At 39.8% G+C, this 72089-nt stretch overlaps 2 protein-coding genes across 2 annotated transcripts; one reads left to right on the top strand and one right to left on the bottom strand.

Moving 5' to 3' along the window:
- Positions 1 to 5560: 5560 nt before the first annotated feature.
- On the bottom strand, positions 5561 to 28045 carry LOC120526484 (growth hormone secretagogue receptor type 1-like). The gene is made up of 3 exons (XM_039749649.1): positions 27755 to 28045; positions 13507 to 13966; positions 5561 to 5844 (listed from the first exon to the last, which is right to left on the bottom strand). The coding sequence occupies exons 1-3, from the start codon at positions 28043 to 28045 to the stop codon at positions 5561 to 5563; spliced, it is 1035 nt and encodes a 344-aa protein (XP_039605583.1).
- Positions 28046 to 36926: 8881 nt separating this feature from the next.
- LOC120525154 lies at positions 36927 to 68986 on the top strand. The gene is made up of 4 exons (XM_039747223.1): positions 36927 to 37100; positions 52888 to 52988; positions 62744 to 62884; positions 68050 to 68986. The coding sequence occupies exons 1-4, from the start codon at positions 37061 to 37063 to the stop codon at positions 68641 to 68643; spliced, it is 876 nt and encodes a 291-aa protein (XP_039603157.1). The 5' UTR covers positions 36927 to 37060; the 3' UTR covers positions 68644 to 68986.
- Positions 68987 to 72089: the final 3103 nt, after the last annotated feature.

The raw sequence follows: 72089 nt of genomic DNA, 5'->3' as shown, positions 1-72089 counted from the left end.
GAGCCTGCCTTCTTAACAAGTTTGTCCAGGCGTGAGGCGTCTTTCATCTTTATGCTGCCACCCCAGCACACCACCGCGTAGAATTTACTTCTGCACTAATGTTTGACCATTTGAATTGTTTTTCTAATATTGCGACTACACTCCTTGTTTGTTTCCATATTTTCATCTGAACCTCATTGTCGTGTGCCTCCAGTAAATTCCTCATGTCACTGGTGTTTCATGGTTTCTCCTTTGAATATAAATGAGGCATCTTATTTACACATGCATAACTTTGTGTCCTTTCTGTTTTTTCTTCCTAAGGATTGCATTTTTATGGTTTAATTTTTATTCTTATACAAACCGACAAAGTTTATTTTGGCTCATATCTTGCTTTATTAATTTTTTACATCTCTGCGTCGTGGCATCATGCAACGCCAAATTTCAATCACATCATTTAATCACAATTGGGTCGATACTTAAACATGAAGATCCCAGCTTGCGTTATTCCTCAGTGGATGAACTGTTTTTCAGTGTGTCTCTGGGGGAAAGTTACTTAGTAAATTCAAGTACACCTCAGTGCTTGGTTTGCTTTTACTCTTGACTTGGGATTCTCGTCTTGACCCCTTTGATTTAATACAATCTCATGATCTCTCGTTCAGACAATCGACATGAGGATTGTTTTGGTAGGCACATAGTTGTCCACTCAATTTTTGTTGACTTCCTTTATGCCTTTTGCATACTTGACTGTTATGAGGAGACACTGTGCATGTCCCAATTCATCCTGCAGTTTTTTTCTCTGTCACTTTAGTCCAGCAGCAAATCACTTTTCTTGCTTGGACTGTCCAAGAAAAGGGTGCATTATAGGGTGTAAGCGTATGTAGCAGTGATTCAAGGTAATAGCACCCTTGCCTCGTACGATAGGTAACATGCTGATATTTAAGGTATACGTTTTTTAAGTTTGCTTTGGTTAAAGTCCAACAATTAATCCATCAGGTTGTAAACATTCATTTTCTATAATAATATTGTATCGGTTGGTCAATGCATTCGTCTGATAAATGTAAACGGCAACCATAAAAATACTTGAGAACTTCCTTAGATGATAAAATCGTTAAATACTTCAGATCAAGTGGATAGTTTTTAAGGTGTGTAGTGTTTTGTTGTCTAACAAAAAGGAACGTTCCAAAAAAGCTGGTAAGATTGTTAAAAGTGGTGCATGGGTTATTTGCAATCACTGGGAGAACTACAGTATACTGTATATGAAGACAGAAATCTTTCATGTGTGCTGTAAGCAGGTCTCATTAGGGGTTCAGCTCTTAGCATCCTCGTTCTTGTGGTGCCCTATTATGTGAGACTATCAGGGCATGAATTATGAGAACTGTTAAATGTTGATGACCTCATGATCATGGCAGAGTGAGAAAAGAACTGTTAAAGGGGTAATTGAACAGCAGGGGGCTTTGGCACAGGGAGAGCTGGAAACAAAATCTGGAAAACGTGAAGGTCATAGTTAACTGCAACGTAAGAGGTGAGAGACTGTTAATATTCACTCACCAGCCACTTTATTAGCTACACCTGTTCAATTGCTTGTTAATGCAAATGTCTAATCAGCCAATTGCATGGCAGCAGCTCAGTGTGTTCAGGCCTGTAGATATTGTCAAGATGACCTGCTGAAGTTCAAACTGAGCATCAGAATGGGGGAGAAAAGTGATTTAAGTGACTTTGAATGTGGAATGGTTGTTGGTGCCAGATGGGCTGGTCTGGGTATTTCAGAAACTGCTGATCTACTGAGATTTTCATACTCAGTCACTCTAGGGCTTACAGACAAGGGTCCGAAAAGGGAAAATATCTAGTGAGCAGCAGTTCTCTGGGCGAAAATGCCTTCTTGATGCCAAAGATCAAAAACTCCAGCTCTGTGTTTTTAAAAATATTATGAAAACATTGAAAGGAAGGAATTGAGTGATGTAAGGAAACTACTGGTAAATATGACCACTAGCACTATAATTGTTAGCACAGTAACTACGACTGTTAGTGAGCATTCACAACGGAATTACCAGCATGAAAGAGGGGCAACGAAACAGTGTCCTGAAAGAGGAAGCCCTGAAAGTCCCTCCAGCAATGCAGGATAATTTCAAAGATATTCCCAATGCAATTCCTTAGGAGTTTTTAAGGCTTTTGAACACTCTGTTATGTTTGTGAATATCCGTTTCGTTCTCGTTTGCTCTGAAAAGAGTCAAGGGGTAGTTTAATGTTTTCTAACCTCCACCCACACACGAGTGTCACTAAGGCCTGCAGTCGGGGTTATTTAGTTTGTATTTGTAATTTCTTTTCTATTTAAAGCACTGCTTGATGTTTAACAAACATGTGTGTGTGTGTGTACTTGAGTAGACTGAGTGTTTGTGGTGAAAAAGAGATCAAATGAAGTGTATAAAATTGTAAATAGATTTATCTTCCATCCATCCATTTTCTAACCCGCTGAATCCGAATACAGGGTCACGGGGGTCCGCTGCAGCCAATCCCAGCCAACATAGGGCACGAGGCAGGAACCAACCCACCACAGGACACACACAAACGGGCCAATTTAGAATCCACCTAACCTGCATGTCTTTGGATTGTAGGAGGAAACCCACGTAGAGAACATGCAAACTCCACACAGGGAGGACCCGGGAAGCAAACCCGGGTCTCCTAACTGCAAAGCAGAAGCGCTACCACTGCGCTATCTTGAGATATTAAAATTTGAAATGTGAAGTAAATGTATAATGATGTTGTATTGAACAGAAAAGTAGTCAAAAATAGTCAAGCAACTACTTGAAGAAATTATGCATACATGTTTTTTGAACGGCGTTATTTTTTTTTCTTTATGTTAATAAATATTGTAACAATTTTTTTACTTTAAACAGTTGGCTTTATTTGTTTCCCTTTATATTAATAAATATTTTAACAACTTTTTACTTTAAACAGTTGGCCTGTTTGGGCTCTACATTGTCACTAGGTGTTGAAGTCTGTCACTTAACTAGGTAAAAGATGCTGATACATTTGAGAAGTGAGTAGAACAATTTAATTATAAATAGAAAAGGCATTGAAAACCAAAAAACACTTGCACATTTTTTCCAGAAACTCATTAAACTGCCTATGGATTAAATAGTGAAGAAAGAGTAACATAAGAGAACAGGCTTTTTGGTGTTTCCTTTTTTTTCTATCTCTGTTGTTATTAAGATAAAAAAGGTAGTTCTTATTTTCTGATATATATCAATTAAATATATGCTTAATAAAAATTTGATTAAAAAAAGGGAGAAAATGGGCTTAGATCTAAAAAGAAGGTACTGAAGATAAAATTAGAAAAGGTAAATGTTTTCCACTTCTGCGTATGTTTTCTTAAATACACAGTCAGATAGATTAAAAAGCAGATAAAATGCAAGTAGTTGAGCCAGCCCTCGGCATGTTACCAGTCCATCAGAGGGCCAAATCACACTTACACTTCCATGGTGCTAGCTCCCCAAAGATGTGTGTGATGTGAGGGGAAAATGGGAGCATTTGGAGAAAAACCCACACAGAAAAATGAAGAACTTGCAAAGTCCACACAGGCAGTGGCAAAGCCAGCAGTCAATCCTATGATGCTGGATCAGTGAAGCAGCAGGATCATCTACTGCAGTGTTGTGCATAAACAAGTTCAAAAGAGCGCCTTCATTGAGCAAGCTCATTTGTCTAAGAACGGTGAACTTAACGTAACGTATTTGCATGTGAAGAACTTGAACGTGAGCTAGTTCAGTTGTATGTGACATTCTAGATCTGGTTTTGGTCCAGATTAAACGTATTGTCTTATTACCCTGTAATGAAGGGGTGGAGCCGAATGTGAATGTGGTATTCAGATAAGCACAAATAGTGGATTTTTACGAATATTTATTTTGTACAAATTTTTTGCCATTTATTTTTATTCAGAAAAAACAACGTAAAATTAAATAGGCCCTGTCTGTGTCTGCCTGCTTGTGCTTAAGCTGCACCCCTGTTGACGTGAGCACACGGTGAATCCCCGCTTTCGCTTTTAGGAAAACATTGTACTTCACGAGGCCACTTTATATCTTTCCCCATTGGACAATTCAATATGTGACGCGATCGTAATAGGTTAGTTTATCCACACGCTGCTTCCACAGTCACCATTTGTGTCACACGGTTGGAAATAGAACGGTAATTTATATGTATACTTACATTTATTTAATTCTTTTTTTGACCGGGAGGATATTAGCATATATGGTTATACTTGTTTGTTGCTGGGTATAACTCAATATCAATCAACATTTATTTATATAGCACATATTCATACAAAAAAATGTAGCTCAAAGTACTTTACAAAATGAAGAATAGAAAAATAGAAGACACAATAAAAAATAAACATAAGTCAACATTAATTAACATAGAATAAGTAAGGTCCAATGGCCAGGGTGGACAGAAAAAACAAAAATAAAAACCTCCAAAGCTGGAGAAAAAGAAATAAATAAAAAAAGTGTATTTAAATAAAAAAAGTCTTCATATGTATTGTATTTTATTCAAGAACTCTGTAATAGCCTAATAAAAGGCATGCAAAATTGAAAAAAGTAAACTCATGGGTCATTTATTCTCACTCCTTAAAAAATACAAAATGAGCTGAACAGATCAAAATTGAAATGGTGAATTATGAACGTGAATTTATTCATTTTTACCTGTGTGAACTGAACTTTGAGCAAGTTCTTGTGAGGTGTGCACTTGCACAACACTGATCTACTGTGCTGCAACAGTTAGTAAAAATGCTCTTTTAAAATTTTTACTGTGCTGAAATTATTTAATGAATGATTTATGTTTTTCAAATGCGAACCACTGATTCTTCAAGCCCTTGTAAGATATATAGGAAGCAACTGCAAACAGTTACACACTTTAAAAAAGACACGACTCAAAGGGCTTACTGTTTGTTGTTTATTTTCCATATTTTTATTAAACCTTCTCAAAAACATCATATCAAAACTGAGAATTGTGATGTAAGATATCACAACAATAAACTGAACTGAAGTCACACATTGCAAGTGGCAGCACAGTCGCAGAGTTTAAATTCAGGTTGTTGCTCCACTTTAAAGAAAGCTGATGGCAGTGTATTCTCAGTGGTCAGATGTCTGCCATGTGGAGGACAGCGCTGTGCATTGTCTGAGGTCATCTGTCTCGCTCACATTCTATATAGGATGAAGTGCAGCATGATAAAATCTTATTCAGTCAGTGTGGCCATTGTGCTGCCTAACCCATTAAAACATGTCAGGGTCGCCACAAGGAAATCTTCATTAGTTTATTGTGTTTTCTTGTTGCCCAGTTAAAAGTAAATCCATGGGTCACCTTGTCACCCCCTGGTTATTATCTGAGATGGTGGGTGACTTTTGCCTTTCTGTCAGTCACAGACAGAATGCCAATGTGGCTAGGTGAAGATGGGTCCTGGCCACAAGGCACTGGTTCCACACTCTACAGCAGGATGAACCTCTCTGTGCATTTCTCTTCATTTCTTGCTGGTCATTCCAGCTCCAGGACTACACACAGCTCCCAGCTGCTCAGGGATTCAAAGATGTCACCATCACACGTTGGTTTCCACCTCTAAGTGCGAGGATGTGTGACGCACATTCAGCCTGACTCCCTGCTGTCTCCTGAACAGTTTGCAGACTGCAGCTCGATAGCGGCCTGACATGAGGTTGTACAAAATGGGGTTTATAGCGGCACTGAGGTAAAACAACACAAAGGAGACGAGGTTGAAATACTGGCTGATCCTGTACATCTCTGAAGTCGCAGCAGACACTGAGAACAGCATACGTCCAATATGGAAGGGCAGCCAACAGATGACAAAGGCTAGCACGATGACCACTGCAGGAGGAATAGGAAGAACACTCTTCAGAGTCAGGAAAGAAGTATATAGGAGAAACACAAGTACAAAAATACAGTCAACTCAAGGCATTAACTAAATAGGCTGGGACTAAATAGACAAGACTTCCAAAAAAACATTCATTCAGTTATGACTCACTTTACGTCAGCTAAAATGAGCACAATTGTCCAAAACACCAGTTCAGTTACTAACTGAACAAGTTATGAAAGGAGCCAATTGCAGCTCCAAAATAGAGCAAAACTGTCAAAGTAAGGAAAAAGTGAATAAGAGGATGTCACTGGTGGACACAGAATTTACGCCCACATTTACTTTATCATCTAGGTGTTTGCTGGCGCCACTACTCTACTTCTAAGCTGCTTTCCTACTCATAGAAAAGACACCTGAGATACTGGGAGCCTTGGAATCAAAGAATGAATATTAGAGGACCCGGCAAAGTCTTTACTGTAGAATGCCCTGGAAAGGTGGGTGACCAACTGGTTGAGGTCTCCAGGACTGTAAGTCTATTGTAAGGCATTTGTGAATACATGTCTTAAATATATTGCAGTCAGACATGGCACTTTCTGTGTGCTACAAGTGTTTTTTTTGTAGGGGATGTTGAATTTCTATGATCCCAAGTAGTTCCTTGATCAGTTACATTTCTGTCTCAGATTAATTTCATGGTTAATTGAGTTTGTTTTTTGGACAATCTGATATTTTTGAAAGGAAAACTAAAAATTAAAAGATCAGAATTTTCAACCTAACACTACTAATTTATGAAGTACAGAAGTTCAAAAGAGTAAAATACCATGAAATCATAAACTTTAAAGACAATAGAGCAATGGACAATGATGTAAACCTCTCACTATTTTTCAACATTGTAATTATTAATTTAGCTGATGATTTATCAAAAGTGACATAAAATAAGAATAATATAATTGTTTATTAAAGTTAAGAAAAGCTGAATCACTGGAAGGTGAAGTTACTCTGCCAGGGTCACACAGATTCAGCGGTGGGGGTTAAACTGGCAGCCCTGTGATTGGCAGTTCATCACTTGAAGCGTTAGGTCACAATGCAGACATGAAAGCCTGATGGGATGCTGTAAGGGTTAGGGTTAGGGTAAGGGAGTAAGGGATCCCCAACTCTGGTCCTGGAGGGCCTCAGTGGATTCAGGTTTTCATTTTAATCCTGTTATTAATTAGTGACCTGGGACCTCATGCATAATGGCGTGCATAGAATTCACACTTAAACATGGCATAGAGACAAAATTGTAAATATGCATATGCAGAAAAAAAATTCAGATGCACAAAACCATGCATAAGCCAACTTCCATGCACTTCAACTACGTAAATCAAAGTCAACGTGAAGAGTAGCATTTGTGCACACACCTGCCTCCCCATCCTGACTCCTCCCAGAATTACACCTCTCTGAATATGCAAATCAATATAAATAGTCTCTTACGTTCAGCATTCTGTGAAAAGGCAATGGCAAAGTGGGGAAATGGGGAAAATGGAAGAAGTGAAGGCAAGGAAAAATGTAGTATTTGTTGGTTTAAGCAGTGGTATAGACAACAAAATAAAGTTGATCAAGTGACATACTGTAGAGTGGCTTAGAAACTTGAAAGTTCAAGTTCAGAAACTTACACAGTGCCTAAAATAAAAGAAGTGACCGTGAAAAGGCGAGTTGTAGCCTACCGTCTGATTGTCATATTAAACTGTATTAGGGTACAGAGAAAAGAAAAAAAAAACAGGGACACAAACACATAGTTTATTTTGTCATTAAAGTAGAACGTCATAAATTTAATCTTAAAATCATTTACTAGTTTCTCAAATCCAATCATAACTAAAGTAGCACATTAAATGCTTCGTATTCTATGTGTTCTTCTATGTGCTCTATGTGTGTGAATCACTATGTGCTTCTTAAACAGACTTTCTCTTACACTGATAGGACACAGAATACATTACACTCATGATGATAGGAATTAAAGCATATATTAAGCAGTGGTAGCGATGAGCTGTTCCCCATCCAGAGATTGTTCTTGCCTCCTTCAAGATGCTTTCTGTGCCACGCGCGACCCTCGATAAAATAATTTACTGCAGATGTGCTGTCTCGTTCAAATGTACTAACCCCCCCAGTTCCTGTCCTTGCTTTTCTTTCTCTATGTTCTCTATGTTCTCTTTCTCTATTTTTTTCTCCAGCCGTCTGGAGTTTTTTTTGTTTTTTCTGTCCCCCCTGGCCATTGAACCTTACTCTTATTCGATGTTAATGTTGATTTATTTTGTTTTATAATTGTGTCTTTCATTTTTCTATTCTTTAATATGTAAAGCACTTTGAGCTACTGTTTGTATGAAAATGTGCTATATAAATAAATGTTGTTGTTGTTATTTAACCAATCGTCACACCACAATCAGCTCTAATAAATGTCAAACCATCTTTAAGCTTACAATGCTGATTTTTCAAAATCTTTAAGGAACATTGAAATATCTTCGTAGTACACGTTTAATTATTCCATCCATCTATTCACCCAGGGTTGCGACTGTCCCATTAAGCATATGGCACGAGGCAGGAACAATCCCTGAATGGTGCGCCTCCACTACCGCTGTGTCACCGTGTTCACACATTTAATTATTAATAGCATACTTTATTTAAATGAAGTTAAAAATTATCTGTATAATGTAATATACATGCTTTACTGCATTTCATCTTAAAAAAGATATCAAGTGCTCCAAGAAGAAATCTAAATCGACTTAGAAGCCAGTTGTCATCATCTGCAAATACGCGCTCTCAATTGAATTGAATTCCTTTATCATTATTGTATGGTACAATGAGATTCACTATGCAAATCCTCCATAATTTTATTTTCCTATAAAATGGTAAAATAACAACAACAACAATAATAATAATGTGGTAAAAAACAATGAAAAATATACAATATGAAAGCATAAGTGGCTCAGGTTGTGCAATATTACAATTTGAATGCATGGTTATAGTGAGGTAATTGTACTAATACAGAAAGTACAAACAGCTCTTGAACAGTTGATGGACTGATTCAGTGCGTTTAGAGCTCTTGGGATGAAACTGTTTTTGAACCTGCGAGGTTCATGCAGGGAAGGCTCTGAAGCATTCGCCAAATGGGAGAAGTTAAAATAGACTGTGCTCATGGCTGAGGCAGCGTGTGCTATAAATGTTCTCCAGGGTAGATGCTGTATCCCGATAATTCTCTCCGCTCTTCTCTCTGGTGCCGTAGAGCTTTCTGATCAGCTACTGTATAGCTGTGATTTCACACTCAGATACAGTGGGTTAAAAAACTCTTGAGTTGGGGCACTTAAAGTAACAAGGCTAAAGAAATAAGTGGAAAGGACTGGCGAGCTTTGTTGGGCTGAATGGCCTGTTCTCATCCAGAGTGTTCTAATGTTCTAATGTTTTAAAATAGTTTGGCCATTCCCTGCACCATTATATAGTTACAGGTTAATCATAATCAGATGCCTTAAACTAAAAAACGGGATGTGAATCTAAAAAATAAAAGGAAACCAAACAGAAACAGTAGCACTGCTTTGACACTGGGTGCCGCTAGTTTGCAAAACCGAACTGAAAACTTGTGTGCACAATGGATTGAGCTGGCGTGAGAATGTGTGTGTGTACGTTTATACATGAGGCCCCTGTTTTTGCTGCTAATTAATTTCTTTTGAATTAAGTTTAATTGACTTACTCTTGAAGACTCAGATGCCTTAATTGTTTCTTTCTCCTTAATTAGATGCCAAACAATAATGAGCCAAAACATGTCAAGCAAACTGTGTCCATCATACAATAACTAAAAAGGTGAAGGTCTCAGGAATGTTGATCTGCTCAGGTCCCCAAATCATTTTAACAGTACTCATGGAAAAAAGAAAATCAGCAATTTTGGAAATGTCTGCTATTGTACAATGAGAGAAGCATCAAGCCATAGAATTAAAGAACGGTTTAATTAACAAGGAGAATCAGAGCCTAATTAAGCAACTGGTTGGAGTTTGAGGCCCTGACTTAGTTGGTCTTCTGTTCGCTCACTCATTTATTTCATTTAGTTTGGGTGCCATTTAAGGAAGAAATGAAGCAATTCTGAGGAACAATGAAGAAATCTGGGGGTGCAAATCTTAAAAAGACAAGTCAATTAAAATTAATTCAAAAGAAGTCAATTAGCAGTAAAAATAGGTCACTAATTTATTAAAGGGTTAGAATGAAAACCTGCAGCCACTGTGGTCCTCCAGGACTGGAGTTGGGGACCCCTACTCTAAGGAAACAACCATAGATGTAAATGGCCTCAGCTTCCACATTACAGATGCACCACTTTCCTACTTTTGTACAATTTTGAAGTCTCCTGTCAAGTATCTTAAATTATCTCTTTCTTCCATATTTTCCTTTTGACTTTACAGGCTATTCTGGTGCTATCCTTTCCCCTCATCATGCACGCTATGTCTTGTCTTGTTGAATTTAATTACTGATGAATACACACATTATAAAATGTAAATGCAGTAGTCATCATTTTCAAATGTTATTATATAAGTATTATTATTAATATTATTATGTAATTTTGTATCTTCTAATTTATAACCACAGAACCCTCAAACACAAAATAAAATGAACCATTTTAGAACACTATGCAAGGATGGACTTGGTCTCACAAGCACACAGATCTAGCTATTTTCTAAAATGTTGATAAAAACAATGTTAAATGGGATTCATCCATGACATAAGCTAAAAAAAGGATGAACAAGAGAACTGTCACTGTGTCTGCCTGAAGAAATACCTTTAAGAAACCTAAAAAAAGTAAGGAAATAGCGAAAGGAGAATCTACTTATCAGAGAAAATGTAAGAGGGAGGACTGTTCATCTGGAATATCATAATTAAAAAAGAAGATATGGTCATCTACCATGATGTGTTACCAACAAAGAAGGGAAAAATGACTAAGATACATGACAAAGAATCTACTGTGGGAAATTAGAAATAAACAGCATTGAAATGATTGGGAAAATACATTTTGATTGGATATGACATACTTTATTAATCCCAGAAGGAAAATTATCTTTCCACATGACCTTTGGGGGTCAGAGCACAGGGTCAGTCATTATACAGCGCCCCTGGAGCAATTTTCAGGTTAACAGCCTTGCTCAAAGACCCAGACCTGAAAGGGGATCCCTTTTTTCCAAGCTGTGTAAGATAAAGGGTGTCTTTCCTTTGAGAAAGGGGAGCCACTTGTAAAGGATGCAGAGAAAAGCAAACTCAGAGGACCCACACCATTGTAAGTTTTAGGGTAAGGAGAAGGAGGCACAAATCAGTGGAATGAAAGACAAAAGGAGAATGGAAACCATTTATCAAGTCCTATAATAGTCAAGCAAGTATAAGGTGAAGGGGTACAGGAGACTTAAATTGATCATTGAAACACTTTGGACAACAAAAATAGATTTACTGTACCCTCTTCTGGGACAGAAATAAAAAGGACATCCCAATCGGTGAGCTTTGCTTGGAAATAATAAATATGTGCACTTGGAAAGATATGAAATGCAACACTTATCTTTAACGTATGGGTCAAATATATAAGTACGGTATCAGAAATCCCCTTAATGAGAAAGGGACATTTAGCAGAACACACTGAAACTTGTCAGTCGTACTCCTGCAAAATACCACCATGGTGAGATGTGTAGACATACTACTATCTAGCATCCTTTTTTGGTAATTTATTTCAGGTATTTATGGTTAATGGTTTAGCAGATATTGACTCTTAACAAGTTTCTGTGTCCCCATGTACTTGTTGAAAAATTCACTTTTAAAGAGAGTTTGGTAGTTTTCATGCTAAGGTTTGTCAGGGATGCCAGGGGCAACGACCCGGCCGGGACGCCGTGAGGGACCGGATGTGGGTCTGCGCCCACCCTGGATCACGTGGGGGCCGCCATCCTGGTTGCTTTGGGGGCCATGGGTTGAGGGCATGGAAGCTCCACCCTGTAGGGGCCCGTGGTCACCGCCAGGAGGCGCCCCAATGCCTTGGGGACCTGTTACCTCAGCACTTCCGCCACACCAGGAAGTGTTGGGGAGAAGAATTAAAAGGACGCTGGGGCGTGGCCAACGGGGGAGTGTCAGAAACACCTGGAGCTCATCCGGGGCATTGATAAAAGGGGCCGTCTGCCTTCATTCAGGGCTGGAGTCGGGTGGAAGCAGGACGAGGCACGAGAGGAGTGTGGAGGCGGCCCGAAGAAAGGCATTGTGTGGCCAGGACTGTGTGTGTTGGGGGTTTGTGCACGGGACTGTGTCTTAGTGACTTATAAATATTGTGAATAATTGTAAATAAATATGTGTGGGGGTGATTTACATGTCCGCCTGTCTGTGTCCGGGTCGGCTCCACAGGTTATATTTTCACCATAATTGTATATATTAATCTGCCATATGAACAAGCCTTTAAACTCACCAAATACATTCAAGTAGAGTTTTACAGAATCAAAAGTGCCAAGTTTGTTGACTATGGATGGTGTGGGCACAGACAACCCTAAAGATGTCAACACTGAACACACTCTGAGGGAGCTCCATTGTCGTTTCTGTCTGCTTTGTGTATGTGTCTATTCGTAATGCACCCGCCGTGGTGCTTGTACTGCTTATAGGATGCCTGCTTACATGTTTTGTTACTCTATTCTGCTGTTTGGTGTGTAATTATTATAAAGCGAAGCATTCAATTACACTGATCAGCACCAACATCCTGCAATGCACAATGTCAGTGTACTTTATGGATTTAGATATGCTGAATCCATTTTTGAAAGTCAAATTTCTGTACCACAAACCATTTCCACAAGGCTCAGTGAAAAATATTTTTTTGAAAATCATTGATTTTTGAAAATTGTATTTTTGCTTTTTTCATACTCAGAATATTATTTGAAGTATATTTTGAGCATGAAAGATGACAGTCTTCTTTATTCTTAATGTTAGTTGTGACAGAAACAAACCCAAATCAAATCTTTGCAACGCATTTCTTGCTCTCAATCAGTATATTTTTTCTCTTTTCTTATTTCTTATTAATTTGCAAAACTGGTTTGAAAATAAAAACTGCAGCTACTGTGGTCCTCCAGGACTAAACATGATGCCTTCTGGATTTAAATACAAATAACCAACAGGAATGCTAATAAAAAAAATGCATAGGGGTCCTAGAATAACAAGAAGGTACCACCATGAAACATGAATCTATGAGAAACACTCAGGTGGTGAGGAGGGCGACTTATTTCCTGCCATGCTTGTTGGAAAATTAAAAGGCAGCAGAGAATCCATCAGGAATGGGCGTAGAAAATGATCCTCTGGAATAACAAACGGTAAACGCCACAGCACACTAGACAGGGCTTCCATGTATTGAGCCCAATTCATCTCAGGTTTAAATTTGAATCTCAGGTCACACCTTTCTCATTTGACTTTTACTTTAATAATTCAATCCTGTCACAGCAGTGGGGAATATCAAGAAGTCATATGCAGTAACTTATGGAAAGTGTTGCCTGTTATTGAATCAGAGTGTTCAGAGTGTAAGATTTTATTAATTAAGTCTCAATAAAGCATGGCTCCTAGACACCAACACGTTTCAGATCCCAGATGTCTTATTCCCAACTTCAATACAAATTCAGCTGATGATATTCGGATGAACCAGATCAAACAAGACCTACCCAGCATTTTGACAGTCTTGCGGTTAGTTCTGTCCCGAAGGGTGATGTGTCGGCGGCGCCACAGCTTTCGACCAATCAAACCATAGAGCACACTGAGGCAGCAGACGGGTACAAAAAAGTAGATGCTGGACACCCACATCATGGCTGTGAGTAGACCGGAGCTGATAGCATACTGTGTACAGCGGCACTCGCCATCCATCCCGTTGTCAAACTCCACGCCCACCAGTGCAAACACAGGGCCAGCACTGAGCAGGGCCAACGTCCATAGCAGTGCAATTACCACTCTGATGCGACTGCGTGTTATTGTCACCTTGGCCTGTAGGGGGAAGCACACAGCGAAGTAGCGCTCCATGCTAAGAGCAGTAATGTGAAGGATGCTGGAATAAGTGCAGCATTCACTCATAAACTGGAACAGCTTGCAGATGAAGTCCCCAAAGTTCCAGGGCCGATATTTCCACAGCTAGAGGGATAAGGGAAGAAAAACAAAAGCAGACATGTCAAGCACTTTTTATCCTCATTCATCTTCTTAGAAATTACATTAAACCTTGTTTTAAAGATACCATTGAAACACCCCAGATCTTCATAATCCATCAAGCTTTAACTTTTATAATGCCTTTCAAAGTGAACCTTATCCCAATGCCTATTTTACATACTTGGTATGGTGTGGTAACTAAATCACTGGACTTCAAACCAAGAATCTGATAGTTTATGCTCTGCCTGTACCTTACCATGTGATCCTAAGCAAGTCACTTTAACCTGTCTGTCTAACAGTGAGTAATATTGGTGAACCGAAACTCATTTTGAGTCACTTTGGATTAAGGGGCCGTCAAATATAACATACTGTATTCATGAATCAGACTTACATGACCACTTTATGGTTTATTGTCACAAATGGTGCCAGAGGTGAGATTTAAACCGCAACCTTGTTGCTTCAAGCATGATCTCTCCTGCTTATACATCTTGCATCACCACTGCTGTGATCAGATGTAAGCTAACAGGTTTTTTTCAGCTTTTTGGTTGAATTCAACTTTTTCCACTTAGGCTATCCTTTCATTTTTTGTACTTTCTTTTTTTCTTTACATGGTTCCTAGGGGGCCAGTCCACACCCCAGCAGCATTATCCTAGCCCCAAATTGAATAACTGTCCCATTCAATGCCTTATGGATGTCCCAAATGCCCCCAAAAAACCAAAGACCACCTAATTAGACCTCCACCAAGCCAAAACCTTCAGTTAATTATTTAAAACAGAAATTAATATTTTGATTTTAATATTCTAGTGTGTCGTGTTGTGTGACATCATGCGTGAGTGCAAAATTATTTAAAACCTACATAAGTTAGCTAGCAGAAAGTGAAGAGTTGCATCAGATATCTAAATGGTGCACAGAAATGCATTAACCTGCAGTTGACACAACATGACATTGCCAAAGATAACATCTTTTTCAATTATAAGGGAAAGACAGAGCTGGCAAAACACTACCACTGTAATCCACAGAGCAGGTCACTTCAGATGATGAGCTTGAGAGAAAAGGCTTCTTCTTCTTGGCCAACTCTTCCCATTGTAGACCACCATGAGCCTATTAATAAGGATGTGCAAAGTGACCTGCCAGCCCCAGAACCAGTTAGAAATAATGATATTTTCACAAGAATAACACAATTGCGCAGTTTCTGCAGTTATATTTTTGAATAAAAGCGCAATTGTGTTATTCTTGTGAAAATGTTTCTTTGCTATTTGGACTTCAGGCTTCATACACTATATAGTTTATGCCTACATTTTGTCATCCACTACTAGAATATAAAAAACGTTTCTGTTTTAACAATGTGTTGACACAGATTACTGTAGAAACGGAACAAACATGAAATGCGTGTGTTCCAAACAACGATCTATTATTTCCACTCTAAAACTCCACTTCACTCCCAGATACTCAATCAAGCTGAAGTTCGTGCACGTTCTAAATTGGTGGGGAGATGGAACAGCCGGCTGCTCCAAACTTCTCTTTATCAGCACATTTAGAAGACAAAGGACGCTGGCGGAGAGGTGTGAAGGGATTTAAGAAGCAGTTTAAGGTGGGACGGAATTACGAGTTTTTTCGTAGGCTCTGGTAATTCTAGTGTTAATGTCCCTATAGTCACACTTTCCTGCTGTTATGGGCTACAGAAAATGCCTCATAAAACATCAAACATGTCACGTAACACAGCGAGGATGCCAGATCATCCTACACCGTTGTGCGCCCTCTGTCTCTGCCGTATTAGTACCTTTTGCATAAAATTTATTGTCACAGTACAGTGAAATTCTTACGTGTGTGTCACACCAACACTCTCCTAATTTACATACCACAGATGTCAAATGGTTGCTTGTTATGGCCAGGATTTCCTACATGGCTTTATTGTTTATTTCATCTTTAATTTATTTTGATGTTTTCTGGTAAAATTATTTTGTGATTTATGTTATAGAATATATGTTATTTTTAATATCTTCGTATCTATTCACATTTTGCCTTTCCCTTAAGTGTAGGCCACAGGCAGTGCTAGGTTTAGCACTAGGCTGATCAGAAAGATGCAGGCCTTGTTTAGAAGTTGTTAATCCTATATTACACATTCCATACTATTAAGTTGTATATCAAATTATTAATTTCCATATTAAATATAACACACCCAGGAAGTATGCTGGCCGTAACTATGAGGACTTTCTGTATGAGGGTGGGTGTATGAAGAAGTACTTCTTGTGACATCATTTAGGGTTGGGTCCCACCTGGCACCCAATGCTGCTTTTATAAGTTCTGGAACTTCAGCATAACATATTGGATGAAAGGGTGCAGAAAATGTCTGAACGAATAAAAAATTTGATTTTTTATTTCAGTTCCACAAAATATATAATTTGCGCAAGTACTGGAAGTAAAATGATAGTAAATTTTAATGGGTATATCAAAGTGAAATGAAATTAATGTAAAGTAATATTTTGCAAAAGTTTTATTTTGTTATATTTTCTGGCAGACTTTTAAAAAGAAATTGTATTATAAAAAAAGATGAAATATGGTGTCAGATACAAGTATGTAAGGGATATCTTTAGTATTTTTACACTTACTGTTACACTTGTAATTCCACTCCAAACCACGGGTTGGCATTGTTGTCACCACTGTTGTCTGAGAATCATCAGCACTGAGCTCTGATGTCACCCCAACAACCCAATCAGAACTCCATCCTTTTCTGCTCCAGGTTCTTCATAGAATCACCACCAACAAGATCAAGTCAGTCAGCATTAGACTGAAAAGATGCCTGGAGTTGCTCTGATTAAAAACATTTGACTTCATAGGAAGAGTCACCAGAGACATGAATATTGCTACCGAGGTAAGTAAACCTCTCAACAAGGTTGGCACTCTCTCTACAGACAAACACACTGCTGATGGCTGTGCCTAAGAGTTAATTAAATGCCTGGATCTTGGTTTTTATCCAGGACACTTGTAAGCTTAGACACTCAGACCCCTCACTCAGTTTCTTGATAGCCCCGATGAAAGCCACCAGTGACTCTACAAACATCACAGTGTTGTTGGCAAAGTCAAGATCAGTGAATTTCTCTTCAACAACAGATGCTCCACAGCTGTTGGACCTGATGATCATGCCCAATACCCAGTCCATGCAAGCATTAAAAAGAATAGGAACAAGAGCACCCCTCTGATGAATCCCAGAATCATCTGTGAAAAATGCAGAGGTTCTCCAACCACTCTGCATCGCACTCTCTGTACAAGTGCACAGACCAGCCATTATATTCAGCAACTTTGAGGGGATCCCATGAAGTCTCAGTATGTCTCACAGAACAACTAGATCAACTCAGTCGAACACTTTACGAAAACCGCAAAGAAAATCTGCTGATATTCACATTTCTGATCCATGAGAACCCTCAGTGCCAGGATGCAGTCAATGGTAGACTTCTTAGGAGTTAATCCAGACTGCTCTGGTCACTGGTAGCTGAGCAAGTGATCCTATTGAGGATGACCCTAGCAAGGACCTTACCCAGCACTAAGAGCAGTGTTATCCTCCTGTTGTTGCCACAATCCAGGTGATCACCTTCCTCTTTCAAGATAGGGACAACAAGCCATGTTTTCCAATCAGTTGGGAAGACACATGTCTCCCAGATGGAAGCAAACATTACTTGCAATGCCAGGAGGACAGCCTTATCACCAACCTGGAGAAGTTCATCCCTGATACCACAGATCCCTGTAGCCTTCCCAACCCTCAGCTGGTTCACTATCTGTGCAATCTCGGTGTGACTGGGTGGTTCATATCCAATTGAAGGCTCAGCCTCTAAAACTGTAGACTCAGAGATATCCAATGTTCTAGCTGGAGAATCAGCTTTAAATATCTGATCAAAATAGCTAGCCCAGTGGATCACAACTGCAGTGTCCGTTAGAACCATTCTCCGAGGAACAAGTTCAGATGTGTGTAATGCTTTGATTCCTCTGTAAGCAGGATGTGGGTCACTCAACCATAGATGGTGTGTCACTTGCTCACAGATTCTTTTAACAAACACCACCTTATGTACCCTTAGAGACCTGACAGCCATCCTTCTCATTTCCCGGTACAGACCAGAGTTGCCATCAAGCCATATGCTGTGACTCCTCTCAATATCCAGGGTAGGGAGATGAAGCACATCTTTCTGGGAACACTGGTAACACCAACACAACCCTCATCAACCTTCAGAGTCTTGTCACAGAAGTTCTTCCACATCACATTAGGATCAGCAGTCACATCTTAACCTGTAAATTCCTCACACAAACTACGTTCAAACTCATTAGAAATGGCCTGATCTTGAGTCTGGCAAGGTCTAGCCTCATTTTACAGAGTAGTCTGTGGTCAGAATTCACAAAATGGGCACTTCTGTAGACAATGGAGTTTTTTAAGAGTTTTCAGAATCTGCCCACGAGGATGTGATCAATCTCCTTCATTGAACCACCAGTATTGGAGTACCAAGCCCAATGATGTGGCTCAGGGTGCTGGAACCAGGATCCAGCGATCCACAGACCCTGACCTTTTACAAAGTCAAAGAACACGGAGCCACTTTCACCACAGTCACCAAACCCATGGGGACACAATCCTCATAGACAACCCTGTCAGTGCCAGTGGTTGCATTGAAGTCACCCATGACTAGAAGAGTGTCACCTCGTGGGCAACCATTAATCACCTAGCGAAGTTGCAAATAAAATGTCTCCCTCACTGAGATATCACACACCACAGTTGCAGCATACACTGAGACAACAGACAAGGCATCCAGAGAGTCTCATAATATCCTCATTGAAAGAAGTGACATTGAATACCATCAGAAGGTCATCATTGGTCTCGTCCGATGCGGGAGATGGACGTCTGAAGTGGAGCTCCGCTAGCAGTGGTGCTATTTTTCATATTATTTGCTTATTATTCTGAGATATCCTGTATTTATTCGACCCGAGAGGGACCGCTACAGTATATGTAAACACATATAAACATGGCCAACAAGAAGGAAAGAACGAAAGAATCGAAGACTAAAGCTACATCCAAGCTGCGATCAGCAAGCCCTAGCTCGAGACACGGCCTGTCAGAGACAGACCTGGATCAGATGGGCGAAAGTACAGACTCCTCGGGACCACGGTCCGCTACATCGTCGCCGGCTGAGAGCGAAAAGGGGAGCGAAGGTGCGATCGTGAGTGCAGATGTGGATAGCTCGCCGATTGGAGAGGATTACCTGAAACTGGAAAAGGCGGGAGTTCCGCGGCTTCAGTTACGCAATTACGCGGGACTGGAGCAGCGGGGACACCGGCTTCAGCAGAGTCTGCTGCTTCATCTACGGCACAAGAAGGCACATTTGAGCTATCTGAACTGAAAGTGTTGCTAGCTGAGCTCACGCAAGATATAAAGGAAAGCGAGAAGGCTAATGAGAAAGCAACGGCAAAGGCACTTGAGAGACTGAAACAGGAATTAAAACAGGAGATGAAACAGGCCAATGAATGTCTGCGACAGGAAATCCAACAGGCAAATGAAAGGCTGCGACAGGAATTCCAACAGGCAAATGAAAGGCTGCGTCAAGAGGTCCAACTTGAACTTCGACAGGTGCTGGGCAAAATTGAAGAGCGCATTGAGAAAAACTCGCTAAACTGAGCACGCTTGCTGATCAATTGGAGCATCTTAGTGAGACATTCACGAATCGGATCGAAATAGCCAAACATCTAGCTGCCAGTGCCGAGGAAAGAGCAGTAAATGTCAGTTCCGAATGTAAAAAACTCGGAGAAAAACTTGGAGACAGACTGGCTGCTTTAGAAGATGGGGATAGAAGGTATAATGTCAGAATTGAAGGCCTGCCGGAGAATCGAGCAAGTTTAAACCCGTGAAATTCGCAACTGAACTTTTTCTAAAATAATCGGGGCGACTTTAAAGCAGAATCTGAGATAGCAGCGGCTTACAGCGACGCTGATCAAACACCGTCAGACCCGACCAAGATCTTTTATAGTTCGTTTTGAACGATTATCATTTAAGTTAGAGGTGATGGAACTCCTCAGAAAAAAGGAAGATATTATATATGAAGATTGCCACATTCGCGTCTTTCCTGACTTCTCTCCAGCAACAGCTATTAAACGCGCCTTCTATAATATTAAACAGCTGCTACGGCAAGCCAATGTCAAATACGGCCTCCTGTATCCGCAAAACTGAAAGTGGAATGGCAGGGTCATTTCTATGTTTTCGCTAGCAAGGAGGAGGCAGAAAATGAGTTAAGAAAGCTGATCCCGGACTATTCTGATACATAATTGTGAGTCATGGCGGTAAATGATAAAGCTAGGATTAATAATCTACTGTCTGATCTATTTGTTTTTAAAATACGGGTTTTTTATCAGCATATATTCTCATATTCTTATATTATTATTATTATTATTACTTACTTATTACTTATTATTACTTAGTATTACTAGGGCTAAATGTTTATGTTTTATTGTGCTTAATTACGTTTTCCTCCTCTTTTTTCTTTTCTAATTATTTCATGTGTACCCTAAATGAGACTGTTCAATATCATACCCTTGGTTTGCTGTTATTGCTATTACTGCATTAAGACTTGTTATGCTTGTTTTGGACACATCTTTAACACCATCACCTGGGTTTATTATCTGGGGGTATCATCTTAATGCACTAAAATTGATGAAGATTATATGTATGTGTATGTGTATGTGTATATGTATATATGTGTGTATGTATATATATGTATATGTATATATATATATATATATATATATATATTAAGTGCAAAATTCTTTTCTTTTTTTTCTTTTTCCTCTTTTAAAGACTATATTGGTAACAGATATCTCTATCTTTTAACCTTAAAGCGCCACTGCATGGGGGCTTGATGTGCTTTGGACGTGCTCTGTCTCTGGGTATGTCAGAGGACTGGGACTGCATGAAGTGGGTTTTAGCCTCACCTGGGGAGGCAAAAAGGGAGGGTGGGGGTTAAGGGGAAGAGAAAGAGAGCAGGCTTGATCTATATCTAATCTATCATCTCAATCTTTATAATTATAACTATCAACGTAATAATAAGCTGCATGGCAACAACTCTTGGGGGAATAGGAAATTAAGACCTAAACTATTTCACTTCCAGTTAAGACTATAATATGACACCAAAAACTCAGAATCAGTGTCTCCATGATGGGACAGTTAACTTCGTAAGCTGGAATGTTAAAGGCCTGAATCACGAATTAAAGAGAAAGAAAGTACTTTCTCACCTAACAGGTCTAAATGCTAAAATAGTATTTTTACAGGAAACCCACTTACTAAGTAAGGATCAGTTCCGCTGCAAAAGACTGGACTGGCCAAATGTTCCATTCTAGTTTTACAAAGAAAACTAGAGGGGTGGGAATTCTCATACATAGAACAGTACCATTTGTAGCATCAGATGTAGTATTGGATCCTGAAGGGAGATATGTGATGGTCATGGGAGACTTATCTAACTGTAAAATGATTTTGATAAATGTTTATGCACCTAATGTTGATGATAAGGAATTTATACAAAATTTATTTGCATCCATTCCCAATCTGAACACTCATAAACTTATAATGGCTGGGGACTTTAATTGTGTTCTAAATCCACTTTTAGATAAGACTTCCTCCACAGGGGAACGCAACTAACACCGCAAAGATAATTACAAAGTTTATAACTGATCACAACTTATCAGATCCCTGGAGGTTTTAAACCTAAATTCAAGAACATATTCTTTCTACTCACCAGTACATCATTGCTACTCAAGGATTGATTACTTCTTTATAGATAATAACTTCTTGCCTAAGATTAAATCTTGTAAATACGATGCTATTGTTATTTCAGACCATGCTCCGATGATCTTGGAGCTGAAATTACTAAGCCCCATACACTCACCCCGCAGATGGCGCTCAATCCGCTTCTATTAGCTGACGAGAATTGTACTGAATTTATATCCAAACAAATTGAATTCTTTCTAGAGACAAATACATCCCCTGAGATCTCTGCAGGAATACTCTGGGAAACTCTTAAGGCCTTCTTAAGAGGACAGATTATCTCATATCTTTCCCACAGAAATAAATCCGCGAAGAAAGTAGCAGAGATAAAAAGTGAAATTACTAAAATAGATGAAGAACATGCCAGACTACCAAGCGAGACTCTACATAAGAGGAGGCAGGCTCTACATTCAGAATTAAACCTCTTGACAACTAAAGAAACCGAACAACTAATTTACAAATCCAGACATCATTATTATGAACATGGAGAGAAAGCTAATAAGCTTTTAGCTAAACAAATTCACAAGCAAGATGTAGCAACGCAATCTCGTAATTACTAACACGAATGGAGATAAAATCATCGAACACAAAAATATAATGTACACTTTTAGAGACTACTATAAATCCCTATATACTACTGAGTTTAAAGAAGACAATATACAATCTAATGCATTTCTGGATAAATTACAGATACCACAAATTGACGCTTTTAGTGTGGAGGAGCTCGATAAACCTCTGTCATTATCAGAATTACTGGATGCTATAAAGTCACTCCAAGGTGGAAAAGCAGCAGGCCCTGACGGCTACCCTGCAGAGTTTTACAAGAAATTCTCCGCTCAGCTAGCTCCCTCCTATTAGCAACATTTACAGAAGCCAGAGATAACCAATCTCTTCCACAAACCTTTCGCCAAGCACTAATCACTGTCTTTCCAAAACAAAATAAGGACTTATTACAATGTGCATCATACAGACCAATTTCACTTCTGAATAACGACGTTAAAATACTCTCTAAAATCATAGCTAGAAGGATGGAGAAAGTGCTCCCTCGTAATATCACAAGACCAAACTGGATTTATTAGGGGCCGACACTTATCTTCAAATCTTCGACGCCTGTTTAATGTAATATACTCACCAACTAAATCAAACACCCCAGAAATATTATTATCATTGGATGCAGAAAAAGCATTCGACATGATTGAATGGAAATACCTTTTACTATTTTGGAGAAGTTTGGGTTTGGCCCGAACATTTGTGCATGGATTAAATTACTGTATACTAACCCAGAAGCTTCAGTTTGCATCAATAACATTTGCTCAGACTACTTTAAACTAGAACGTGGCACAAGACAAGGATGCCCTTTGTCACCACTGCTGTTTGCAATTGCCATTGAACCACTGGCAATACATTGTCGAAATACTGATCAGATAAAGGGGATTAGCAGAGAAGGACTGGAACAGAAAATCTCATTATATGCAGATGACATGGTACTGTATATATCGGACCCAGAAAATTCTGTGCCTGCAGTCTTAGCAGCACTCACAGAATTTCAAAAGCTCTCTGGTCTCAGAATTAATCTGAATAAAAGTGTACTCTTTCCGTGAATTCGCAAGCATATAATATTAGATTAGACACCCTTCCTTTTATCATTGCAGAACAGTTTAAATACCTCGGGGTAAACATCACAAGTAAACATAAAGCTCTTTATCAACAAAATTTGTCGTCTGCATGGAAAAAATTAAACAAGACTTGCATAGATGGTCAACCCTTCATCTCACACTAGCTGGAAGAATTAACACTGTTAAGATGAATATTCTTCCTAAGCTCCTTTTTATTTCAAAACATACCAATATACATTAATAAATCGTTCTTTAAGCAATTAGATTCAACAATAACCTCATTTATTTGGAATTCTAAACATCCACGCATCAAAAGAGCGACCCTACAAAGACAAAAGGCAGAAGGTGGCATGGCTCTACCTAACTTCCAGTTTTATTACTGGGCAAATATACAGTCGATAAGAACCTGGACACAAATAGAAGAACATACACAGGCATGGACCGCAATAGAAGTAAAATCCTGCAGTACTTCTTTGTATTCCTTGCTTTGTGCTCCAATAAACACACGTTATCGGCAATACACTAATAACCCAATTGTGCTCCACTCACTTAGAATCTGGAACCAATGTAGAAAGCATTTTAAGACGGAGAAGCTTCTTTCTGTGGCACCCTGCAAAAGAACCACCTCTTTCAACCCTCACAAACATATGCAGTTTTAATATCTGGAAAAATTTGGAATTAACTTGCTTAGAGATCTTTATATAGACAACGTCTTTGCATCCTATGAACAATTACAGTCCAAATTTAACATTCCAGCTACAAATTTCTTTCACTATCTTCAAATCAGGAACTTTGTTAAACAGAACCTTCCAGATTTTCCTCATCTTGCACCCTCATCCACGCTGGAAAAATTATTGCTCAATTTCAAGGAGTTAGACTCCATCTCTACAATATATAAAATCCTTTTACAATCCCTTCCTTTCAAAGATCCAAGAGGACACTGGGAAAATGACCTCTCAATTAATATATCAGAAAAGGAGTGGAAAGTAGCAATGCAGAGAATTCACTCAAGCTCCATATGCGCAAAGCATACAATTATACAACTCAAAATTATATATCGAGCACATCTGTCTCGACTAAAACTCTCCAAAATGTTTCCAGGGCATGATCCAACCTGCGAACGTTGCAACCAAGCCCCAGCCTCACTAGGTCACATGTTCTGGGCCTGCACCAAATTAACATTATTCTGGACAAAAATTTTTAATTACCTCTCAGACAGTCTTGGACTCACAATCCCTCCTAACCCATTAACAGCTGTGTTTGGGGTTCTTCCAGAGGGTCTTAAAGTGGAGAAGGACAAACAAATTGTGATTGCATTCACTACACTGTTGGCCCGCAGACTTATTCTGATAAACTGGAAGAACCCAAACTCTCCTCTTTAAGTCAGTGGGAAACTGATGTGTTATATTATTTAAAATTGGAAAAATCAAATACTCAGTTAGAGGATCTGTGCAGACTTTTTCAAAACATGGCAGGATCTAATCAGTAATATTTTGAAATGAGTTTATAAAGCACAGAGAATTTGTTGATTTAGGTATTTTTACAAGCCTTAAATTTTACACCATTTGGCTTGCTCTCTCTCTCAAGGGTGGGGATCGATCTGTGCTTAGCATAATTCTTTTTTTTTAAAAACTTGATTACTATGTATTGAATATAATAAAATTAATAAATAAAAATAAAAAAAAAAAATGAATACCATCAGAAGGAGCAACTCCCTGAGTATGACAGCCATCAGAGTATGACAGCCATCAGAGTGACCAGATCAATAAAAGGTGTACCCACCTAGGTCTGTGCACCTCAGAGAGTACTGCCACTGAAATGCAGAGTTTACGAAACTCCTCTGACAGCAGAGGAAGAAGATCATTATACTGCCGAGACAAGACATTCCACACAGCTACTCACATGGAATGCCTCAAGTTTGGATGAGTGCTGCTGTAAAGTGGGCGATGCCTCAGCACCACACCAGTTCTAAACCCCGACAGACCTGACCCCATTGGCTCTCCTATGGTTTTGACTCTCCCTAGCATGAGGCTCCTGATGGCTTTCTCCCATCCACTTCATAATGCGAGCAGCCTTCCTATGGGCAGCTACAGCAGATCTACTCCCGTGAAGTGCAGAATGGAGTCCTGTCTGTCATCTCAGAGCAGTATGAAGTTTTTTTTATGGTGGCTGGAGTGACAATCCTGCCACCAACCCCCATAATTTCCCTGCAAGTTGGAGGACCACTTGCAAGGCCTGATGCAGTTTAACGTCATACCCAGGACACACACCATAACAAGTTTTCTAAAAAATATATTTGGAAATCCCTCCTTCCCCTCTAAACTCCACTGACACATACACACATAAACACACATACAGATTTTTAATTCTGACAATTTCAGGAAGTCCAGTGGGTTAATTGGGGGTATTAGAATCTTGTATTTCACTCTTTGCAGTTAGGTTGATTATATATGACTTCACAAACAGCTCCCCCAGTTTAATGGAAAGTTTTTTTTTTTTTTTTGCACATCGGGTCTCATTTATAAAACTTTGTGTGGATTTGAATATAAATATACAACAGAAAACAGGAAACTGTGTATACCAAAAAAGAATTTGATTTATAAAACCACTTCTAAGCAATATACCTTTATAAATCACACTTTGTAAATGTGTGTTATGTTAAAGCACCCCAAAACCCACCATAGTTGCACCCCAAATGGTAGCTGTTTTCACCTGTCATATGTAATGAAATGAGTGCTGTTACAATAAATACTACAGACAATATGAGAAACCGAGGGTTCAGCCAGTTACCTTATGATCAAGTAGCCCACCACATGCAGCATCATCATGTCTGTCAAAGCCTCTTTACCTCAAAATAAATGAATTATGGGTTGACCCAGTCTCATCTTGTCAGTCTCATCTTGGAATCTTGGAGACTTGTGTGTTAATGCAATGTCACTACCTTATGGTTAACAAAAGTAGCTTCATTCTCGCAAGGTGCTCTTATTGCAATATGAGTGTAGTAAATTGCTCCTACTACATTAAGAGAACAGAACACTGCTGCAGATTGCCTTTTTTATGCTGGCAAAAACATGCTATGCGTTATGTACAGTATGTACACCCACACCATATGGAAACTGGATGTAGTGCCTTGTCAGTCAGACAATGGCTTCCAGTACAGTGGGCATGATGGAATGAAGCTTGGCTGACCGCAGGCCAGTTCTCAACAGTGACAACAGGTAGCCGATATAAAGTGACAAAAAATAAAATTCCTCAGTGTAAATATGCAGCATTGACCCTCCTTAAATGGAACTCAAATACAGACTGTACATCATATTCATCGCTTTTGAGGTTTAATATGCTTGTCATGTCAACGTACATTATAATACCGTATTAGTGATATAAATTATTATGCATTGAAATGTTTCATGGGAATGGGCCAGAGTTGCCCAAATTATAAACATGTTTTCTTTCATAAATTTCGACTTGTGCGTTGGATGCTGCATATGCATTTTCCAAGCCTCTTTTTGTGCTTAAGGCAAGATTTATAAATTTAACCCTAAAGATGCAAATCTTCTTCGATGTACTTACAGTTTACTTAGTGATTACTATGCTGTTGTAAGCGTATTATCGCTTATTTTAATTTCTCCAAATCTATTATTAAATATTATCTTCAATAAATTCCTCCGGTGGTACAGTTTGTCTCTTGACACGAAGAATCCATCCACTGCGCATGACAGCTGAATCGAAGTTTACTGACAAATGAATGCCGTTAGTGTTGAAATGTTTTGGACAATGAATGTTCTGAAAAGCTCGTGCTCTTGACCTTATCGGACTTGTTCAGACTTATCTCGATTATAAAAGCGCTCTTCCTTTCAGCACAGGGACTCATGAAAATCGACAAAGTGGAACTTCAACAACGTTAAGTTATATAGCGCCTTTCTAAACATCATCAAGGTGTTTTTAAAAGTGCAGACGTATATTGTTGGTTCGTTTCCTCGTGCATCGAGGGCTCCCACACACAGACTGACTGAAGGGGATAATGAATGTGGATTTCAATAAAAGCTAAAGAAACGGAATTAATGATCGTGTATTCGCTTCGATTAACTTTGAAAGTCTCGTTTCATTAGAACAGCGCAGAGCTGTTTGACAAATTTAAACATATTGCACATATTTATAAAATGTTAATGTGTGCGATATTAATAGGTAAAATATTGTATTTTTTGCCAATATATTATATATCGTTTCTAGTAAAGCAAAATTAGTAGAACGTTAACAGATTTATGGATACATTAATCAAATTCAGATATCCCACACTGAATTTTGTTTTATTCCTAAAAACATTGATCAGATAGCATCTGCTGCTTACATTCGAATCTCCTTTAGTCCTACCTTGTAGAGATCAATAGGCATGAGAAGGAAGATGAAGAGGTCAGAGAGAGCCATGCTGGACAGATACAAGTTGGTGGTGCTTCTCATATCCTTGTTGAGCAACACGATCAGAATTGTCAAGATATTCCCAGTCAGGCCAACGAGAAACAGTAGTATACAGACCACGGTTACGACCACCAGAATAGGCAGGGAGAACAGCTGGTCCGGCAGTGGGTATACCGTGAAGTTGGCCGGGAGATTGCAGTCCTCCGAGCACCGGGAATCAAACGCGGCCAGGGTGGAGTTGGACATGCCGTCATGAGGAGCGGGTCGGCTCTAAATTCCCAGAGTGCAGGTCTGCGTTGTGCTAAAAGCTACAATCGTAATGTTAATAATACGACTTTCTTCGCAGCACTTCTCTAAGTTTTGCAAAACGGTGCCTCGAAAGGTGATAAATAAAAAATACTAAAAGAGAACTGAATACGCTCTGTTAAACAAATAGACTTACTCAGAATTCATTCTTTAAGACACAAAAAATATGAACTATTTTAATTAACAGTTTAAAACTGTTGATCAAAAAGAACTATATGACAGTGAAAACTGTGGCCAAATGCGCTTTATAGAACATCAACCAGGTACCAGGTAAATTCCGCTATTGTTATGACCCCAAAATTAGCCTTTTTTCCGTGATTGTTATCATTCCATATTTTTAGGATAGAAAAAATTGTATTCCTTGTCCTCCTGCTTGAATTAAATGTGTCCTTCGTTCATTTGAAACGGTAATGGCAAACTGCATTGGATCCCATTCCATTGTGACTGAACTTTTTTTTTTTTATCCAAAGCTTCAACACCGGACATCAGTGGGGATCCGAGTGGGTCTGCTGTCTTCCGAACCTGCCATAGAAGCACAAATCTGGCTTTACTGTTAAGAGTGTCGACGCAGTCCTCGAATAATGTGCCCCCGTTTCCTGTTTCGAGTATTGAATTATCAGATCTCCCTGCTGTCTGATTTTCGGTAATGCCTCAGCTGCGCCTTGACGGATGCGTCTCTTGAGGACTGTCATCATCGGCAGTACGGCTGCCTTTTAGGGATCTGTGCAAGGAACCAATTGAAATAATCAGTATTCTCAGTTCGTAAAAGTGGATTTTACTTTCTTAAGCGCATATTTCTGAAAACAGAACACAAAACACCCTGAAGCAAAACTTGAAACAAGGATTGGTTAGCTAAGTGACAGCTCAAATAAGCGCCTCGAACCTCGCTTGACTGTTAGTTAGGTCAGGGGATCTGACAGGGCTGTACGTAAGCCACTCGCCATTTAACAGCAAGGTTATTAGGATATTATTGCAACCATTTCTCTTGACTGTCAGTCTATCAGACAAGGCTGCTTGTATCTCAGACCGGCTGTGAGGTGAGCTACGATGGAGAACTGGGCATTTATATCGTCAGGGTTTAAGGTAAAGTGGGAAGATGGACAGTGCAAGGAATATGACATATCTTTAATAGTTTACTATAAATCTGTAAGTTCAGAAATCATCACCGCAGAAGACAGTTCACTTAAGACAAAATAATTTTTGCGTGCTGCTTCTGCCTGTGGACTTATAGTTAATAGAATGGAAGCCAATTAAAGCCGTCCACCATGATGCTAGATTGCTTATGACCCACATGTGCACACGCATACGGCACAGTAGCTTTTGGAAGAGCAGCTCCTACCTGCGAAATTGTCTTTCTGCAAACACCTGACAAACAATCGGTTTGATTTAATTGATTCTGTGAAGCTTCTCTCTCTCTCTCTCTCTCTCTCTCTCTCTCTCTCCCTGTCTATCTATCTATAAAAGAGATAACACATTGGAAATGTTGACTGGAAATTTAAAGAATTGTCTTCTGTTTCTATAAGGCACCTTCACCTCCTGTTTTCAAATCCATTCTCAATACCATTTTAGCAGAAGTTTGGGGTCTAGATGTGAAATCTGAAAGCTGCACTAGAGATACCCATCACAACAAGGGCTGCAAAATGACTCCATCAGTATATTTGGTGTCACTGGAGTGTGTCATCCGTTTCTGGTCATTTTGATGCAAAATGGAAATATCATAGTGGACAGGATCCTGCTTCATATTCATGGCTGCAAAGATTGGCTACATCTCCCATGTGACTGTAACAAGGATGACCAGCTTTAATTTCAATGTGGCACAAGTTTATGATTGTGGTGTTTTCCTTCTCACTTTTATTCATTTAGTTTGTTTTGTAGGTTATATCTAGTTTTTATTGACTAAACTTTTCCTATCTATCTATCTATCTATCTATCTATCTATCTATCTATCTATCTATCTATCTATCTGTCTAAAATATAGTAACTTCCATATCTATTTATCTATTATATAGTGTCTTTCCTATCTATCTATCTATCTATCTATCTATCTATCTATCTATCTATCTATCTATCTATCTATCTACAATGCATCCAGAAAGAATTCACAGCGCATCACTTTTTCCACATTTTGTTATGTTATAACCTTATTCCAAAATGGATTAAATTCATTTTTTTCCTCAGAATTCCATACACAACACCCCATAATGACAACATGAAAAAAGTTTACTTGAGATTTTTGCAAATTTATTAAAAATAAAAAAACCGAGAGAGCACATGTACATAAGTATTCACAGCCTTTGCCATGAAGCTCAAAATTGAGCTCAGGTGCATCCTGTTTCACCTGATCATCCTTGAGATGTTTCTGCAGCTTAATTGGAGTCCACCTGTGGTAAATTCAGTTGATTGGACATGATTTGGAAAGGCACACACCTTTCTATATAAGGTCCCACTGTTGACAGTTCATGTCAGAGCACAAACCAAGGATGAAGTCAAAGGAATTGTCTGTAGACCTCCGAGACAGGATTGTCTCGATGCACAAATCTGGGGAAGGTTACAGAAATATTTCAGCTGCTTTGAAGGTCCCAATGAGCACAGTGGCCTCCATCATCCGTAAGTGGAAGAAGTTCGAAACCACCAGGACTCTTCCTAGAGCTGGCCGGTCATCTAAACTGAGCAATCGGGGGAGAAGGGGCTTAGTCAGGGAGGTGACCAAGAACCTGATGGTCACTCTGTCAGAGCTCCAGAGGTCCTCTGAGGAGAGAGGAGAACCTTCCAGAAGGACAACCATCTCTGCAGCAATCCACCAATCAGGCCTGTATGGTAGAGTGGCCAGATGGAAGCCACTCCTTAGTAAAAGGCACATGGCACTGGAAAGACTCTAAGACCATGAGAAACAAAATTCTCTGGTCTGATGAGACAAAGATTGAACTTCTTGGTGTGAATGCCAGACGTCAAGTTTGGAGGAAACCAGGCACCGCTCATCACCAGGCCAATACCATCCCTACAGTGAATCATGGTGGTGGCAGCATCATGCTGTGGGGATGTTTTTCAGCGGCAAGAACTGGGAAACTAGTCAGGATAAAGGGAAAGATGACTGCAGCAATGTACAGAGACATCCTGGATGAAAACCTGCTCCAGAGCGCTCTTGACCTCAGACTGGGGTGACGGTTCATCTTTCAGCAGAACAACGACCCTAAGCACACAGCCAAGATATCAAAGGAGTGGCTTCAGGACAACTCTGTGAATGTCCTTGAGTGGCCCAGCCAGAGCCCAGACTTGAATCCGATTGAACATCTCTGGAGAGATCTTAAAATGGCTGTGCACCGACGCTTCCCATCCAACCTGATGGAGCTTGAGGGGTGCTGCAAAGAGGAATGGGCGAAACTGGCCAAGGATAGGTGTGCCAAGCTTGTGGCATCATATTCAAAAAGACTTGAGGCTGTAATTGCTGCCAAAGGTGCATCGACAAAGTATTGAGCAAAGGCTGTGAATACTTATGTACATGTGATTTCTCAGTTTTTTTTATTTTGAATAAATTTGCAAAAACCTCAAGTAAACTTTTTTCATGTTGTCATTATGGGGTGGTGTGTGTAGAATTCTGAGGAATAAAATGAATTTAATCCATTTTGGAATAAGGCTGTAACATAACAAAATGTGGAAAAAGTGATGCGCTGTGAATACTTTCCAGATGCACTCTATCTATCTATCATAATCTTTTGTATAGTGCCTTATCTATCTATCTATCTATCTATCTATCTATCTATCTATCTATCTATCTATCTATCTATCTATCTATCTATCTGCATGTCTGTAACTGTATGTGAGTTGTCAATGTCAATGTCAATTAATTTATTGCTTTGTCATGCATGTGTGTTACACTCCCTTATGAGTGTTTATTATCTCAAATACCTGTAGAAGATGTGGTTGAATTGCAAAAATGAAAGGATTATCATGAAGATTAAATTAGCATCTTTTTTTAAGTGTTAATGCTGGTATCAGAATTATATTTAATTATATAAGAGGCTTGGTGTAAGCAGAAAATAAAAGATAATATTCCTACTGTCCTTTACATATACTCCATTTTGTAATCATTTTCTAAACTGACAAACATTCTGGGCACTACTTATGTTTTAGATGTTACCCTGTGGTGTCTGAAAGATTGAGTACCAGTCAGACACCCAAAGAGGCTGTTGTAATAGGCATACTTTGTCTTTTGACATTGTGTGTTAGAACTAACTGTGGACCCCTACTGTTGTCCTTTCCTCAGTTGCACAAAACAGCCATTTTCTGATTGGTCAAAAAAATCAGCAAATCTAATATTCATAAGTGGGTGACAAAATGAAAGCAATTGGTGAGCAAAGTTGAACACAAGTCTGAGGTAGAATATGCTAGAAAGCCCCAGAAGTTGACAATTGTCTTTGCCTTTAGGAAACCAGAGAGTTCCACAAAGAAAAACAGGCAAAATGGCAGTGCCCACATGTGCAGTCCTGAAAGAGACTTACCTCATAAGAATAACCCCAGACTTTTCTCCTCAAGGTTCTTCTTCCAAATGCGATTTCAAAGACAGAATATACAGTAAGAACATCAGAAGTTTAACAAATGACAGGACACCATTCAGTCCATCAAACTTACTTGTTTCACTAATAGGTAAAACAGTCCCAATATCTCATCCAGATACTTCTTAAATGTTGTCAAGGTTTCTGCTTCAGCTACACACAGGAAAAGCCAACAGGGACCAGATGGAGTCAGTCCTCCAGTTCTTAAGGCCTGCACTGACCAACTTTGTGGTGTCCTCTGTCACCTGTTCAGTCTGTCCCTTAGGCTTCAGAAAATGCTGCTGCTGTGGGAAAACATTTTGCATTATTCCTCTTCCAAAGAAGACAGGCACATCTTCACCTAACGAATACAGAACAGTGGCACTGACATCCCACATCACGAAGACATTTGAGAGACTGGTACTGGACTATATGAGTCCTCTTGTGGTAGGCCACCTGGACCCACTGCAGTTTAGCCTTCAGACAAAGATTGGAATAGAAGATGCAATTATCTGTCTAATCCACAGGACTTATTCACACCTGGATAAAACTGATAGCACTGTGAGGATTGTGATGTTTGATTTCTTCTCTTAAATGCCATCCAGCCATCCCTGTTAAAGGGGTAAACTCAGACATATGCAGGTGGATGAGCCTAAGGTGTCATGGATGATGGACTATCTGTCAGGCAGAGCACAGTTTGCGAGATTTAATCACTGTGTTACTGATATGGATGTGAGCAGCACTAAGGCACCATAAGGAGAAGCACTGGAACATTCTGTACACCTCAGACTTTAAATAAAATGCCAGGTCATGTCACTTGCCAAAATTCTCAGATGATTTTGCACTAATGGGGTGTATTGGTAAAGGGGAGAGGAGTCAGGGTGAGAGCTTAGTTTCTTGGTGCAAAGAGAATTTTCTGCATCTTAACAGCAGCAAAACCAAGGAACTGATTATTGACTTTCACTTCACCAAAGAGCCTCCATGTCCAGTCACTGTTCAAGGAATGGATGCAGAGATGGTCCACTCCAACAAGTACTTGGGGGACCACATTAGCAACAGGCTGGAGGGGTCTTGGAACACAGAGGAACTATGTAAGAAAGGACAGAGCAGACTCTTTTTTTCTTAAGAGACTGCATTCCTTTAAGGTGGGAAGTTTCATCCTTCAAACCTTCTACAACTCTGTGATGTCCAGTGTGACATTCTATGTTGTGGTGTGTTGGGCTGGTAGCATCACTTCAAGAGAGGCCCACCTAATCAATAAACTAATTAAAAGTGAAGCTTAGTTATAGGACTCACTCTGGACCCCCTTGAAGTCGTGTATGGAGAGTGTGAAAACAAAACTGGGTGTCATTATGAACAACACTCTTTACTGCACAGCCTCAAGTGCTGCCCTTATCGGTAAACGATTATGCTGCCATTTTATGCATTTATAAAATGGGGGCATTAAAAATTCTGTGAAGTGTTAAAACAAACTTCATTATACAACTTACATTTTAGTCAGAGTCAAAAACACTCCCCCGTACTTGCAATACATTTGTCCCAGCGCTTCCTCCACTCCTGGAAATACTTGTAGAGCACTTATCATTTAACGTGTTCAGAGGCTTTTGTGATTTTTACCGGTTTCCTTCTATGGTAGCAAATCAACAACAACAACAACAACATTTATTTATATAGCACATTTTCATACAAACAGTAGCTCAAAGTGCTTTACATATTAAAGAATAGAAAAATGAAAGACATAATTATAAAAAATAAATCAACATTAACATCGAATAAGAGTAAGGTTCAATGGCCAGGGGGGACAGAAAAAACAAAAACTCCAGACGGCTGGAGAAAAAATAAAATCTGTAGGGATTCCAGACCATGAGACCGCCCAGTCCCCTCTGGGCATTCTACCTAACAAAAATGAAACAGTCCTCTTTGGATTTAGGGTTCTCACGGAAGGGCTTGATGATGATGATGGTCACGTAGACTTCTTCCTTTTAATCCGTCCATCATTGTTGGAGCATCATGAAACTTTGAGTAGGTGGAGGTGGCGCAGGCCACCACCACAAAGAAACCGGAAAAAGAAACAGAAAAGAGAGTAGGGGTCAGTACCGATTTTAGAGCCACCATGAATAGTTGTTATGATGAATTGAACATACAGAGTATCAGGATTAAGTTAAATTACGATTAAAATGAAGTTATAAAAAGGCCATGTTAAAGTCGTCCTCCCTTCAGTCTCAATTTTAATTTCGGGAACAAAAATAAGGCACAGGAAGCGAGATCTGGAAAATACGCGACGTGTGAAGTAACAACCATATTGGTTTTGGTCACAAACTCTTTAACTCACAACGAGGTGCGTGCAGTTGGACCGTCTTGGTGTAAAATGCAGTTTTGCGGGCTTCACAACGCCGGATGTTTTCTGATGGTTTCTGAAGACACCGCAGCAGTTACTGTAAGTATAATGTTGCTGATCAACAGCCGTTTCATAGGGAAACTTTATATTACCAAATCCGTCATTTTACAAAAAGCGATTAGGATTATTTTGATGTTCATATGAGCTGACGTGATTTTTATCCGGCTTGGGAAAAATCACCGAAGACTGGACAACAAATGTCATAAATACGCACTTGATTAACTCGGCACGATTTCACTAGTTAAACTGATTAACAAGACAGTAGGCATACGATACCTAGTAGCATAATCGATAACTACACCCTACTGACGTGCTAACGACACGTACCAGAAACTGAGGCCAAAATGTACAATTTGTACTTCATTTCAACCTTTATTTTTACTGTTGACCAATGACAAGAAACAGATTAGATTAGATTAGATAAACTTCGTTAATTTTAAAGGGAAATTCAAATGCATACAGTAGCAGAAACATAAAAATCAAGGATACAGACTCACAGGACAAAAATACAGCTAATTAATAAATAAATGTTTATTGTTCAGAAAATTAAAAATGAACTTAAATAGTACGTCACATTTGCCCAATAGCAGTGGGCATAAAAGACCACCAGGGTTGCTTCTTAGCACACCATGGTGGAATGAGCCTGTGGTTAAAAGTGCTCCAAGAGGGCGCTTCCTGGAGGGGATTTTTCATGATGTTATCCATTTTTTGCTGTCATTATCATCCTCTTTTCTACAACAGCTTCCAGTGTGTTCAGGATTCTCCCTGTGATGGAGCAGGCGTTCCTGATAAGTTTGTTCAGGCATTTCTTCTTCTTTTCTGCTCAGGTTGCTTCCACAGGAGACTGAAGTGTAGAACACCACACTGGCTATTATGCACTGGTAGAACATTTCCTGCGGCTTGCTGCACACATCAAAGGACACGAGTCTCCTTAGCAAGTACAGCCTGCTTTGGCCCTTCATGTGCAGAGCCACTGCGTTGTGAGGACAGTCCAATTTGTTGTTTATATGAACCACCGGATACTTGTAGCTCTGCACCACTTCCATGTCTTCCACCCTGAATGGTGACTACTCTCAGAGTCTTCTTAGCACGCCTGAGCTCCACCAGCGGTTCTTTTGTCTTGCTGATGCTGAGTCGCAGGTTGCTGTTCTTGCACCACAAGACATTGTCCTCCACAACCTTCCTGTATGGTAACTCATCTCCATTATTAATGCAGCCTATCATGGAGGAGTCATCTGAACCTTTCTGTAGATGGCAAGCACTGGCATTGAGCTGTAAGTTTGCTGTGTAGAGGGTAAACAGGAGGTAAGACTGAGGTGCTCCAGTATTACACACCACCTATTCTGACACACATTCAATAAGCCTCACAAAGTCTGTTCGTACCGTTGGTACAGTTTTTATTGTAAAGTGAAAAAGTCCAATGGTAAAAACCTTTATAGTCATTATATGCAGTCATTTTTTTTTCAAGAATTCTTTATTATTTCTCACTTACAATGTCATTCAGTCAGTCATTATCCAACCCGCTATAGCCTAACACAGGGTCACGGAGGTCTGCTGGAGCCAGTCCCAGCCAACACAGGGCGCAAGGCAGAAACAAATCCCGGGCAGGGAGCCAGCCCACCGCAGCTCCTACAATGTGACTAGGTTAAATATATGTCTTTCAATCAGTGTTTACTTCATATTGTGCCTTTCTCCTATGTGCACGAGCAGCTATAATGGTAATACAAAATAAACACCCATAATAACTTATTCCAAACGTTATGACAATTTTGACAGCATTAGTTAAAAAACAATAATAATGCAGTTAAGCAGAAAAAGAAATTAGAAGACAAGACAGGAAGTGTCCGCTAGAGGGCGTGCCTGGCGCACATTTCGTCCGTAAGGCGTGACGTCGAATCGATACTGAAAGCTAATCCGGCAGGTGGTACGCATTTGGGGGCAACTTGACTCTGCTTCAGAGAGGTTGGGGGAGGTCTTCGCCAGCAAAAAAAAAGCAAAAAAAAACTAAACAGAGATCCGAAGGCGATGTCAGCGGACCCTTCTGAGAACGCGAAGACGGCCCCAGGTAGTCTCCATTTCTAATCGTAATTCGGCTCAGTTTGGAAATGTCCAACTTCCTTCTGTTAGTACAAATCGATTGGCGACTAGTGGTCTGTTTGATCAGTTTGTAATCTCTACACACCTCTTTATCCCCCTTTATTCTGTGTAATCATTACGATTCTTATTAAATGAGCAAAAATCACAGATCGAGCAAATTGTCGAGAAAAGAAAAACTTATATAATTCCGGAAACAAATTCTTTGTTCCACTTTTTAAACTGTAACGTATAAACGATGATCTGTGAAATTCCATGTGTTGCATATTGTGCATAAACTCACATTAAACGGCGACGGGTCTCGCCCTGTGCTGTGTATGCCGGTTGATTTCTGCTCCGATAAACTTGAGGCTGTTGGGCAATTCTGAGAAATGAGGCTGAACATTCCGGAAATGCATCCTAGTGTTGCTGACATAGGTATTTGAATGGAAGTGTCTGGGAAAACTGTTCATCATAACTTTGGAGCAGGTAAAATGAGTCAGTGAGTCAATGGAGGGGCTGAGTTTGGCAGCCAGGTGGCTCAGCTAGATGGCCCCTCTGTCTCGAGAACTTAATCGTATCAATCGTATCTTTGCAGTATGAAGCTTAGAGTGTTCACTTTGTAAAAAAAAATCACATGCATCTTAATATATATATATACAGATATATATATGTGTGTGTATGTATGTGTATATATATATGTGTATGTATGTATGTATATATATATATGTATGTATATATATATGTATGTATATATATATGTATGTATGTATATATGTATGTATATATATATGTATGTATATGTATGTGTGTGTATATATATATATATGTATGTATATGTATGTATGTATATATGTATTTATGTGATATATATATATATGTATATGTATGTATGTATGTATGTATGTGTATTGTCAGGGATGCCAGGGGCCATGACCCGGCCGGGACGTCATGAGGGACCGGATGTGGGTCTGTGCCCACCCTGGATCATGTGGGGGTCGCCTTCCTGGTTGCTCTGGGGGCCACGGGTACAGGGCATGGAAGCTCCACCCTGTAGGGGCCCGTGGTCACCGCCAGGAGGCGCCCCAATGCCTTGGGGACCTGTTACCCCAGCACTTCCGCCACACCAGGAAGTGCTGGGGGGAAGAATTAGGACGGCGCCCGGAGAGCTGCCGGGAGGACAGCCAGCACTTCCGCCACGCTGGGGCGTGGCTAGAGGTGGAATGCCGGGAACACCTGGGGCTCATCCGAGTCCTGTATAAAAGGGGCCGTCTCCCTTCATTCGAGGCTAGAGTCGGGTGGAAGGAGGACGAGGCAGAAGAGAGTGGAGGCGGCCCGAAGACAAGGCATTGTGGCCAGGACTGTGTTTGGGGTTTGTGTGCACTGTTTGGACTGGGTCTTAGTGACCATTATTTGGGTCTGTGTGACCAAATAATCTGTAAATATTGTAAATAAACGTGTTTGTGGGTGACATGAACGTGTCTGCCTGTCTGTGTCCGGGTCAACTTCCACAGTATATATGCCATTTTACTCGTACTAGTGAAAGGTAAGTTTTGACTTTATACACTGTATTCATAAAATCATTGTATTTGCCTGATTGGCACCCCATAAAATATATATATATAGATATATATATATATATATATATATATATATATATATATATATATATATATATATATATATATATATATATATATATATATATATATATATACAGTGGTGTGAAAAACTATTTGCCCCTTCCTGATTTCTTATTCTTTTGCATGTTTGTCACACAAAATGTTTCTGATCATCAAACACATTTAACCATTAGTCAAATATAACACAAGTAAACACAAAATGCAGTTTTTAAATGATGGTTTTTATTATTTAGGGAGAAAAAAATCCAAACCTACATGGCCCTGTGTGAAAAGTAATTGCCCCTGAACCTAATAACTGGTTGGGCCACCCTTAGCAGCAATAACTGCAATCAAGCGTTTGCGATAACTTGCAATGAGTCTTTTACAGCTCTGGAGGAATTTTGGCCCACTCATCTTTGCAGAATTGTTGTAATTCAGCTTTATTTGCTGGGTTTTCTAGCATGAACCGCCTTTTTAAGGTCATGCCATAGCATCTCAATTGGATTCAGGTCAGGACTTTGACTAGGCCACTCCAAAGTCTTCATTTTGTTTTCTTCAGCCATTTAGAGGTGGATTTGCTGGTGTGTTTTGGGTCATTGTCCTGTTGCAGCACCCAAGATCGCTTCAGCTTGAGTTGACGAACAGATGGCCGGACATTCTCCTTCAGGATTTTTGGTAGACAGTAGAATTCATGGTTCCATCTATCACAGCAAGCCTTCCAGGTCCTGAAGCAGCAAAATAACCCCAGACCATCTCACTACCACCACCATATTTTACTGTTGGTATGATGTTCTTTTCTGAAATGCTGTGTTCCTTTTCGCCAGATGTAACAGGACATTTGCCTTCCAAAAGTTAAACTTTTGTCTCATCAGTCCACAAGGTATTTTCCCAAAAGTCTTGGCAATCATTGAGATGTTTCTTAGCAAAATTGAGACAAGCCCTAATGTTCTTTTGCTTAACAGTGGTTTGCGTCTTGGAAATCTGCCATGCAGGCCGTTTTTGCCCAGTCTCTTTCTTATGGTGGAGTCGTGAACACTGACCTTAATTGAGGCAAGTGAGGCCTGCAGTTCTTTAGACGTTGTCCTGGGGTCTTTTGTGACCTCTCGGATGAGTCGTCTCTGCGCTCTTGGGGTAATTTTGGTCGGCCAGCCACTCCTGGGAAGATTCACCACTGTTCCATGTTTTTGCCATTTGTGGATAATGGCTCTCACTGTGGTTCACTGGAGTCCCAAAGCTTTAGAAATGGCTTTATAACCTTTACCTGACAGATAGATCTCAATTACTTCTGTTCTCATTTGTTCCTGAATTTCTTTGGATCTTGGCATGATGTCTAGCTTTTGAGGTGCTTTTGGTCTACTTCTCTGTGTCAGGCAGCTCCTATTTAAGTGATTTCTTGATTGAAACAGGTGTGGCAGTAATCAGGCCTGGGGTGGCTACGGAAATTGAACTCAGGTGTGATACACCACAGTTAGGTTATTTTTTAACAAGGGGGCAATCACTTTTTCACACAGGGCCATGTAGGTTTGGATTTTTTTTCTCCCTAAATAATAAAAAACCATCATTTAAAAACTGCATTTTGTGTTTACTTGTGTTATATTTGACTAATGGTTAAATGTGTTTGATGATCAGAAACATTTTGTGTGATAAACATGCAAAAGAATAAGAAATCAGGAAGGGGGCAAATAGTTTTTCACACCACTGTATATACATATAGATATATACATATAGATATATACATATAGATATACATATACATATAGATATATATACTGCTCAAAAGAATTAAAGGAACACTTTTTAATCAGAGTATAGCATAAAGTCAATGAAACTTATGGGATATTAATCTGGTCAGTTAAGTAGCAGAGGGGGTTGTTAATCAGTTTCAGCTGCTATGGTGTTAATGAAATTAACAACAGATGCACTAGAGTGGCAACAATGAGATGACCCCAAAACAGGAATGGTTTAACAGGTGGAGGCCACTGACATTTTCCCTCCTCATCTTTTCTGACTGTTTCTTCACTAGTTTTGCATTTGGCTACAGTCAGTGTCACTACTGGTAGCACGAGGTGATACCTGGACCTACAGAGGTTGCACAGGTAGTCCAACTTCTCCAGGATGGCACATCAATACGTGTCATTGCCAGAAGGTTTGCTGTGTCTCCCTGCACAGTCTCAAGGGCATGGAGGAGATTCTAGGAGACAAGCAGTTACTCTAGGAGAGCTGGAGAGGGCCATAGAAGGTCCATAACCCATCAGCAGGACCAGTATCTGCTCCTTTGGGCAAGGAGGAACAGGATGAGCACTGCCAGAGCCCTACAAAATGACCTCCAGCAGGCCACTGGTGTGAATGTCTCTGACCAAACAACCAGAAAGACTTCATGAGGGTGACCCAAGGGCCCCATGTCCTCTAATGGGCCCTGAGCTCACTGCCCAGCAGCATGCAGCTCGATTGGCATTCACCATAGAATACCAGAATTGGCAGATGCACCACTGGTGCCCTGTGCTTTTACAGATGAGAGCAGGTTCACCCTGAGCACGTGACAGAAGTGAAAGGGTCTGGAGAAGCCATGGAGAACATTATGCTGCCTGTAACATCATTCAGCATGAGCAGTTTGGTGGTGGGTTAATGATTGTCTGGGGAGGCATATCCATGGAGGGTCACACAGACCGCTACAGGCTTGACAAAGGCACCTTGGCTGCCATTAGGTATCAGGATGAAATCCTTGGACCCATTGTCAGACCCTACTGCTGGTACAGTGGCTCCTGGTGCACGACAATTCCTGGCCTCATGTGGTGAGAGTATGCAGGCAGTTCCTGGAGGATGAAGGAATTGATACCATTGACTGGCCACCACACTTTCCTGACCTAAATCCAATAGAACACCTCTGGGACATTATGTTTTGGTCCATCCAATGCCACCAGGTTGCACCTCAGACTGTCCAGGAGCTCAGTGATGCCCTGGTCCAGATCTGGGAGGAGATCCCCACAACACCATCTGTCATCTCATTAGAAGCATGCACCGATGTTGTCAGGCATGTATACAAGAACACAGGGGCCATACAAAGTGCTGCATACAATTTTGAGTTGCTGCAATTAAATTTTGGCAAAATGGACTAGCCTGCCACATAATTTTTTCACTCTGATTTTTGGGGCGTCTTTGAATTCAGGGCTCTGTAGGTTGATCATTTTCATTTCCATCAAACGATGTGGCATCCTTTTGTTCCTAACACATTACCCAGTCTATATCAGTATCCAGGAGGATTTCTTTTTCCCATTGAGATCTCATGTGTTTTCAAAGTGTTCCTTTAATTTTTTTTGAGCAGTTTATATGTATATAGATATATATAGATACATATATATAGATATATACACACTGTGTGTGTGTATATATATATATATATATATATATATATATATATATATATATTGTGAAGGATGGCCAGCCATTTATCCCGCCAATACCCCCAAGCGCCAGGTGGAGCCCTCCTTGCAGCATGGAGGTCCCCAGAAGACCAGCATGGCATCATGGACAATGGAGTTTTTATGCAAAGCCCTGCTGGATGCCGTGGGGGCCACAGGAGGGAGCTGCAGGGAGGACCGAGGGCTTCTTCGTGCCCTGTGACCTGGAGGTTCGTCATAGGAAGAGCGGCGGACTTCGGGTTGAAGAAAAGGACTATTTACCCTGACCCGGAAGGAATAAGGACTTGTGGACTGTTGGGCAGAAACACCTCCGGGTCAGGGAGTATAAAAGGACTATGGGAACTTCCAGGCAATGAGCTGAGCTGGGTGGAAGGGTGGCAACGCGTCTGGGAGATTGGAGGATTGGTTATTTGTTAATTATTGTGATTTATATGAGTATTGTGGTGGAGAGTGTGCTTTGTGCTCTGTGGAAGAAAAATAAAGTCAACATTTGGACTTTTACCTGGTGTCTGGAGTCGTGGACAGGGGTTCAAGGGAGCGAGAGCGCCCCTTATCGTTCACAATATATATATATATATATATATATATATATATAAGAGAAGAACTAAACTGATGAGAGAGGAAGCCACTGGCACAGTGCAGCATTGCTGTCAGTAAGGAAAAGAAATTAGAAGAGAACAAGCAGAACTACATGACACATCGCGAGTAGATCACCACTCCACTAGAACGTGAGTAAATCAAAAGTCCAGTTTGGTCTCAGTGAAGTTCATAGGGTCTGATCTGTTCTGAAGTGTACCTCACATGCCAAAACTGAAAACAACGTAAATGGGGTGGTGCAGCCTGAGCCTGGCAAAATGTGAAAGATTATCTAGAGGGCTTTATGTACACCATGTTTTATACTGTAAATACAGTAATGGACTGTGTGATGGCTGTAGTGTCACCTTTCCTGCCAGTCTCTGGACTGTGACTGGGATGACACAGGGGGCTTGTCATTCAGCGTTTCCAGTCCATTGTCATTATAGCCAGCTATTTCAACAGTGGCCCTCTCCACATGTGGCATACATTTATTATTCTACTCCTGAAACTCTTTTCTGATTAATTTTATCAGTATTGTTGGTCTTTTGAATAGCATAGACAGCACAGTGCTTGAAGTCACCGACCACTTAACTTACCTGGGTTCCATCATGAGCAGCAACCAATTACACTGTCGTGAAATCAACAGGCAGACTGCCAGAGCTGCCACTGAGATGGCCAAACTGAACAACAGAGAATGGACTAACAATCAGCTGACCCTGAACACCAAACTGAAGGTATACCAAGCATGTGTCCTCAGCACCTTGCTGTATGGCAGCAAATCCCAAACTACTTATGCCAGGCAGGAAAATCGTCTAGAGAGCTCCCACCTTCGCTGCCTACGACACATCCTTGGCATCACATGATAAGACAAAGTTACCAACACAGCCGTACTGGGGCAAGCAGACTCGCTGAGCATGCATCTTCTCCTTAGCCAGAGACGACTGCGGTGGCTGGGACATGTACATCGAATGCCATATGGTCGCATTCCTAAGGATGTCATGTATGGCAAGCTGGCCACAGGACACCGCCCAGTAGGCCGCCCATTGGTGCCTTATAAAGATGTCTGCAGGTGTGACCTAAAACTTACAAGCATCGACCCAGAGAATAGGGAACAGCTCACAGGCAACCAAAGTGGCTGGCGCTGGGTTGTTCAAGAAGGCATCAAGAGAGGCAAAGAAAGGCGCAATCAGCAGCTAGAGGACAGAAGGCAACGCAGGAGACAGAGACAACAAACTCAAGCTCCAGTTTCAAAATTAAACCTCGAATGTCATACCTGTGGAAGGAACATCCATGCAAGGATCAGATTGCTGAGCCACTCCAGACGTTGTACTCAACAGCACTAAGATAGGCTGACCACGGCACAACCATCACCATCCCGAGATGGACGGATGCCTGCTACTACTACTGTTGGTTCTATCTTTGGCTAGTTTTATTCTTAAAAATTTCAGTACCTATTTTTTTTTTATTTAGACCTTTTGATTATGGTATTGTTGTGTATGTTACGTTTCTAAATTTGTTGGAGTGTGGAGGTTCAAAGATGGATAAATGGATGTTTCCCTAAAAAAAATCTTTGAATTAATTCATTTTAAGACATAGTATATTATGTATCTCTCAAGGTATTTAGGAATTAGTAAATCAATTTTTTTTTAAATTATCAGGAAGTTCTCCAAGTCCATTCTTCTCTGTTTTACCTAGCTGGTAAATAAACTGAGAAAAAGTCCCCAGATTTCTCTCGGTTATCACTGTGAATTGCCAGGAAGTCATTTGAACAATGACCAGAGTTACAGCAACACATTCTGTTCCAGAATATTCCACTCAGTTGTGGAAAAAAGTGGAAAAGATAAGATCTGAGGAGTGGCAGCATCAAGACATGGTGGGCCTTAAAATGCATGGGGTGGCAGAAACTGGCAAGCACAGAAAGGGCAATTAAATGTACAAAATGAAAGAAGAATGCTGATTGGTTAGAGGATTTTTTTTTTTTTTTATTAATTGTATTACAATCCATACAAAGCAATCAAGTTTTTACAAAAAGAAGAATTGAGTTAAGAACAGATCGATCCCCACCCCTGAGAAAGAGAGAAAGCCAAACGGTGTAAAATTTAAGGCTTGTAAACATACCTAAATTAATAAATTCTCTGTGCTTTATAAACTTATTTTAAAATATTACTGATTAGATCCTGCCATGTTTTGAAAAAAGTCTGTACGGATCCTCTAACTGAGTATTTGATTTTTTCCAATTTCAAATAATATAACACATCGGTTTCCCAACGACTTAAAAGAGGAGAGTTTGGGTTCTTCCAGTTTAGCAGAATAAGTCTGCGTGCCAACAGTGTAGTGAATGCAATCACAATTTGTTTGTCCTTCTCCACTTTAAACCCCTCTGGAAGAACCCCAAACACAGCTGTTAATGGGTTAGGAGGGATTGTGAGTCCAAGGCCGTCTGAAAGGTAATTAAAAATTTTTGTCCAGAATGATGTTAATTTGGTGCAGGCCCAGAACATGTGACCCAGTGAGGCTGGGACTTGGTTGCAGCATTCGCAGGTTGGATCATGCCCTGGAAACATTTTGGAGAGTTTTAGTCGAGACAGATGTGCTCGATATATAATTTTGAGTTGTATAATTGTATGCTTTGCGCATATGGAGCACGAGTGAATTCTCTGCATTGCTACTCTCCACTCCTTTTCTGATATATTAATTGAGATATCTTTTTCCCAGTGTCCTCTTGGATCTTTGAAAGGAAGGGATTGTAAAATGATTTTATATATTGTAGAGATGGTGTCTAATTCCTTGAAATTGAGCAATATTTTTTCCAGCGTGGATGAGGGTGCAAGATGAGGAAAATTTGGAAGGTTCTGTTTAACAAAGTTCCTGATTTGAAGATAGTGAAAGAAATGTGTAGCTGGAATGTTAAATATGGAATGTAATTGTTCATAGGATGCAAAGACGTTGTCTATATAAAGATCTCTAAGCAAGTTAATTTCAAATTTTTTCCAGATATTAAAAACTGCATATGTTTGTGAAGGTTGAAAGAGATGGTTCTCTTGCAGAGGTGCCACAGATAGAAGCTTCTCCGTCTTAAAATGCTTTCGACATTAGTTCCAGATTTTAAGTGAGTGAAGCACAATTGGGTTATTAGTGTATTGCCGATAACGTGTGTTTATTGGAGCACAGAGCAAGGAATACAAAGAAGTAAGAGGAATTAAAACAATTAAAATACATTTCCAACAATTAGCTTTCTTCATTTGTTTTATATTTCCTGTCTCCGTTTTTTCATTTTCTACTGCTTGTTCTTCAGGATTGTGCTATTAAAGTTCTTTACTTCGTATATTTTAAATATCATTTTATACAGTTTATGGTTTCAGGGATTCAAAGCCTATTCTTTAAATTGAACACTAATGTGTGCCACTGTAGCCATTTTGAACTTTTTCCATACTATGAGCTACACCTCTATATGACAACATGCTGTCTAAGTAAATGCTGTTATGTGCTGTGCTGTGGCTTACCAGCACAACTTTTATTATTAGAACATTAGAACAATCTAGAAGAGAATGGGCCATTCAGCCCAACAAAGCTCGCCAGTCCTATCCAGTTATTTCTTCCAAAAAAACATCAAGTCGAGTTTTGAAAGTCCCTAAAGTCTTACTGTCTACCACACTACTTGGTAGCTTTATTGTTCTTTGTGTAAAGAAAAACTTCCCAATGTTTGTGCAAAATTTACACATAACAAGTTTCAATCTGTGTCCCGTGTTCTTGTTGAAGTCATTTTAAAATAACAGTCTCGATCCATTGTACTAATTCCTTTCATAATTTTATTTTTTTAATTAAAAAAAATTGGCTAATTTTAGTTAAAACCAAATAACATTTCATACAATCAAATCGAACTTAACAAAACCAAAATTCATCCCCCACTCAAAAGAAAATCAAGCAACAAGGAAGGAAGAGTATCATTTTCCCTGATATAGAAGCTTATTCTAAAATGTTATTGATTAGATTCTGACATGTTTTTGTTTTGAACAGATATTCTTAGTGCAAATTTGATTTTTTTCAATTTCAAATAATATAGAACATCAGTAACCCAGTGACTTAAAAGTGGTGGAGTGGGATTCTTCCAGTTGAGCAAGATAAATCTACATGCTAATAGTGAGGTAAAGGCAGTTACAGTTTAACTCCATCTGGGAGTCCACCAAACACAACTCTTAATGTGTCAGGAGGGATTGTGACACCAAGGCTGTCTGGTAGGCAAGCAAAGGTTGCCAGAATGATGTTAATTTGGTGCTCACCCAAAACATGTGCCCTAGTGAGGCTGGAACTCGATTGCAACGTTCACAGTTTGAATCTTGCCCTGGAAATATTTTGGACAATTTGTGAGATGCAAAAACATTGATATAACTTCATCCTACAGACCACCATCTTATGCTGCCTAACTATACTTTCCCTTGCCACCACTATGCAGTTTTCAGTGTCCTTCAGATTGACTCTTTTGCATAGGATCTAATCTACCTGTGTGCATCTTCCACTCTTGCACGTTACCCTATGTTCCTAACCCATCTTAAAATATGTGTTCACCACACCCATGCCCATCCCTTTTACAAAATCTGCTATGATCTGACCTTCTTCATTCCTCTCCTTGACACTATACCTACCCATCACCTCCTCATCCCCTCTGCTTTCACCAACATGTCCATTGAAATCCGCTCCAATCACCACTTTCTGTCCCTTGGCTACACTGTCCATCACTTCATCCAGCTCACTCAAGAAATCTTCTTTGTCATCCATCTCATACTAAACTTGCGGGACATATGAACTAACAACGTTCATCATTAGATCAATTTCCAGCTTCATAATCATTACTCTGTCTGACACTCTTTCCACCACCAAAACACTCTTGACATACTGTTCCTTCAGAATAATCCCTACCCCATTTCTCCTCCCATCCACACCATGATAGAACAATTTGAATCTATCTCCGATCCACCTGGCCTTACTCCCTTTCCATTTAGGCTCCTGTATGCACAATATTATCAACCTTCCTTCTCTCCATCATATCTGCTAACTCTCTCCCCTTACCAGTCATACTGCCAACATTCAAAGTTCCTACCCTCATTTCCACTCTCTTTACATTCCTCCTGTCCTCCTGCCTCTCGACACGTCTCCCACCTCTTCTTCTCCTTCTTTGGCCAACAACATCCCAGTTTCCACCAGCACCCAATTGGCTAACAGTACTAGTGGTGGCTGTTGTTAACCCGGGCCACGACTGATCCGGTATGGAAATTTGTATTGTTGTCCACATATTGACCTGGCAAAATGCCCAAAAGATGCCCTTCCTGACATAACCCTCTCCATTTATCCGGGCTTGGGAGCGGCATGAAGAAACACATTGAATTGTGCATACCCTGTGGTTGTGTTAAGGTTATGACTGAATCTAATTTCTTAAAAAAAGATTTGTTAATATATATGGGGATGATTTGAAATAGGAAAAGAAACGGGAAGGATGTTCATCTTGACAGTGTTGATTCTCCCTGCTAATGTGAGATGGAGAGAAGACCATCTATTCACTTCTTGTTTAATATTTTCAATGCAAACAGAAACATTTTGTTGAAAAAGAGCTTTATATTTACTTGTAATATTTACCCCTAGATACTGAAGCTGATCTGCTAAGATAAATGGGAAGGTGCCCAGTCTAATATTGTGTGCTAGAGAGTTCACTGAAAAAAGCATACTTTTATTCAAATGAATTTTTAGACCAGACATCTTTTGAAAATCTTCTAGTGCTTTTAGGACTGCTGGCAAGGGATTTTGTGGGTCAGATACTGTATATACAGTACCATATCATCTGCATATACAGATATTTTCTGTTCGAGTCCTTCTCTGCAAATCCCCTTTATCTCAGACTAGCTGTCCCCTGCGGCTCTGACTGTGTAATAGTGAATCAGGACAGTGAGGAGGGTCCTGCCTGGCTCCCTACTCCTGAAGTCATGCTTCCTCCTCCCTTTGGCCTGCTTCTCTGTCTCGAATTAGTGAGAATATATCACTCCTGCAAGTGAACTATAATTCTTAGTGCGATGAGAGAAGACACAAAATCAACCATAATGTTCAAGCAAATTATAGAAAAAAACCCGATTATAAATCCATTAAGTAGTTCTCTCGTTTGCTAGCTAAATGGAGGTAAGATACACGCCCCAAGGCTGGAGCGTGAGTGAGGAGGGCCCCGCCCCCTCTCCTCGGCCCGCTGCGTGTCTCTCGGATTTGTGCAAAAAAATTGATACCGTAAGCAAACTATGATACATAGCACAATGAGAAAACTTGCAAAATCAAATGGAATGCTCAAGCAAATCATAGAAAAAAACCTGATCTAAATCCATTAAGTAATTATCTCGTGAAAAGTGGACAGACATACGTTGGATTTTATACAGTATATATAGCGGGTTGGATAATGGATGGATGGATGGATGATGACAGAGGACATCCTTGTCGAGTACCACATTCTAGTTTTGAAGTAGTCTGAAATAATATTAACACAAACTGAGGCTTCTGGGCTAGTATAGAGTTGTTTGATCCATGTATATTTGTTTGGGCCAAACCTAAATTTGTGCAACATGGTGAATAGGTAGTGCCATCTCTGGGGTGTTAGATTTAATGGGTCAATATATTTTATTAAAGAAACATCAAAGATTAGAAGCTAGGTGTCTGCCTTTAATAAATCTGTTTTGGTCTTGTGATATTACAGAAAGAAGCACTTTCTCAAACCTTCTGGCTAGAACTTTGGAGAGTATCTTAACATCATTATTCAGGAGTGACATCAGTCTGTATGATGCACATTGTAGTAAGTTTTTATTTTTTTTAGGAAAGATGGAAATTAATATTTGGCAAAATATTTGAGGTAGAATTTTGTTGTCTTTATCTTCTATAAATGTCAGGGCCTGCTGCTTTCCCACTTTGAAGTGACTTTATAGCATTTAGTAATTCTTAAACTGTCTGAAGTTTATACGTTTCCACTTTACTAAGAGTAAATAGCTGTGGTATCTGTAATGAATCAAAAACTCATTAGACTGTGTCTTATCTTCTTTAAACTGAGTAAAATATAAGGACTCACTTAAGGTATGGTTTATATTTTATGGTATATGATTATCTCCATTTTTGTTGGTAGTTGCTGTTATTGCATTGTGGACTTCCTGCTTGTGGATTTGTTGAGCTAAAATCTTATTGGTAAATGATACAGTGATTTAAAGATAAGCTGTTCAGTTTCTTTAATAGTCAAGAGGTTGAATTTTGATTGCAAAACCTGTCTTTTCCTATAAAGTGCCTCATTTGGAGACCTGGCATATTCTAAATCTATTCTGATAATTTCGCTGATTAATTCAAGACACCTTTTTGGTTTCCAATTTACCTCTGGGGATGCATTTGATTAGCTTGGATACAAATTCTGGACAGTGGTTTTCAGTTAATGAGAGGGGATTAAGAAACCAGCTACAATAATTTTAAACACTTCAATCATATTTCCCTTAATTTCCTTTTGCTTAAACTGAAAACTCTGAGCTCTTTTAATCTTTCTTCATAATTCATCCCCTGTAGTCCTGAAATCAGCCTAGTCGCTCTTCTCTGGACATTTTCCAATGCTGCTCTGTCCATTATTTAGCTTGGAGACAAAAACTGCACACAGTACTCCCAATGAGTCTTAACCAGTGTGTAATACAGCTTTAGCATAATCTCCTTGGACTTGTACTCCACAAATCAAGGAACTATATAACCTAACATTATGTTAGCCTTCTTAATGGCTTTTCAACATTTAACGTAGCTTTGAAACTTCAACCAACTAGTCTTTTCATTGTAGCTCTTGGATTTGTTCTGGCACATTTACAATTTTCAAGTAGAGCTCCATACTTCACAGTTTATATTGGTTCTGACCTGGTATATGGCGAGTATAGTCGGCCACAAGAAATCAACAACAACAACATTTATTTATATTGCACATTTTCATACAAACAGTAGCTCAAAGTGCTTTACATAATAAAGAATAAAAAAATAAAAGACACAATAAGAAAACAAAATAAATCAACATTAATTAACATCGAATAAGAGTAAGGTTCAATGGCCAGGGGGGACAGAAAAACAAAAAAACTCCAGATGGCTGGAGAAAAAATAAAATCTGCAGGGATTCCAGCCCATGAGACCGCCCAGTCCCCTCTGGGCAATCTACCTAACATAAATGAAACAGTCCTCTTTGGATTTAGGATTCTCACGGAAGGACTTGATGATGATGGTCACGTAGACTTCTGCCTTTTAATCCATCCATCATTGTTGGAGCATCATGAAGCTTTGAGTAGGTGGAGGTGGCACAGGCCACCCCCACAAAGAAACCGGAAAAAGAAACAGAAAAGAGAGTAGGGGTCAGTACCGATTTTAGAGCCACCATGAATAGTTATTATGAGGAATTGAACATATAGAGTATCAGGATTAAGTTAAATTGAAGTTATAGAAAGGCCATGTTACAGTAATGTGTTTTCAGCAGTGTTTTAAAGTGCTCTACTGTATCAGCCTGGTGAATTCCTATTGGCAGGCTATTCCAGATTTTAGGTGCATAGCAGCAGAAAGCTGCCTCACCACTTCTTTTAAGTTTTGTTCTTGGAATTCTAAGGAGACACTCATTTGAGGATCTAAGGTTACGATTTGGGATATAACGTGTCAGGCATTCCGATATATAAGATGGAGCGAGATTATTTAAGGCTTTATAAACCATAAGCAGAATTTTAAAGTCAATCCTGAATGACACAGGCAACCAGTGTAGTGACATCAAAACTGGAGAAATGTGTTCGGATTTTCTTTTCCTAGTTAGGATTCTAGCAGCTGCATTCTGCACTAGTTGCAAACGATTTATGTCTTTTTTGGGTAGTCCTGAGAGGAGTGCGTTGCAGTAATCTAGTCGACTGAAAACAAACGCGTGAATTAATTTCTCAGCATCTTTCAGTGATATAAGAGGTCTAACTTTACTTATGTTTCTTAAGTGAAAAAATGCTGTCCTAATGATCTGATTAATATGCGATTTAAAATTCAGATTACAGTTAACAATTACCCCTAAGCTTTTTACCTCCGTCTTGACTTTTAATCCTAATGTATCCAGTTTATTTCTAATAGCCTCATTGTATCCATTATTGCTAATCACTAAGATTTCAGTTTTCTCTTTATTTAACTTGAGAAAGTTACTATTCATCCATTCAGAAATACCAGTAAGACATTTTGTTAGTGAATCAAGAGAATCGGGGTCATCAGGTGCTATTGATAAGTACAGCTGTGTGTCATCAGCATAGCTGTGGTAGCTCATGTTGTGCCCCGAGATAATCTGACCTAACGGAAGCATGTAGATTGAGAAGAGCAGCGGACCCAGGATAGAGCCTTGTGGAACACCATATTGGATATCATGTGTCTTTGAGTTGTAATTACCACAACTAACAAAGAATTTTCTCCCTGTCAGGTAGGATTCAAGCCAATTTAAGACACTGCCAGAGAGGCCCACCCATTGACTAAGGCGATTTCTAAGAATATTATGATTAATGGTGTCAAATGCAGCACTCAGATCTAAGAGGATGAGAACAGATAAATGGCCTCTGTCTGCATTCACTCGAAAATCATTTACTATTTTAACGATTGCCGTTTCTGTGCTGTGATTTGTTCTAAAACCCAACTGAAATTTATCAAGAATAGCATGTTTATTGAGGTGGTCATTTAACTGCATAATGACTGCCTTCTCCAGAACTTTAATGAAATGTTAAATAGTAAAGCCAATCACACCAGAAAATGTTTTAAAAGTCCATATTCATGACATACTTTAAGGCAGAAACCAGTCTTGGCATGAGTACCAGTCTAGTTATTCACACACAACTACTTTTAAGTATGCTAACTAAATGTATGTTTTTTTGGCATGTGGGGAAAAAGCCAGAGTACTCAGAACAAAACACATGCAGACATGGGACACTGTGCTGACACTAAACAAAAAACAACTAGGCTCAATATTCAACCCAAAGACGTTAAATCTGTGAGGCAGCAGCTTGTGCCACTGTACTTCCCCACTTTAGAATTGATTACAGACTGAACTTGGTGTGCTTGTGCCTTGCGTTTTCACTCCTGCTCCTAGTGGCTAACACTGAAAGTGGATTTTTTCTTACAGATGCAGAGCCCTGTGGGTCTGTGAGGGTGAAGCTCTCCTGTTGTGGGAAGATTGTGAGTCCTGCCTCCCTGAAGCAATGGTTAATGGATCTCCTGGACCAGGTAAGGAACCAAACACCCAAGGCACCTTAAGAGCTGTCAGCAAAATAAAGTGTAAATCAGTCATTATTTTATAATGAGCACAGTCATAAACAACAACAGATGTTCAATATCACTTTTAGAGCCTTAGGAACTAAAGTAAACATTGTTTGTTTAACCCCAGATTATCTTTCCTTTTGTGTGTAGAGCATTTTGCTTACCTTAGAATATTTCTAAAATAAACTGTATAAAGTGTGACTCAAAAATTCCCAGAATTGTTAAAAAGAAACAAAGCTTTACTATACAACTTAAAGCAATTCCATTTTGGTCACTGTCATAATACTCCCCTTGAGATGCAACACACTTGTACTAACGCTTCTTCCATTCCTGGAAATTTCCTGTAATCATCTTTTGTTAGCGCTTCCTGTGATTTTCTTTTTTCTGTATTTCTTCCACAGTAACAAATCATCTTCCCATCAAACTCAGTTTTAATTTTGGGAACAAAATAATGTTGCAAGGAACAGATCTGGCAAATCCAAGTGGTGCAATGTGACTACCTCTTTGGTTTTGGTCATAAACTCTTTGATTAACAACACAGTGCATGCAGATGAGTTGTCAAGGTGTAAAATGGAGTTTTGTGTGCGCCACCACTCAGGATGTTTTATTCCTGATGCTTTCCTGCAGACACGTCGGCAGTTCAGTGTAATGTTTCTGATTAACAGTTGTGAAGGAAAGGGTGCGTCAGAGTCCTAAACCCCAAACACAAACACACCAGACAGTCCCAGTATCAAACAAAGGGCGTTTAAATCCACAATACCTTGGTATACACAAGAACAAAATACAGTTATCCCCTTCACTTCACCTCCCCTCTGTCACCACTGCACTGATCTCCTCCAGTCGAGTGTTGCCTTCCTTCTTCCCAGGTCTGACTCGCCTGGACAAGGCAGTGCAGCCTCTTTTTTTGAGGACCCAGGAGTACTTCCAGTGCCAGGGCTTTGCCCTTTGGAAGCACTTCTGGGTCATATGGAAGTCCCAACTAGTAGGGACTGTAACTCCCTGCATTGCCCTCTGGTGGCACCTCTGGACCTCAGCAAGACTGCACAACCAGACTGTAATTCCCTACATTCCCTACGGGTGTCCGAATGGATATAAATATCCAGGGCTGCTGCCATCTACTACATCGGGGGAGACAATAGGCAGGAATCATTGATCTCCCCTATCTTTCCACATTATGGGCATCCCATCCAGGTACAAACCCCAAACTAGTTCTGGCTTCAGCTGGTTTCTTTTTGTTCAGCCAGGCAATTTAATATTTGTTCGATCCTGGCTTCCTGTCTGGGTAGTTAACCATCCCCTTTCCTGGCTGGAATACCTGTCCTTCTCCTACACAGTCTTTTCACAGAGAAACTCTTTATTAACAAGTCTGTCAGTTTGCAAAAATGTGATCATCGTTGTTTTGATGTTAGATATAATGTGCTTTTTTCTGCTTGGAGAAACAAAATCCCTGAAGTCACATACATGATTGTACAATAAATGTCAGAAATATAGATAGATAGATACTTTATTAATCCCAAGGGGAAATTCACATAATCCAGCAGCAGTATACTGATACAAAAAAAAATATTAAATTAAAGAGTAATAGAAAATGCATGTAAAAACAGACAATAACTGAGTAATGTTAGCATTTAGTCCCCCGGGTGGAATTGAAGAGTCGCATATGCACTCAATCAAAGCAGCATGATGTCACTTAACAGAGTGATGAACAAGCCAATAGGCATACGATACCTAGCGTCTGTGACAGATAGGGGGCGCTGTCGTCCCCTTGAACCCTCAGATCAGACGCCAGACACCAGATAAAAGTCCAAATCTTGACTTTATTCGTACAATAATGTGCACAAAGCACCCTTCACTCCACAATACTCATGAACTATAACAATAACAATAATCAATCTTCCACTCCCAGACGCATTGTTCCCTTCCTCCCAACTCAGCTCAGCTTGCTGGGATTTCTCATAGTCCTTTTATATCTCTTAACCCGGAAGTGCTTCAGATCCATCAATCCATGTGATTATTCAGCACTTCCGGGTCAGGTGAAAACTCCTTTTTTTCCTTCAGCCCGGAAGTACTTTATTTCTTCCGTCCTCGTGACTGACGTACTTCCGGGCTGTATTGAAAATATAAGTCTCTGGGCCTCCCTGCAGCGTCCCCTGGCGGCCCCTACGTTATCCACCAGGGCCGTGCATTAAAACTCCATATACCATGATGCCCTGCTGGAATTCCGGGCATCTCCATGTCGCAGGGCAGACTCCATTTGGCGGCTTGGGGGTACTGGCCGGGATGAACTGCCGGCCATATATCATACGTCATAGCTGATAATTATACCCTACTCCCGTGCTATTGACTGAATCCAGGAATTTTTGGGCCCTCCCTCATATATATTGTACTGTACAGATATGAATCACAGTGAATCAGTGTCCCACACATACTTGAAGTTAGAACCTTGTCCTTCTCAGTTCTTGCCCAGAGCACAAAAGTGAGTGGCTAGCAAGGCTAAGCTGTTGATTTTTCATGTAGCAGGAAGTGCTGATGAGTGCAAAGTCATAAGATTGTGTTTCTATGTTGATATTGCTGCTGTTATAATTTGGCCTTTGTTTTTAATTTTTTGCAGCTGTTCCTTTGCGTCTAATATATATAAAACATTTTTGAAAGGCCAAGGAATCCAATGGTTACTTTAATTTTTTGTTTCAGCATGTTTTAATGCTGTTAAACATGAGTTGTGTTCATATACCATTCTGTCTTGTTTTTCTTATGAGCACCACTATTTTGGTATCTTTCTGTTGATGGTCGCTATACCATTGCTAGGAAAGGTCAACTGGAAGTGTGTGGAAGGTCACCTAGGGCCTTATTTATAAAACTTTGCATGAATTGAAGCAAGAAAAAAAGCAGTCTGCAAAAAACAGGAAAATGTGTACTTCAAAAAAAAATCAGATTTATAAAACCTGGCATATGTCTATCTATCTATCTATCTATCTATCTATCTATCTATCTATCTATCTATCTATCTATCTATCTATCTATCTATCTATCTATCTATCTATCTATCTATCTATCTATCTATCTATAATACTCTACCGTGGCTGTTCATTTGTCTGTCCTGGATTTTAAATCACATGTAGCTCACAAACCATTTGAACTATTGACCTGAAATTTGGTCCACATACGGTATACTATGTGGCGTCTACTATCTTCTTTTGGGATGAAGATTTTTATTACTCTTTTTATTTTTATTTTATTTTATTGTTGAATCAACTCTCTGCAATGCTCAGCAGGGCGGCCATGCGGTGCCCATACACATTCCCGTTGTCATTCCCTACCACCTTCACTAATCATTCTTCAGGCAGATTGAAGACTTAAGTGCCAGCTAAAGTGAAACATTAAAGAAAACGTACTAAGTAATTGCAACACAAAAACTAACTTAATCAGTTTTAACGCGAAAAGATGCAGACGAAAGAAGAGAAGCAGCAGGTCACTAGGGTGGAGAAAAGAAGATCTGCTCAGGAAGCAGCAAGAACATCAACCTCTGAGCAAATGAATGGTAAACGTACAGAGAAAGAGTCTGAAAACCAGGAATGCTGAAGTGAAGTGTATTCAGTGCACGTTATCGTGCAGTACGCCGTTACTGGTGTATGTATGTATGTGTATATATAATGTGTGTATATATATATATATATAATATACTACTGTTGCCCCTTTAACCCCAACAAACAGATACACTGGACACAGGTTAAAAGCACCAAGAAGGTATTTAATTATTTTCTTCTTAATAATAGTGCTTTCAAACACCACGATAAACAGGCAATACACCATAATAATCACAATAATAAACACTTTTCTCTCCTCCACACCTCCCAGCAAGCTCTGCCCTACTCCCCCCGACTCCGGCTTGCTTGCTGGGTCTCCAGCAGTACTTTATATAGTCCTTGACCCGGAAGTGCTTCCTTTCTTCCTCCCATGTGACTTGCCACCACTTCCGGGTTGGCTGAAGGGCTTAAGTTTTCTTCAGCCCAGAAGAACTTCGGAGCTTCCGTCCTCGTGACTTGGGAGTACTTCTGGGCTATGTATAAAAAACAATTCCTCTGGTTCTCTCGTAGCATCACCTGGCAGCACCCACGATACCCAGCAGGGCTGTGGTATTGAACTACATGTCCCATAGTGCCCTGCGGGAATCCAGGGCACCGCTACCATCCAGTGGAGCTGCCATCTGGCACGTTAGGGGAGGCAATTTCCTACAAAAGCTGCTTTCCCCTGCCCTTCCATCGCATGGGCGTCCCGGCCGGGTTGAGCTGCAGGCCATCTCTTATAATACTGTACATATATATCTTTTAAATCATAATCACCCTGTAAATATGCATATGAGAATGTGCTTCAAATGCTGCCTTGAATTATCCATATATGGAACAAGCTAATTAACCTCATACATATGAAATCACATTTCTGAATTGGCTGCTAAAGCAGTTTTCCACCTGATTCATTGAGACCTTGTCACCTGCATTCAAGAGTATCTGCTGTAGTCAACAACTGAGAGTATAAGATCATGTGCAACACTATAGCGCCTTCCCTGTCTGTTCTGGGGTCAGGTAAAGGCTTAAGGTGCTAGTGTCTGAGTAAGTGGTCTCTATCTCCTATTCTATATAATGACATGATATCTGTTACACTGAATAGCACAGGACATATGAGAAAATGAAGGTTCAGCCTCTTACAGTACCTTACCAGTAAGCCAGCCACCAGACACAGCACCAGCATTTCTGCCAAAGTTACTTTACCACAAAATAAATGAATCATGGGTTGACCCAGGCCTCTGAGCTACAACATCAATAATGACTTTGTCATATGTATTTTATGTGTGCAAGTTGTCAATTAGCTGGTTTTGCTGCTTTTCCTTGTTTGATTAAGGGTGTCATCATTTCCCTGTTCCTCCAAAATTTTGCATAAGCATGGATCATAGTTGCCATAAATACAGTATATGCATGTTACCCTTTCAAATTTTCTTTTATAAATTCTGACATATGCTCAGGAAGTGGTATATGCACATTTCAAGCCACTTTTTGTGTGTACACAAGCTCTATTAATGAGGCCCCTGATTTTATAAAGGTGTAATGAAGCAGTAAAGACAAACATGGCAAAAATTAGTGGAAAGACCTCAAACTAATCAAAAAGATGCCTGACCAAAACTTCACTGGTAAGCCTTTAGAAAGATGCCTTACTCAAGGCAACCTGACTGCAAAACTCAGCAGGCAGGCTTCAAGGCCTACGCAGGCCTAAAATGGAGTTCAGACTTAAAAGTTTCAAAAGTCCAATGGATGAAGGGTAAAACCACAAAAAAGAAAACTCTTACCAAGCAAAGTTATTTGAATATTTAACAGTGTTTAAAAGGGAATAATAAAAGGCAATAGAGAAAAAAGAGGTTAATTCAAAAGCAAACAAAGCCAGGAATCCTAAACTGGAAATAATACTTTAATCAAAGCAGGAGTCACACAAAAGAATAATTACAAAATCAAAAGTCAGAAATCTAAAATTTAAAAGAGGGACTGCCAAAGCTGTAGTGACAACTGTTGCTTCTGTTTTTACACAGCTGGAGCAATCCCTCAGGTGTGCCATTAGCTGGCCCCACCCCTTGAAACTCATTGTTAAGAGAACGGGGCAGAAGATAACACAAATACATATATTCTTAATACAGTACAAAATTAAAAGGTAGTTAACAAGCATTGTGCACTTACTGGTTGTCCAAGGTTGTGGATGCAGCCGAAAAACATTATTGGAGTGTTATTATTAAATCTCTGGTTTCAGCTTCATTTTTGTTTTTTGACTATGATTTTTGTCATTCCATTAATCTTCTAATTCTGTTTATAATTAAAAATCTGCTGCCATCCTGCACATGCAGTACAGCTGTTTTCTTCAATATGAGGCATATAATCAAAGGAAAATTGTAGCAAAATAGAGGTCAGGAAATTATGGAGAGAAAGGAAATAAGCAAAAATTATGTCTACAAACAAGCAGGTCTGTGAGAACCTCTTGAAGCAAACAGATTACAAAAAAAAAATACCTAAAATAAAGATATACTCAAAAGTTCTTTGCAAAATGGTCCTCATACTAGCTTGTTTATTTTCCCCTAACTAGCGTTAAGTTTTGTACATTCATTTTGAGCAGATAGTGTTATCTAAAATAGGTGCAGCATAATAGCACACAGAAATCAGTGACTGATATAAAATGACCACAGAAACTGGCGACTGATATGAAATAGGTGGTGACACTAGTGTTTAGTACTGTAAAGAACAGACACAGCAACCAAAGGCTGATGTAAAATGGGCACATAGACCAGTGGCTGATACGAACAAACACTAACACTAGTACCTGGTACTGTGTGGAAAAGCACTGTATAAATAATATGTATTTATTATTATTATTGTTGTTGTTATTGTACAATGGGCACAGAACCAAAGTGAGAGATGTAAAACTGGCACAGAAATCAGTATCCAATGTATAAAGGGTACAGAAGCCAGTGTTTGATGTATAACAGGCACATAAACTACTGTCTGGTATAGAATGGCCTCAGAAGCCAATAGCTGATGTAAAATGGGCACAGAAGGCAGTAATTAATGTAACCCAGACACAGAAATGAGTGGCTAAAGTAAATTGACACAAAGAAACAGTTTCTGAGATAACATGACGCAGAAATCTGACACAACAACCAGCACATAGCATAAGTTGGGCAGAGAAGCTGTTTTTGTTTTGTAACTAGACATAAAAATCCATTCACAATGTAATCTGGGCACTGAAACCTGTACCTAACATAAAGGGAGCACGGGAACAAGTATTCACAAACAATTAAACAATGCCTAAGGTAATCTGGGCACAGTAACCAGTTTCCAACATAAATCCATTCATGAGTGACTTCTATCTAGCCCCCTTTACCTTAAATATCTGGTTGCTGAAGGGATTCTTAGATGATTGTCCTTCCAATAGGTTCTCACACCACAGCAGAAAACATTTGAAGCTCTGCTAGAGTGAAAATTGGGATTTGGTCATCTCCTTGATCAAGGTCCTTGTTTCTCTACTACTCATTTTAGCAGATCAATCAACTCTAGGAGGAGTCCTAGTGGTTCCAAACTTCTTCCATTTCACACTTTTGAGGCCACTATGCTCCTGGGAAAGTTCAAAGCTTTAGAAATGTTTTTGTACCATTGCCCTGATGTATATCTCATCACAATTTGATTGTGGAGGTCTACAAAGAGTTCTTGGAACTTCATCACTTGTTTTTTGTTCTAACATGCAGTGTGAGTGGTGGGACCTCATAAACATAGGTGTGCAACATTTTAAACAATGTCCAATCAATTTAGTTTGCCAAAGATGGACTCCAATCGAGTTCTAGACACATCTCAAGGAGAATTAAAGCTAAGAGGATACAGATGACCACACTATGGAGTGCCACAGTAAAGCCCTTTGGGGTCAGAGCACAGTGTCAGCCATTGTGCAGTGCCCCTGGAGCAATTGCTCAAGGGCCCAGCAGAGTAGGATCTCTTTTGGCAGTGATGGGGATTCGAGCCGGCAACCTTCTGGATACCAGCACAGATCCTTAGCCTGAAAGCCACCACTCTGCCCACTTACATTTACTTACATAAATGAGAGATGTGATTTTTTGATTTTTAATAAATTTGCAAACCTTTCTGAAAACATGTTTTCACTTTGTCATTATGGGTTATTGAGTGCAGATGGATGGGCAAAAATGGCAAATTTATCAATTTAAAATAAAATCTACAAAACAAAGAGTGCAGTATGTGAAGTGGACTGAATACTTTCTGACTTCACTGTAAGTACAAAGAAAGGAATGTGTGAGGGTCTGGATGAGGAAAGTACAGTATGCCTTATGCAAAAGGGTCATTGGATGGTGTCCACAAGAAGATGATGTTCAGAAGTGAACAAGAAAGCTAATAAGATTCTGGGTTAAATAGCAGCCATGCTGTGGTAAAACCTGAAGGTAGGTCATACTTTAGTGATGTGACACATTCTGAGGCTTCATCTGGAATGCAGGATGCAGTTCTGGTCTCCAAATATTAAGAAAGAAGCCATAGCATTAACAAAAGTCTAAGGATGTTTTATTAGGCTCATTCCAGGGCAGCAGGTTATGAGCTATGGAGCAAGATTGGAGGAGATGAATATGTTTATCTCAAATAAACAGAAATTAAAAGGAAAGGTGGCAAAGTGTTTCAAATTATACTGTAAGGGAAATACATGAGGTGAATGCCAGCTATTACTCTAAAACTGGTTCTTTCCATGAGAACACAGGAGTAGAGGCCAAAGAAAGATGAAGGTGAATTGTTACAAAAATTTAATCACAGACGTATGTACCTAAAAGAAACACTAAGGGCCATCTTAATGTTTGCTTAATACTACTATGTTTTAGAAAGGTAAGGTTAACCAGAAAGAGTGAGCTTGATGGCCTCATCATCTTATTCCTTTTCCCATTGTCTTCTGTCCATAGTGCACATTAAGCACTGATTAGTACATCTGATTTGCACTGAATGATTTTTTTACATTTTCTTTGAAGCAGATCCTTGTTTTCATGTTCAATTTGTACTTTCAGCATGGCTTTAGAATATGGCATTTTTATGTTATTAATAAGAATGCCAGAACGATAAAGCCACTTTACAAGTCATATATGCTGCACACATGTCTCTTTCCTGACCCACTGATAGATACACTGTCACTTTAAGCTAACACTCCATCACAGCTCATGTAATTGTCCTCCTGCGTTTTGTTTTTCCTCCAAAGAGGGCGCTCTGCATCCTTACTTAAATGTTCTGATCGACAAGTGCAATTGGATGGAAGGCTACCATAGATAATCTAGGGTAAGGGGAACCAGGTGTGCAGAGCATTATTTTACAAAAAAATAGATTATTAATTGATTGTCAAAAATATGAATAAATAGTGCCAAGGTACATCATTACAAGAGTGTTCATTTACCAACATTCAACCATGTCTTTCTGAGCACAGCTGCCATAAATGTCACCTGAAGGTAGCTCCATAATGACTCATTTAATATGGTTCACCTCTTAAATCCTTGACTTGTTTAGCATCACCACAGTGTCGGTGGAATGTGACCAGTATGTTAATGAAGAAATAGAAGAATTTGAAGAAAATTGTGGTGCATTATGTTCTTCTTTTCCTGCCATTTTAAATTAGGCACTGGTTTCTGTGGCCTGCTTATGTGAAGCACTGGTTTTTGTATGTGGTTTACACAACACAGGTTTTATTTTCCCTTTTACAATAAGATGTTGATTTCCAAGCATGATTTCAATAAAACACTATTTTCTGTGCCTGTAATTTGTTTCTTTGTCTAGTTACATTAAGAGTGGTTTCTGTGCTTGGTTTATATTAGGCACTGGTTATTGGACTGTATATGCGGAATGGGAATACTGTACTTAAAACAAACTTTACACTGAAATCAATGAATTCATTTACACTATTTAAAAAATATCTCTTAACAATGGAGATCATGAGAAAGACCTGAGATCCACACCAACCAGCAAACTCTCCAGACATGATTTGCTTCAGATTGACTCCAGTGGAAATCACTGAGCATTCATAATGGAATCCAATATTTTTACAATTTTCTGTGCAAGATAGTGGAGTAGCCCTGCTAAGTGGTAACCAGATGAGCTTGATGGACTGAATGCTTTCGTCTTGTGTTTTACACTTCTTAATTTTCTTTCCTGGTTTAGGGTAAGTGGTCTTTTGCCTGCCCTCACTGCGCCAGCCCATGGTTGTGGCCACTTGTGAGGAAATTCACCCTGCTCAGCGAAGAGGACAGACTTCTCTGTGAGAGTAAAATCCAGGCAATGAATCAAGACAACTTTCAGAAGGTAGGTACCACCAACTCCCTCAACATCTTTCTAGTGCTTTCATTTAGTTCTTAAACTAATTGCCATGAAAATAAGTGTGTGTGTTTGAACCCTTCATGGACTTCAGTAAGTCTTTGAGGTCGGCCCTCATCCTCCTCCTTCCTTCCCAACAAAGCTTTCCAGTCCTATCCACTTTATTCTTCCAAAATAAAATCAAGTTGAGTTTTGAAAGTAACTAAATTCCTAATGTCTACAACACTACTCGGTAGCTTATTCCGTGTCTATGTTTGCTAATGTTTGTGCAATATTTACATTTTCAGTCTCAATCCACTGTACTGATTCCCATCATAATTTAAACACTTCAATCATGTCTCCTCTTAATCTTCTTTAGCTTTAACTGAAAAGGCTCAGCTCTTTTAATCTTTCTTCATAATTCATCCCTTGTAGCCCTGGAATCAGCCTAGTTGCTCTTCTCTTAAATCTCTGTTATTTCATTTTAAAACATTGGTATGAACGTTTATGGAAAGATCTCCCGGAGAGTTTTCTTGGTTTGGCTAAATGTTGTGAAGGAGTTTTTCTTCGCCATGGACAGAATTCTGCAATTATCCAGCACAGTTGTCTTCTGTGGCTTTCTAGACCTTCTGGTGTTTCTGAGCTCACCAGTGCGTTCCTTTTCTTTAAGAATGTACCAGATGGTTGATTTGACCACTCCTGGTGTTTCTGCTATCTCTTTAAAGAGTTTGTTTTGTTTTCTCAGCCTAATGATGAACTGTTTTTGCTTGCATGAACAGCTCTTTGGATTTCATTGATAGTGACCGCTTCCAAATGCAAACTCCACACTTGGAATCAATTCCAGACCTTTTACCTGCTTAATAATTTATGAAATAATGAGGACCTGCTCACACTTCGCTATGGAACAGATGTTAGTCAAATGTCCAAATTCTGCTGAGCCCCTGAAAATAGGGGGACCATGTATTAAAATGGCTGTTATTCGTAAATGGCTCATACTGTATTTTTGGCAAACCTCTTAAATTAAAACTGAAATCAATAATGATTGCTTTATTTCCTTATTGTAATATTTCTGGCACTACCCTGACACAATTGTGGAGTTCTATTCTAAAGTATTGGCTCTATCAGCCCTTTCCGCTGTCATGTACCGTAGTTATGCTGCCAGAACCTGTCATAAAAGAGACGTTAACTCTATACTGTTGTAGAATGTTGGAGTGATTGTGGAGAGCTCAATATTTTTATTAATCGACCTACATTAATTGACCTGAGTGCACATCCCCGTCCTAAGCATGGCTCCCGCAGTAACCTTGTTTACACACTAAAGAGTGAGAAACCAGCTTTACCTGATGGGAAAACAACTTTTGCCAACTCCAGGTAAACTACAACAGGAGCCTGGGCAATTACAGCCTTTTAAAAAGTTGTCTTCTGAAAAGACTTTCAAGCAAGTCAACTCTTTCTTTGAATAGAAATGCAAAGTTCAGTTTAGTATTTAGTATTATCCTCCTGTGGCCTGTAAGGGGCACATCAGCTCCCCAGACAGACAAACGCAGACACTCAAGTTCACAAGCACAACACAGGCTTTTATTCAGCGGTGGGAAATCTTTCCTTTTTTCCCCACCTGCACAACAAAAACAGTACAAATGAACACAATAAAACACACAGCAATGTCTTTCTTTTCTTCTTTTCTCTTTCTCTTTGTCAGTTTCTGTCCCTCTGCTTCCACTCCTTCTCCAGCAAGCCTCATACCTCTGCCACCCAACTTTGGCTCCTGGAATGAAGGCAGCGGGCTTCTTTTATACTACACCCAGTAGTAGTTCTGGTGGCCCCATTAGCCAGAGTATGGCTCCACATTTCCTGCAGCATCCTCTGGAGGCATCCATGGAACCCAACAGGGCTGTGCTGAACTCCAACTCCCATGAAGCCCTGTGGGAGTTCAAGACACCGGTGCAACCTGGGAGGTCTGCCATCTAGTGCTCCGGGGGAGATAATTCCCTATGCATGCTTTCTACCCCAGTTCTTCCTTTAAGAATGCATAAGGGCCCTGGCTGTCCACCACACTCCATATATTTGTAATTATATGAAGACTGGTCACAAAGACAATTTCAAAGATCCTAGGGAAATCTCCCAAAATGCATATCTGTGTTCCTTTCCATTATCCATCATATATTTGTAATTATATTATTCTGTTACTGTATATAATGTTGAGTTTGTGGGTTAATATATAGTTAATTATTGTAAAACATGCCTGATCTTTAACTCTGCTATAGCAAGTATTAATGCTGAAAAGGTTCACAGACTGAATATTCATAACCACTACACGATAACGTGCAGTGAATACACTTGACTTACATTTTTCAGACTCTTTCTCTGTACGTTTAGCATTCATTTGCTCAGAGGTTGATTCGCTTGCTGCTTCCTGAGCAGATCTTCTTTTCTCCACCCTAGCAGCCCGCTTCTTCTCTTCTTTCATTGGCATCTTTTCGCGTTAAAACTGATTGAGTCAGTATTTGTGTTGCAATTACTTAGTACGTTTTCTTTAAATTTTCACATAAGCTGGCACTTTGGTCTTCAATCTGCCTCAAGAATAATTTAAGATACGAACAGGTAGGGGAAGTGACAGCAAAGGTGGTAAGGATGAGAACGCGCCGCACGGCCGCCCTGCTGGCAGCTGCCGAGAGTTGATTCTACAATAAAATAAAATAAAAATACAAAGAGGAATAACCTTAGAGGTCAATCATCAACCCGAATACAGACAGTAGATATCACGTAGTATAGAGTGCATCTGGAAAGTATTCACAGCGCATCACCTTTTCCACATTTTGTTATGTTACAGCCTTATTCCAAGATGGATTAAATTAATTTTTTTTCTCAGAATTCTCCACACAACACCCCATAATGACAAAGTGAAAAAGTTTACTTGAGGTTTTTGCAAATTTATTAAAAATAAAAAAAACTGAGAAATCACATGTACATAAGTATTCACAGCCTTTGCTCAATACTTTGTCGATGCACCTTTGCCAGCAATTACAGCCTCAAGTCTTTTTGAATATGATGCCACAAGCTTGGCACACCTATCCTTGGCCAGTTTCGCCCATTCCTCTTTGCAGCACCTCTCAAGCTCCATCAGGTTGGATGGGAAGCGTCGGTGCACATCCATTTTAAGATCTCTCCAGAGATGTTCAATCGGATTCAAGTCTGGGCTCTGGCTGGGCCACTCAAGGACATTCACAGAGTTGTCCTGAAGCCACTCCTTTGATATCTTGGCTGTGTGCTTAGGGTCATTGTCCTGCTGAAAGATGAACCGTCACCCCAGTCTGAGGTCAAGAGCTCTGGAGCAGGTTTTCATCCAGGATGTCTCTGTACATTGCTGCAGTCATCTTTCCCTTTATCCTGACTAGTCTCCCAGTTCCTGCTGCTGAAAAACATCCCCACAGCATGATGCTGCCACCACCATGCTTCACTGTAGGGATGGTATTGGCCTGGTGATGAGCGGTGCCTGGTTTCCTCCAAACGTGACGCCTGGCATTCACACCAAAGAGTTCAATCTTTGTCTCATCAGACCAGAGAATTTTGTTTCTCATGGTCTGAGAGTCCTTCAGGTGCCTTTTGGCAAACTCCAGGCAGGCTGCCTTGTGCCTTTTACTAAGGAGTGGCTTCCTTCTGGCCACTCTACCATACAGGCCTGATTGGTCGATTGCTGCAGAGATGGTTGTCCTTCTGGAAGGTTCTCCTCTCTCCACAGAGGACCTCTGGAGCTCTGACAGAGTGACCATCGGGTTCTTGGTCACCTCCCTGACTAAGGCCCTTCTCCCGCAATGGCCGGCCAGCTCTAGGAAGAGTCCTGGTGGTTTCGAATTTCTCCCACTTACGGATGATGGAGGCCACTGTGCTATTGGGACCTTCAAAGCAGCAGAAATTTTTCTGTAACCTTCCCCAGATTTGTGCCTCGAGACAATCCTGTCTCGGAGGTCTACAGACAATTCCTTTGACTTCATGCTTGGTTTGTGCTCTGACATGAACTGTCAACTGTGGGACCTTATATAGACAGGTGTGTGCCTTTCCAAATCATGTCCAATCAACTGAATTTACCACAGGTGGACTCCAATTAAGCTGCAGAAACATCTCAAGGATGATCAGGGGAAACAGGATGCACCTGAGCTCAATTTTGAGCTTCATGGCAAAGGCTGTGAATACTTATGTATATGTGCTTCCTCAATTTTTTTATTTTTAATAAATTTGCAAAAATCTCAAGTAAATTTTTTTCACGTTGACATTATGGGGTGTTGTGTGTAGAATTCTGAGGAAAAAAATGAATTGAATCCATTTTGGAATAAGGCTGTAACATAACAAAATGTGGAAAAAGTGATGCGCTGTGAATACTTTCTGGATGCACTGTATGTGTACCAAATTTCAGGTCAATAGGTCAAACGGTTTGCGAGCTACAGGTGATTTAAAATCCTGGACAGACAAACGGACAGCCACGTTAAGGTATCATAAATAAAGATTGGTGAACATACTTTAATAGTTAGACTTTGAATAAAATGTAACACACATCAAGTTAAGCTGCCTATCCTTTGAGGTTGTATTCTGAAACACACGCTAAGGCCTCTGAGGTGGCATGTGAACTATTATTCATGTAACATACGTTACTTAGACTCTGAGGTATTATTATAAAATACACGCTAGTTAAACATTGCTTAACCTCTGAGGTTACAAATACTCTAAAAAGCCACTATTAGCCATAATCATATTTCTTTCTAAGAATATATAACCTAAAGCTCTGCAAACAATATTAAGTCAATGCTGAGGTATTACAGTAACTTATAATTATTTCATAACATACGATAAATGTAATCTTTACATACTAATAATAAATTGGAGTCCGATTAAAACATCTGCACCCTTATTCTGTCAATGGTTAAGGGGTGTGACAACTGTAGTTTGAAGCTGGTGAAATAAACAAAAACAACAGGCATACCTTCATAATTAATAATGTCTGAGTTAATAGCCAGTTAGAAAGGTTTCACCTAGGAAAGACTGTTGTGATTTTTGGGCAGATAGTATGGAGCAAATGTCCAGCAATGTCCTTATTGATGCTCTCTCTAACAAAGTAGAAAGCTCTGACTAATGTCACTCATGTAGATGTTTGTTAATGATCTTATTTGATTAATTTTCAGTGTCCACGATGTACCCAGCTGTGCCAGCGCCAGACAGATGACACCAACCTATGTGTGACATGTACACCGTGCTCAGAGGAACTCAGAAAAATGTACCGCTTCTGCTGGGGATGCCAGCGGAAGTGGGCAGGGCCCTGGCCAAGAGAGGACATCTGTGCAAATAAAGGATGTGCAGTCCAGACATCACTGCTGTCCTGCCCACTGATAGACTCCCCTGATACTGATGTGCACGGGTGCCCCATCCTTCGTGCCTGCCCCTGCTGCAACACCATGGTGTTCCACATGCAGGATGGCTGCTCCAATGTTGTGTGTCCACAGGATGACTGTGGCACTACTTTTTGCTTCCGTTGCCTTGCAAAAGATTATAAGCATGTTTACCCAGAGTACATCCGGGATGAGCCAGGGGACGTCTTGAATCGTGATTCAGATGAGGATTCATTTGATGAATTTTATGATGATGAAGATGAAGAGGAATTATGTGTTATCCAAGGAAGGCAACGACCTTTTGGGACAGGGAAGAGAAAACGGGAACGGGATAATGAGGAAGACAGACAAGAAAGCAAAAAAGTGCAAATTAACACTGGAGGAAATTAGCAGGATTACAGAGCTTTGAGTGTGTAAAGTACTTTGAGCAGCCTCATATCAGCAACTTCAAACACACTGAATATTAGTAAAGTGATGCAACATTAAACATTTGCAATTTCTATTTATATTTGTGTAGTGAGAAGTCAAGTAAAATGACACCTTTCATTGGCTAACTAAAAAAGATTACAATATGCAAGCTTTTGAGGCAACTCAGGCCCCTTGTTCAGGCAGTGACACAGTTTGGGTTTGGCATTGGTGTGAAAGGGCATTGGTGTTTCCTGCTGGTACTTTCATTTTTTTTCTGGTGAGGTGCTTCTACACTGGAACTCCTTTATAAACATTGTTGAAAGTGGCTGTCTTTTTTATGCTTCTTTTTGTATTTTCTCTTTGGATTACTTTAATTTTTCCTATTCCTGTTGACTGGTTTAAAACCTAGAAGCTTAGAGGTAATAAAAAAGAGATGTAATAAAAATGCACACATAAAAGATATGGTGTAGTGCATGGGGCATTAAAGTGGAACTTAGCAGGTGAAGAGCCTAATGGAGCAGAAATCGGCGAGGGCCATCTTAACGTATGGGAACAATGGACATTGGCCAGGGGCACCAGGAGCATGGGGCCTACACTGTTTCTGATGCCTATGTATGTTTCTTTTTTGTTATCTAAACAGGGACCCTAGCGCACTACTTTGCCCAGGGGCCCATGATGCTCTTTAAAATGGCCCTTTCAAAGGAGAGATTCTCCCAATACCATTGCAGATGAACAGATATCAAGAGATTATCAAATAATTAGATACTCTGAGGGAACCACAAAAAAAGACATAAATTGCAGGAGTGACTGGCAGGAAGACAAAAGACTTTCTTTCTGCCAATAGATGGCATGAGACCGTACACAGGGCATAGAGTTCCAAATTCTTTAAAGGTTCTTGTCACATGAATTGAGAGAGAGGGCTAACACTCTATTGGATCTACCAACCACAAAAGAGCTCTAAAACATGTTGAACCTGAACTTTTATAGGCCTGATTCTTATCCCAATATACTGGCAGATCAAGGAACGCATGAAAGATTTCAGTTGGAGTCTCTTTGTTCTTCCTTAGTGTGTCCTTCCACTCCATTTTTGAGTTCTTGTGTGTGGGTTGGCTTGTCCTTGAGGAGGTGCTTTGTTACTTTCTTTAGAATTTTGTCTTTACTTACCTTAAAGTTAATAAACTGGTCTGGAGAAGAGTTCTGCTGCTGAAAATCTCCTACAGTTGTGTTCAACTACATTCTGCTGCCAGATTTTATTATTTTTTTAGTTAAATCATTGTATCTTCAGGACCATTTTCTGTTGTAGTTAGAATAGGGTAGTTTTTACACTAACTGACCAAACTGTTAGGCTCATCTGTACACCTGCTTATCTATACAATTATCTAATCAGGCAATCATTTGTTAGCAGTGCAATGTCAGTTAGAAGATTCAGTTAATGTTCACATCAGACACCAAAATGGAGTAAAATGTGTTATGAGTGAGTTCGACCATGGCAGGATTGCTGGTGCCAGACAGGCTGGTTTGAGCATTTCTGTAATTGCTGATCTCCTGGGATTTTTCACGCACAACAGTCTCTGGAGTTTACACAGAATGTTGTGACAAACAAAAAACATTCTGTGAACAGAAACGGCTTGTCGATGAGAAAAGCCAGAGGAGAATGGCCACATTCTTTGAGCTGACAGAATGGCTACAAGTAACTCATATAATCACTCTGTGCAACTCTGGTGAGCAGAAAAGCATTACAGAATACACAATATATCAAAACCTTGAGGCGGATTGGCTACAACAGCAGAGGAACATGTCAGGTTTCACTCCTGTCAGCCAAGAACAGAGAGCTGAGGCTGCAGTGGGCACAGGCTCACCAAACTTCAACAGCTGAAGACTGGAAAAACATGTAGCCTGGTCTGATGAATCTCGATTTCGAGGCACACAAGTGGTAGTGTCAGAATTTGGTGATGACAGCATGAATCCGTGCACCCAACCTGTCTTATGTCAACAGTCTGGCGGTGGTGGTGGTCTAATGATATAGGGAATATTTTCTTAGCAAACTTTGGGCCTGTTAATACCAATCAATTATTGCTTAAACACCATGGCCTATTTCAGTATTGTTACTGGCCATTTATATTCCTTGATGGCCACAATCTACTCATCTTCTAATAGCTACTTCCAGGTTGATATGCTCTATGTCACAAAGCAAAAGTGATCTCAAAGTTGTTTCATGAACTTGACAATGAGTTCAGTGCTCTTCAGTGGCCTTCCCATTTTATTGGATCTTCGGGATATGGCAGAACTGGAGATTCACAGCATGAATGCGCAGCTGACAAATCTGCAGAAATTTGTGATGCCGTCATGTCATCATGGACCAGAACCTCAAAGGAATGTTTTCAACATCTTGTGCGATCCATGTCACAAAGAACTGAGACAAAAGGAGGCCTTATACAATATTAGTATAGTGTTTTCCGAATCATTTGTTCAATGAGTGTGTATGCAGAGGACTGTGCATTCTGAGGGAATTTTCGCAGGAGATGATTGTATTTTTTTTGGCATTGAGGTGTTATTGTTTCCATGGAGTGAGACAGTTATATTTGGTGAGAAGGTGTCTTCTGTCTTTTTCCTTGATGGGTAGATGTAAATGCTTTTGTCTAAAGGCATAGCTTTATCAGAAGCATTTCTTCAGGGAGCCTAATTCTTTTTATTCTTTTAGAATAATAGATAGATAGATAGATACTAATGCACACAGAATGATAAGACTTGAAGCTAGATCTCCTGAGTGCAGATTATCTTCATTATTTCATTAATTTCTCCACTTATCACACTATATGGATACAGAAATCGGCGTCTATAAGCATAAACTAGCCCTGCATGAGGCACCCATTTAATCACAGGGCACACTGACAACTGACTAATTTGTAGTCATCGATCAACGTAACCTGCAGAAAACTAAATGCGGCTAAGGATTTGTATTTCTCAGTGACACAGGTGTGGACTGTCTCTCAAGTCCAACTCATAGTCAGAACTAAACAAAGGGGCAATTAATATTCATGAATTCAAAAAGGCAACAGCAAACCTCATGGCTGCTAGACGTGTCATACTGAGTTATGGAATTTTACTTGTCACATTGGGTTTAAAAGAAACTCTTATTTACATTTATCTCAAGCTGATAGTTTACACAAATGAAACCTGGCCCTAATGAAGATGGCTACTTTGATATCATCTGCCAGTGCATACGGAATAATGACATACAACATGACAACGGTGACATCTTCAACATGTGCCACTTTGAAATGCAAAATATAAACAACTGAGGAAATAAAAGTGATTTATCAAATAAATAATTGGTAAAAATCAAAAATAATAAAATAGTCCAACATTACTGAAATCTGCAAATAGTCTGGAACTTATATGTTCTCTTCACGTGTTCATGTGCTGTT

Source organism: Polypterus senegalus, chromosome 3 (genome assembly GCF_016835505.1).
Source record: "Polypterus senegalus isolate Bchr_013 chromosome 3, ASM1683550v1, whole genome shotgun sequence".
NCBI lineage: Eukaryota > Metazoa > Chordata > Cladistia > Polypteriformes > Polypteridae > Polypterus > Polypterus senegalus.
Note: the sequence above shows the minus strand (reverse complement) of the source record. Positions and strands in the feature narration are given on the sequence as shown.

Bases quoted from the DNA above. Each gene is read 5' to 3' on its own strand.
- LOC120525154 (XM_039747223.1), top strand. From the start codon at position 37,061: ATGTCAGCGGACCCTTCTGAGAACGCGAAGACGGCCCCAG. The intron at 52,989-62,743 runs GTAAGGAACCAA...TTCCTGGTTTAG, and splicing joins TAATGGATCTCCTGGACCAG to GGTAAGTGGTCTTTTGCCTG. The intron at 62,885-68,049 runs GTAGGTACCACC...ATTAATTTTCAG, and splicing joins ATCAAGACAACTTTCAGAAG to TGTCCACGATGTACCCAGCT.
- LOC120526484 (XM_039749649.1), bottom strand. From the start codon at position 28,045: ATGTCCAACTCCACCCTGGCCGCGTTTGATTCCCGGTGCTCGGAGGAC. The intron at 13,967-27,754 runs GTAGGACTAAAG...TTATCCCTCTAG, and splicing joins TGCCTATTGATCTCTACAAG to CTGTGGAAATATCGGCCCTG. The intron at 5,845-13,506 runs GTAGGTCTTGTT...TTCCTCCTGCAG, and splicing joins CAAGACTGTCAAAATGCTGG to TGGTCATCGTGCTAGCCTTT.